The following is a 72,089-nucleotide window of genomic DNA, read 5'->3' as shown; positions in this document are numbered from 1 at the left end:
TAAATTCTGGATTGCAGTTTTCTTATGTTCCTTTCAGTGCATGATTATTTAAATAGCTTGGTTTTTTATTATAACGATATTGCAGTAAAAGCAAGAAGCGTGCAACATCTCTTAGAACTTGCAATATCTGTGGAACTGAGAGATGCCTCTTAATAATGTAAAGGCTTATGACAGGCAACCTTTAGCAACAAATATTCAGAGAGTAGTTTAGTTCGTTCAGCATCAAAAAAGAAGCAACTTGCACCACAGCTCAATGCTTAACCTCATGCTATTGCATTATTTTGGGTGATAATCCAGTCTCATGGAAAACAAAGAAGCAACATGTAGTTTCACGGTCCTCTACAGAGGCTAAATGCCATTCCATGGCATCTACTACGTGTGAGCTAACTTAATTACTTGTTGAACGATTCGAAAAGTTGATCATCCTCAACCATCCACTTCATATTATGATAATCAGGGGGATTTACATATTATTGCAAACCAGTTTTTCACGAAAGAATCAAACAGATTGAAATAAAATCTCACTTGGTCCATGAAAAAAAATTCAAGAAGGGATTCTTGCAACAAAGCATATACCATCTGCCAGCCGACTAGCTGATGTCTTTACTAAAGCTTTGAGATGCGATCGATTTCATCGCCCTATTAGCTTGGGCATTTTCCTTGGCACCAACTTGAGTAAATTAAGGATAGTTAAAAGAATATGGCAAAATTCCTCTACACCAAAGATCTGTCAAAATTCAATAGCACACAAAGCACATAGGAAACTTCATCAGCACCAAAAATTTATAATGTCATAATAGAATTTGAGCCATTGAGCCTTCATATTATTTACATAACCCTATGGATGAAGCGCGGCAGAAGAATTTTCTTAAGAGAAAGATGCCAGACAAATCTCCTCAAAGCCATCCAAGTCTTCTCCACTTGGGAACCTTTGTTTGCTCCAAAGGTTACTACTCTCTTCTATTGTATATCCTGGAAATATGCTAAGAGAACGTAGCCTGTTGTTATCCTTATTTGCACCTAACCACGCTGAGGAACAAAACCGCTCTACTTCATTCTCTTGATGAAGATAGGTGGAGCACTATTCTTTCTTTTTCTATAATAAATAAATATATGTATGTATGTATATGTTTGTGTATGTATATATATATATATATGTATGTATGTACAATTATATGGAACAACATAAATTTATTAAATACTGTGGATGATGATTTCCAAGAGGATTTTGCTTAATAATTAACTGACCAGTGAAAAGAACACAACGTTGACCCATGACCAGTCTCCATGCCCAATGAATTGAAGAGCTGCCACACAATCTTGAGGTGCAATATTGAGCTCATAATAAAGTTGGGCAACAAAAGAAAAAGTAGAGATAAAGGGGAGTGGCATTCCTTCTTTCACCCACATAAGATTGGACAGCACATACGATAGTTTGGTACTACCTTAAACACAAGTTGAAACTCAAAAAAGCAAATTACTTTCCCTAACCTGAGTCATCACTCATCACTATGCAGTCATTGCACCAAGTTGGGGGACTCAAATCTCTCAACACATCCTTACTTTGTTGAGCATGTGCTCAAAGTGCCCATTAGCTGTACCACTAATCTTCAGCATGTTGGTTCACTAGAATGGTATCTCTGTCAGTATTCCACATCATCCCTTTCCTACAATGTCTCGTAGGAAGGTTCCTACATTCACTCTCTCCTTTGATGTCTTATTTTCATGTCCCAACTGGCACAAGTTACAGACTTGAGTTTCTGAAGCCTGTTTCAGTAGTCTTTTGTAATGACCATTTTGTTTCTTTTCATGAATCTTAGAAGAAAAAAAAAGAGAAAGAGAGAGAGAAAGAGAAAAACTGTCTCATTAGTTGCAATCAAGGCTTAAAGGTTGTAACTACTACCCACCAGAAACAAATAATCAATACCGATTTTGATTTTCATTTTGTTTGCATAGGAAAGTCTCATCAAAATGGATGCAAATTTATTTGGATCTAGTTTATAAATTACGACCTCAATTGATAAAATTGCCTGGCTCAACTTTTCTATTTGCATCATTGGTACGAGGTACATTTCTGCATGCAGAACGTAGCAGTAATACTCTTCAAATTATTTAAAAACTTTTCAAATTCTTGTTTTCATCCAATTGAAAGTCTAAAGCATGCATTTTTTTGAATTATGAATGTTTTTGAACTGATGCAATAAATTTTCTTTTTTATATTGAGAAATTTGTATTGGAAATAAGTTTTGAATTACTTGTTCTGTCCATGGCACTGGTGTGCTTTATATACAAGTTGAGCTTCTAAATATATGAGAAAACAACAAGAAAATTTCAGGATTATGGAAAAGAAACTAGAGATCATATATAATATAATACACTAGCAAAATTCTATGATTTGGTACAAATACTAAATTTGAATATAACAATCAAATCTCATGATTTTTGGAGATTGATCTGAGCTGATATACCAAGACTGTACATGCAATATATGGCAGCTATGGTATCCAATATCATACATACTATAATAGGCGAGATTGTTTATGATTCTGACAACTATAATACTCCCCCTCAAGCTGATGTGTGTAGATCCGTAACATCCAACTTGCGTAGCAGATAAAAAAAAACTGATCATGACCCAAAGCTTTGGTAAAAATGTCAGCATGCCGATTGTTACTTCGAAGGAATTTGGTCTGGATTGTGCCTGCTTATAGTTTTTTCGGGACGATGTGATAATCTATTTCGATGTGTTTTATCGCTCATAAAGTACAGAGTTGGCAGCAATATAAAGTACTGCTTGGTTATCACAATAGAGAGACATAGATTGAGGGTGGTGAATAGCCAAGTCAGAAAAGAGTTTGAGCGAGACTAATTCATTAGTGGTAGATGTTATTGATCAATACTCAACTTTAGCGGTAGAGCGAGAGATAGTACTTTATTTCTTTATGCGCCATGAGATAGGGCTATCACCAAAAAAGCTCCAATAACTTATGACAGAACGGCGAGTAGTGGAAAGTCACCTAATCAGCATCACAATAAGCAATGAGATGAAATTGTTTGAAGCAAGCATGAGGATATTGTTCGTCCTTTCCTGTCTACCTAAAAATATGCTAGACAGATCATTGTTAGAACTGACGAACAAAAGTTGAATTTAAATTTGCTCTTACCTGTTCTACTCGAAGAATAGTGGTTGTAAGAGGTCGATCCACAGGGAGGCGATTGGAGTTGCTTAAAAATTAGAACGTTCACTCGGATTTGAAATCGATTTTTGAATGATAAAAGGAAAACATTATCTTGAGGATGTTGAATGATTCCCTGGACTACCGGAGAATGTTTTCTAATTGAAATTAACAGAAAGACAGTTACTTAAATTTGAAAAGCATTTATTTAATTAATCAAAGAAGAGTTTTTTTGCATAAATTAAAATGGATGAAAACAGTGCTTAGGGAGATTGAAGCCTGGAACATAGACTGCATAACATAAAACAAACTGCAGGAATTAAACTTAACCTGAAACATGAATTGCATATAAGAAAAATTAAAAGATTTCATAAAAAGAAAACAGAAATTAACTCGAACCTAGAACAGGGATTGCATGAAAGAAATTTTTCTAGATTTCATAAAAAGAAGACTGATTACAAATAAAAGTGGAGATTAGAGGCCTAATACTCCCCTATTTTGCAAATAAAATAAAGAAAAGAAAACAAAGAAAAAAAATCACTTCTCTTTCTCTCCCATTCCCACGGTGGACTTCCAACATAAAATAACTTTTTATGTTCTTCTTCTTCCCAAGAACAGAGCACCCCTGTTCTTGAAAAAACAGCCGACTCCTTCTTTGGTTCCCACCCCAACCGAGCACACCCTCCCCTTGGCCTTCCCCTTCTCCTTTTATAGCCGCGGGGTCACTTGGAATTTGGGGAGGAATCACCGGTCATCCGAGATGCTGGGAAGGAGGAGGAGATGGCGGGCGGATTGCTCCGGACGACTTCCCTCTTTGGCCACGGACGCGAGATCGCCGGACGCCTGATGCGGAAGGTGGGGACGGCTGGGATTCGGATCGCAGAAGGGAGGTGCGGACTTCCTTCTTCGGGCGCTGCTGGGATCACCGCTTGCATCACGGGGCTCCGGGAGGTGGATCAAGAGCGACTGGGATTGGATGCGGAAGGTGGAGACGCGCTGAAATGGAAGAAAATTTGGGCATTTTCACCGCGTGAAGAACGCGGTTGCTGGGACATGCCGGCTATGAGATGCATCTGATACGCGGGCGTTGCTGCTGCTGATGGTGTGGAGGATTGGGACGCATGCGGAAGGCACGGATGGAAGGTTCACCGCGTGATACACTGGGGATCTAATCGCGAGATCCTTGGGAAAGAGCTGCTGGTTGATCCGGTTGGGACGCAGCATGGACTGGCACGCTGAAGAAGAAGATCACGGAAGAGCTGGGATTTTGATCGCGTAAGGAAGGAGACGCATGCGGAAGGTGGGGACGCGGGCTGGTGACACGTCTGATACGCGGAAGGCTTGCTGGAGCGTGGCTGAAACGGGCGAGAGAGCCGCTGGAAGGAAGAAGAATGGTGAATCATCAAAACAAATTTCCGTAGCACTGTTCATATGAACAGTGTTTTTACGTAACACTGTTCATATGAACAGTGATTTCAGGAATGAATAGTAATTTCGGGAATAAATAGTAATTTCAGCTATTGTTTATGGGATTGGAGGTTAAAAAGTTCTTTTTCTTTGTGATGAAGTGAGAGTGGGAATTTTTATTCCGGAAGAGTGCACGTGCTAATCCGGAAAGGAGGGAATGCGAGGATCACTGGAGGATCGCACGCGGGCTCGGATGTTTGGGAGCAATTGTGCTCGATCAGATCATGGCAGGATTGGGCCCGCATCGTTTGAAGTGTGGGGAACGAGCTGATTAGGCTTACTTGCATAAATAAAACATTAATTAGTTAATTTTATTATTAATAATTAGCTAAAATACTAATTAAAATGGTCTGATGATTGCACTTTTGTGCTCTCATCAGATATCAAAGCCAGGGCATGATTTGAGATATCTTAAGACTCGAAGAGCAACATCCATATGGGGTTGGCATGGTGCCTACATAAATTGACTAAGAAGATTAACAGCAAAGGTAATGTCCAGATGAGTGATTGTGAAATAGATCAAGCAACCTATCAGGTATCTGTATGGTCCAAGATCATGCAAAGGTTCTCCAACATCAAGTGATAATTTTAAATTTTACTCCATCAGGGTGTGCACTAGTATAACACCTAGAATGGTTGCATCTTCAAGAATATCTAAGACATATTTCTATTGATAGAGAAAAATACCTTTACTGGAGCGTGCAATTTTAATGCCCATGAAGTATTTTAGTGTGCCAAGATTTTTAATTCAAAAATGATCTTGGAGGAAAGGTTTAGTGGAAGCAATGGAAGAAGGATCACTGCAAGTAATAAGTATATCATCAACATAGACAAACACAATAGTAATGTTGCCCTTGGATTTGAGAGTAAAGAGTTAATAATCGATGTTTGATTGAGTGAAACCAGCATGAAGTAGTACAATAGAAAATTTGAAAAATCAGTTACGGAAGGCTTGTTTAAGACCATATAAGGATTTGTTGAGGCGGCAAACTAACTATTCACCTTTCTCCCCTTTTCGAGAAAAACCTGATAGCAGTTGTATGTAAACTTCTTCATTTAAATACCATGAAGGAAGACATTATTGACATCAAGCTGGTACATATGCCATTATTTAACAGTTGTAATGGTAATAAGACAACGGATCGTAACCAATTTGGCAATATAAGCAAATGTTTCGTGGTAATCTAGGCCTTCAGTTTGAGTGTAGCCTTTAGCCAACAAGCCTTGCTTTATACCATTCAATACTAATACTACCACCGAACTTGTATTTGATCTTATATACCCATTTGCATCTGATGGCATATTTTTTTAGTGAGAGTGACATCATGAATTAAACTGTAAGGTCTTAATTTCATCGTCCATAGCATCACGCCAGTGAGCATGTTTCATTGCCGAGGGAAAAAACTTGGGTTTCTAAAAAGAGGAAATAGCAGCTAGAAAAACACGGTGACAGCTAAAGAATTTATCAAAAAAAAGATAATTTTGGAGTGGATACTTCGTACTTGTCACGAGATTGTTTTGGAATGGGTAAGAAAATATAAAATTTCAGGGCACTAAAAATCTAGAAGCCACTAGGGAGGACGTCGGATCATTGTGGAGCATTTTAGAGCTAAATCGATGGATGTTTCAAAAAGATCAACTGGTTTGATGGAATCTTGATTAGAAGTGGAAGAAGGCCGAGTAGGTAAAGATGGAAGATCAATTGAAGGAGTAGAGAGGATGCGTTCATCACAATTATCAGTAATGTGAGGAAGAATTGGTGATTGGAAAGAAGAAAAAATGTGAGATGTGTTGGCAAATGGAAAAACTAATTTATGAAAAATGACATCCCTACTAGTGAATATTTTTTTTCTCAAGTAGGTCATACATATGGTAGCCTTTTTGTCCATAAAGATATCCTACAAAAATGCATTTACGTGTGCAAGGTCCAAATTTATTTTTGGCTTGGATATAAACAAAACAAAGACATCCGAAGGTACATAAATAGTGGTAAGAGGGTTTTTTTATCAAAAAGCATTTTTTGATAAGATTTACCACCTCAGTAGAACAAGAAAGTTGGTCAATAAGATAAGCGACAATTAAAATGTACTCACCCCAAAATTGGATCGGTAGGTTGGCTGCTCATGCTACTTTAAGGAGGTGTCTATGTTTGCGCTCAACTACACCATTTTGCCTTGGCGTTCCAAGACAAGATGTTTGAAAAATAATTCCTAAAGAATCAAGGTAAGTTTGCAAGTGATGATGATCCATGAATCCCATCCCATTATCACTTCTAACCATTTTAATTTTATAAGAAAATTAGTTATCTACAAGGACAATAAATTTCTTAAACAAATAAAATATTTTATATTTGAATCGCATGAGAAATATCTATGTGCAATGTGAAATGTTATCCACAATTGTTAAAAAATAACTTGCATCAGTATGAGATGTAACAGAATAACCTCCCCAAATATCAATATGAATAAGTTCAAAAATGGAGAAAGTAATAGAAGTACTTGTAGAAAAAAAAAACTCTAGTTTAGTTGTTTGGCTAGAGGACAAATAGTACAAGAATCTATTTTATTTTAAAAAGTAGAAAAAGGAATAAAAATATCTTGGGCTAAAATCTTTAATCTTGAAGTTGACGGATGACCCAAAGGATTATACCAAAGACTCAACTGAGTGCAATAAGTTGTAGGCGTAGGAGAAACTGGACCCTTGTATTAGTAAAGACCATCCTTTTCTTTACCCAAACCAATTAGCTTCCTTAGTAATAGGTCCTGAAAAATATAAAAGTTAGAAAAAATGATGGCAACTACCCATGTAGGTTACTTGGGTTATTTAAACTATATCTCCAGTAGGTAGTTTAATAAATTAACAAGTTGGCAAAGGTTCAAATGATAAAAAAAAGATTAGTCAGAGATCATGTGGTCAGAAGGACCTATGTCAATTACCCATGTCATGGGTTGTATGTTGGAAGGAATACTTATCTGTTGATGGAATTGGTGGCTTTGTCAATGATTAATATGGATAGCAATTGGACATACTGCTCTAGCATGAGCTAGGGCACAATACATGGGCTAAGAGGATTTTTACTATTGGCAATGTGATTTGCAGCATGAGTAGGAGTTTTGGTTCCCCATGGTGGTTCAGGTAGCCATGTAATTTGTAACAAGTTCATGGGGGTGACCAAGATTATTGCAGCAATCATAGTGTGGTCTTCCTCAACTGCCATGACCTCCACAACCATAACCTCCTCGTTGGTTACCAGAGTGACTAGAATCGTGCTTATCAAAATGTGAAGTAGCCATGGCAGCACCTTCAAGAGACTATATCGGTTTGACTTGCAGTACTTTCTATTTCTCCTCTTGCAAAATCAGAGAAAAAGTTTTACTTACTGTAGATAGCGACTCTATGGTGAGTATTTGGCTCCGAATAGTTGAAAAGGTGTCATTGAGCCCCATAAGAAATTGAAAAACCTTTTCATCTTAAGAGATCCGGTTCAACTCTTTCATTACAACGCAGGTGTAAGTAGGAAGTGGACATAGATCATTGATTTTATCCTAATATACTTTGAATGTGGTAAAATAAGAAGCAACAGAAGATTACTCTTAAATATGTATTGAGATATCTCGCTCCCCCAGATCTTCTCATGCCTCTTTTGCTGTTTCAAAGCACCATGTTGTCGCAGGGGAAAGACACGTGCGAGGTCGTTCATCTCATGAACGTTCTAGAGAACGTAGATTTCAAAAATTTTCTATAGTTCTCTAACTCAAATTTATGAAATCTAAAGAAAAGATTAAAATTAAAAAACTAGATTAATTTCAGATCTACTACAATTCCTAATTGTATAGAATTTATAAAGATCTAATTTTTACCTTTGAGCGGGTAGAACTTCACCGCTATCTAATGATCATAGGATTTCTGGTTCTTTTGAAGCCGCACAAGCGTCCGGCCTCTACAGGTATCCACACGAGGTACAAATCGCTCCAAGATCTCACCGGGATGCTAGCTCCCTTGCAGAGATCACCTTTGATGGCTGAATTCCTCTCTTTTAATCAACTCCTTGATTACTTTGAGAGGAAGAAGAAGGAAGACGACGAACGTCGAAGAGGAGAGCTCTTCTTCCCTTTTTCTTGCTCACGCCAAGGAGGAAGAAGGAGAGAGAGCGTGGCGGCTGAATGGAGGCTCCAATTCATTCATGCTTTACGCCAGGGCTCTTTAAATAGGCATCTCATGCCCATACAAACAAGAAATAATTTTAGAGATCAATCACTCCTTGATTCATCCCTCCAAAATCTGCAACACCCCTTACTTAATTCTATCGCAACACTTACTTAAAAGAGTTTGAAGAGAATCCAAGGGATGTGCTCATGCCATGTAGCAATCTGCGTGAACAATGAGGAGGAGGAGGGGCATCTGCCCCTCCGCATGGTGTGGGGCCATTTTAGGAAAGGAGGGGCGTTCGCCCCTCCTTTCTTTGTGCGTGAGAGAAAAGAGGAGGGGCAGACGCCCCTCCCTCTTTCCTTCTTTGCTCCACACGCATGGAGGAAGGGTTCTCTCTCTTCCTTCCATTCATGGGTCACCTAATCTAATTAGGTATTACATGGTTCCATCTGATCAATTGAATCCTAATCCAATTAGAACCTAATGTTTCCTCCAAATTGATTTATGTGAATCCTAATCCAATTAGGACTTGAATTGGACTTCATGAATCAAGTTCCTTATCTAATAAGGAGTTCTAATTAATTAGGCCTTCCCATCCTTATCCAATAAGATTAAGCCTAATTTAATTAGGTCCAATTAAATCAATTAAATTGCAATCCAATTGCGATTTCTTCTTCTTTAACTCACTAACTCTTAGCGGGTTAAATCAAATTGACAATCAATTTTAATTTCGAATCCAAATCGTAATCCAACCGTCGGAATGATCAAAATCTCTAATGTGTGTGACCCCGTAGGTTCTATTATGACTGGTAGCGAGATATATTATGATCTCTATCATAATATCATTGAAACTTCTTTCAATGGGTTGAAACGATTTCAACTCTACTCTTAGGGTTCACTGATCACCAAGTGAATGCTCTGATACCATGAGAAATTTGTATTGGAAATAAGATTTGAATTGCTTATTCTATTTATGGCACTAGTGTGCTTTATACAAGTTGAGCTCCCATATGTAGTAGAATACAACAATAAAGTTTCAGAATAATGGGAAAATGCTAGGGACCAGATATACTAGAATACAATAGCAAAATTCTATGATTTGATACAAATACTAAATTTGAATATGACCATAGAATCTCATGATTTTTGGAGATTGATCTGAGCTGATAATGTACATACTAGCGGTGCTAGATGATGCTAGTGATGATGGTGTCATCATTATTTGTTTGTTATTTTTATATCATTTTTTTTACTAAATTTTAATAGTCTAGTTTATTTATGAATTTCTGATAAATTCAGTAATGTTTTTGTAACAACCCAGGACCTCACCCAAAATGGCTAGCCGGAAGGTATTATTTGGGTTCCTTGATCCTATATAAGTACCCAAGATCTATCCAGCGAATAACCGATGTGGGACTAAACACACGCTCGCACGGATCCTCACATACTCCCCTCGTTCAAGCCCTGATGTTCTCGTTAGGCTAAGGGTTCAAATCCATTCAAATCTAATCACAAACACCACGATCGGTCCGTGGTCAACCCCAATGGATCCATGCGCAGTGTCTCCTAGTCCACATAAGTTATGGGCCGGGTCCGCTCTGATACCATTTGTAACAACCTAGGACCTCACCCAAAATGGCTAGCTGGAAGGTATTATTTGGGTTCCTTGATCCTGTATAAGTACATAAGATCTATCCAGCGAATAACCGATGTGGGACTAAACACACGCTCGCACAAGTCCTCACAGTTTTTGAAATTCCAAATATTTGGTTTTACTCATATTATCTTCAGGCATGGAGAACTTGTGATGGTGCATTTAATTGCTTGAACTAGAGTCGCGAATGGAGTTGCTCCAAAGTCCAATCAATTTTTCAGATTTGGACTTTGTGTCATACATGGACACAAGATCAAGTATAATTAGTTCATAGGGTCTTGTAAGATGGCAATCACTTGAGGACTACATGATGTACCATAGTTCATGTGCCTTCACTAGCCGAGGAAAACAAGTTCGAAAGCAATTCCGATTTGCATGCAGGAAGCTGCAAGTTAAACATGTTCAAAGAAATTCTCTTAAGGGCAGTTTGGTGAATGGAAAATTCTGTGAATCAGTGTCACACCGGATAAACTTGCAAAACCCTTGATGTAACTCTTAGGATGTGGATGAACCTATATGCAAATATAAAGTTAATTATGTTTTACAAAAAAAAAAGGTGGGGGAAAGTCTGCTGGATCTTTAGTATCTTCTTTAGTGGATCTTGGAAAGCCAAAGGTATCATCTCAAAAAGAAAAAAAATAAATAAATAAAAGACAAAAAGGCAAAGGTACTTATAATTAAGCTAATGGGTAGCTCAAGGGTGGATCAAGTTGATAGGAAGGAATATTGGGATTAACAAGGAATATGAGTTGTGACAGATAGGAGTCGAGAGGGCTCACATACCACTGACCACATGCTTATCTCACTTCCATCTCCCTTTACAGCACGTATTCTACCACTACACAATTAAAGGTCTAAACCCTCCACCACCTAATAAAGTTCTTCCACTCAAACAAGAAGGATGGCTCCCTTTTACTTGCAGGTCTCGGATCCATTTATGGCTTTAGAGTGCATTCTGTGGAGATCTAGGCGATCAAGCATGAGTATATATACTATAGGCAATCAAAGTCTGTAATCTAAATCATAGCCATTCGAATATTGTGGGATGGCTAAGAGGTGTTGAGCTCACCTTGAGATTGCTTGTATGACTTGTTCTACTCATATCATTGGCTCCTCATACTCTTAAGAAGTCATGAAGTCATTGGGGTCCATTACCTTGGACTCTTTGAAGCGTGAGGGAGCAAGTAAGATGGTAAAGTTGGACTCATTCAACCACATGTTTGCTTAGTCCTTAAGTTTTAAGATATGGATCTGCCCTTTGGTGTGTCAATTCATGTGATAGTTGATTTGTTTTCTGGTGTTTTCATATCATTTGGGAAGTAATTGGCAGTACCATGGTAACAGGGTCCAGCTTCCAAGCTATAGAGCTTAGAGCATGCTTTGAGCTAATCAATTTGGAAATTAGTAATTGATGGTTCCTTCTAGATGAGACAAGTTTGTAGTGGAAAAGTTGCAAGGTGAATGGGGGAAAAAAAATTTGGGAATACTTAATGATAGTTGAGAAAATGACTTGTGATTCTATCTGAGTTAGTATATGAATGTGCTTCCAAAATTTAAAGAATCTTAATCACCAGGCACTAATGATCCGTTCAAGGATATTTTCCAGTACAGAATATTTCACTTTATCCAATTTTTCTGCCTCTAGCTTCGGACATCAATGTAAAAATTCTAACTATATGATTATTGGGAAAGATATCTAGATGCCCATATGGAAAACCAAAACTTTGGAGAAGACAAAAAAAAAAATCAAAACTATTTTGATTTTTACCATCCTCTGAAGCACTTTCAGAAATTAAAAATGCAAACATTGTATTAAATGATGCATTTAGTCGATTACATTTGATATACCTTGAATTAAAATGTCTCTGAAACTTATTAAAATGTGATTGAAACTTATACGTGTCCTCTTTAATCAATATGCATGCCAGCTGCTGCATGCCACAATAATGCAAAAGCTATGAGACTCATGCCAAAAGCATGGACTCATAGTCAAAGCACTTTTTTTCTTCCCTACTTCTGTACCAACTGAAGGAAGAATGAGGTGCTTTCCTCAGAGGTGAGAACTTTTCAATGTAGAGTCTTCTAGCAATCAAATAAAAAATTGATGTTCTTGGTGTTCTGAAGAGCTGCTACTCCTTCCAAGACTCGTATGATTTGGTTCTGGAAATAACCATTTTTATTTTATCATAGGTTACACCACTTTAGAAACAAATAATGTCATATGTGAAATTATGCAATATTTTCTTGCAAAAAACTTATTCATATTCTAAAAGAGTCTTTTATTAGTATCTAAGATTTCGGGACCAAGAAGAAACCATGACATCCTCCTCTATTTCATAAAGGAAACGGTACAAAAATTATAGATGAATTATTGAGAATTTGTTTTCACCATAATATCGCTACAATATTCGAATAAAATAGATATAAATAATTCAAAACTTTCTTCATTCTATCTTACATCATTTTTCTAGTTTTCTTTGAAGTGATACTGTATTGCATGTGGAAAAGAAGAACATGTGAAAATGCTCCCCCATGAAAGCTCAATAAAAATATTTTGCAATACATCAATGAGACCAAAATAATAGAGATAGATGTTAGCCTTGGAGTCGCGCATTATGGTGTTCGGTGAGCTGAATGGCCTAGCAGATCCAATTCCATTTTGGGGTACTTGCTCACTGACTCGTTCCACACCAAACTGGTTGCACCTCGTGCACCAAGGTTTATGTCCATCAGGAAGGCCAATACCATGAAGCAACGCAGTGGGAAGTAGAAAGCAAAAGAAGCCTTCAATCACCTCCATCCTAACTTTTTAAAAAGGACAGCCCACGCTGCCAAATAAAAATCCCATTTCAAGAGGAAAAGGCAGCATCCCACCACAAGAGATCTCCTTTACGCTCCTATTTAAACCTCCTACCGCATTGCTCTCTGTTCTGTCGGATGAGAATCCTTCCAACAATTTTCTACCACTCCTATAAACACTCTTTATCTCTCCACAACCTTCCTTAATCCATAATCAGCATGGCCTAGGAAGTCCCCCACAAACTACCATCTAATACTAGTCCCAAAGCCTCCATTGGCAAAATGGACACTACCAAGATTGAGAAGCTTCAAGCCATGAAGAGGTATAGGAGGAGGAGGAGGCAATTCCTGACAAGCCTCATCCAATACTTAGTAGCAATTCTGCTTCTTGGTTTATTCCTCTCGAGCCCCCTATGGCTCCCCACCATCTTCTCCTCTCTTAATCTCTTCTTCTTTGTTTTCCTTCCCGACTTGCACGCCGTCGTGTTTGGACCCAAGTGCCTCTTCGTTGTGTGCAATCTCATTGTCATCTTCCTCATCGGTGAGTCGAAGTTCTCAAAGTCTTCCTTGACTCCTCCTGATATCTATGAAGAGTACATGAACAGAAACACTAACCTTCGAAGAAGATCTACGAGGAAAAGCAAGAAAGGAAGTGCATGCAAGAAGGCTTTTGATGAAGAAGAAGAGGGAGAAGAGGAAAAAGGAGGTGGAGGATGGGCTCAAGTGGAGGGAGGGTATGAGGAGGTGGATGGAGAGGGGGAGAAGGGCTTGGATGAATTGAACAGGAGAGTTGAGGACTTTATTGCAAGAGTCAACAAGCAGAGGAGGCTTGAAGCAAGAATGCTACTATGCTATGAGTGAAGAAAGAACAGCTTTAGGCATAGGATAGAACAAAGACTACTTCAGGGATATCAAGAGAGCTGTTACTGTGTTCTTAGACCGAATTCATCCAAAACATATATGTCAAAAGCGTGTGAAATCTCTGTAAAAATTAAGTTCTATCTACTTCCACAGCCCATGGGGAAATATGCTAAGGAATAAATTGTTCTGTTTTCACTCATGGTGATCCTATAAAGCCATAAAACTTTATAAATAAGGTACTAGTGGATTGGCTGGGAGGCCTCAGAAGGTGTCTATTAACTGTAAGGGATTGGGTAGGAATTCTAAAGATGTATGGCCGCTATCTGTTGTAACCAAAGTTGACGGGAGTTGCATAAAGAGTGTGTGTGTTTGTGTGTGTGTGTGTGTGTGAGAGAGAGAGAGAGACTAAGTGCATGCTTAGTGGAAAGTATGTCCACTAAGAAAAATAAGGTAGTAAAATCTTTTGTGGTTTGGAAAGATTTAAAGCAAGATCGTATGAACGTATAATGAGAGCTAGCTCTTTTCACTACAAGGGAAGGATGGGAAGCCAACGCTAAGCTGTTGACACTAGTGGAAAGCATTGGCAGCCCCCCGAGCACCCGAGCACGCCAAGATCTCTTGACCTTTTTAACAAGTGTCGAAGATTAGCAACGTTTATAAGTGTCAAGAACTTTAAACTGGCCTTCCACAAGGCTTTTTTGGCTAGTGTCGTTAGATTACTTTAATAAAACGATGCTTATTAGTATCGTTAAATTACACGAAGAAGAACGTCATCGGATGCCAAAACCCCTACTTCAATCCTGGTCTCTCCTGCCCCAATCCAAACCCTAAACCGATCCCTAATTTCCTCCTCCTCCTCCTCCCCCTCCCCAAGCTTCACCGCCCAACACTAGTGCTCCTCCTCCTCCACCGATCTCCTCCGCCATCCTCCTCCTCCCATGAGCTCCACTACCCAACACTAGTCCTCCTCCCCCGAGCGTCTCCGCCGTCCTCCTCCTCCTCCCTTGAGCTCCTCCATCGTCTTCCTCCTCCCTCGAGCTCCACCACGCGACACCAGTTCTCCTCCTCTTCTTCCTCCTCCTCTGAGCTCCTCAATTGGCCCCTGCTCTCTCTCTCTCTCTCTCTCTCTCTCTCTCTCTCTCTAACCCTCTCCCTCTTGGGTTCTTTCTCTACAAACTACGGGCCACCCTACCCTCTTCCTGGTGACGACATCCGCCCTGAATCTGTGAAGCAGGAATGTCACTAACTCAATGCCTCACCCAAAAAGGCCAGCCATAAAATATTATTTAGATTTCTTGATTCTGTATAAGTACTCAAAATCTACCTAGCAAATAACCATTATGGGACTAAACACACGCCCGTACAGGTCCTCACATACTCTTTCCGTTTAAATCCTGGCATCTTTATGAGGCTTAGGGTTTAAATCTATTCAAATCTAATCACAAGCATTACGATCAGCCCATAGTTAGCCTCAATGACTTCATGCTGCAGTGTCTCCTAGTTCACATGGACCATGGGTCGGGTTAGCTCGGATACCATTTGTCATAACCTAACATGGGCCATGGGTCGGGTTAGTTCACATGGGCCATGGGTCGGGTTAGTTCACATGGGCCATGGGTCGGATTAGCTCTGATACTATTTGTCATAACCTAGGATCTCACCCAAAAAGACTAGCTGGAAGGTATTATTTAGGTTCCTTGATCCCATATAAATACCCAAGATCTATCCATCAAATAATTGATGTGGGACTAAACACACACCCGCACGGGTCCTCACAAGGTATGATATGTCTTTTGATCTACATGAGTAACTACATACCTGTTTTGATTTACAAACAATTATACCTCATTATTATTTTCATGTTCCATGGAGGTCATGAACAATGGATCACTAAGAATATATATGGTGCTTTCTATGTATAAAAAAAGTTGTACTTCTTTTTAATTTGCAAACAGAAAGTATGAGCAGGAGTTTTGCTATTAGAGGTCTTTCAAGAATCATCATATAATTTGATTAGACCAATAAAAATTATATGGTAACTCGGCTAAAATTAGAAGTATAGCTCAAAAAATTTTGCCAATTAATTATATTGTGACTTTTCCTTCTAATTGGTGCTAATATACCTTTTTTATTGCCCGTGAGTTTCGCCGATTCTTATTTGCTCACTTCTAATTTTGCATTGATTATTCATGATTAGGTAGATTCAGAATTATTTGTCATTTTGTAGGGAAATATTGTAGCTTTTGGAGGTAGCCCATTAACTAGCCTTAAGTATACCTTTGTCCCTTTTAGTTACTCTCGATTTATATCTAATTTTATATCTTTTATAATTATGAATTTTTATTTTTTTTTATTTTGTTTTTGCTGAAAGCGGGTGCTTCATACAGTGCGGGTACGAATACACCCAATAAAGTCAAAATACAAGACCTCACGGAGTGCCAATGGCAGCTCCGCCTCTCCTACCCAAAGGGCGTACCCCGAGTGGTGGGCCACATGGCCAGCCACCCAGTCGGCAGCCCCATTGGCCTCCCTGAATACATGTTTGGCCAAAGTGGCCCCACCCTGACTCATCATCACAATATCGCGAATCAGGGGATGGTCTGTAGTCTCACCCCCCAATCCCCTCTGAATCCCTCGGACAACAGTGGCCGAGTCCCCCTCCAAGATAACCGAGCTGGCCCGCAAAACTGCCCTCGCATGTCGAAGGCCTGCCCAGGCGGCATGCAACTCTGCTCCAGGCACCGATGTATCGAACAACTGACAACCACCTGCGGCCACTACCCTGGAGTGTGGGCCTCGTATGACAAAGCCTGCACCGCCCCGCGTGCCGCCATCCAGAACCGACCCATCGAAGTTGACCTTGAGGAAACTCAGGGGTGGGGGCTCCCAGGTGAAAAACACCAACTGGGAAGCTGCCGAAGCAGGGGGGGAACCCCAGGTGTCCCGAGCTATCAAAGGTCTATCTGTAGAAAGGGCGGGTCTGAACTCCCAAGCCTGTGCTCGAGCAAGCTCTGCCACAAACCTCGGTGACACCCTGCGCTCACCGAGAGTGCGGGCATTCCTTGCCAGCCAGATCTGAAGCGCTGTGCAAGTAGCTCTAATGCCCTCCTCGCGAGTCCGTAAGCTGGCTAACCACTGCCGTGTCACCCTGAGAAACTGTAGCCGCTCACTCCGGGCCCCCCGCGGGATCCCAGCCCACTGCCATGTCGTCCGCGCCCATGTACACTGGAAGAGCACATGGTCCACTGACTCCTCAGCTCCGCACGTCCCGCACTCAGCTGGGACCCCCCAACCTCGCCTGCTCAGCTCTACTCTCGTAGGAAGTCGGCTCCAGAACACCTTCCATAGAAAGAGAGCAACCCTCGGATGAAGTCCGGACCTCCAAATCCAGGTACAGTCCGGCCCCGGCTCATGCCCTGGCTGAATGGCGCGCGTGATGTCTCCCAACCTAACGCTGGCCTGGCTCGAGGTGCCCCACACCCTGACATCTGGCCCCCCACATCCTGGTAACGGGAGGGATCGGATCCTCGCAGCTAGGTGTACCCCGAACAATAGCCTGGGTCTGGCCTCATCCCATACTGCTCCTCCTGGTACAAGGAGATCGCACACCCGCAACCCCTCAACCGCCTCTGTGTCAAACATAGTAGGCCAGCGGCTCAGGGCCAGGGAGTCCACCCATGAGTCGCTAGCCACATCAGTACTCCGACCGTCGCCAATCAAAACCCTGATATGTGCTGATACTGCCGGCAGGTGTCTCCCGATCTCACGCCACATGAAGGATACTTGGCGGCCCCGCTGTGCCACCCCTGAAACCCCTCGGCCATATCTAGCTGCCATCACCTGACTCCAGAGGCCGTGTGGCTCCAAGATGAACCGAGCCGCATGCCGAGCACTGAAAGCCTCGCGCCTCTCAATAAGGGACTGCACCCCCAGACCGCCCTCACTAGTGGGGCGGCAGACCTGCTCCCAGGCAACCAGGTGCACTCCGTGACCTCCACCGTATGACCCCCACAGGAAATCCCTAAGAAGGCGCTCGATCCTTAGCAGGATCGTCTTGGGAACCACTGTGTTGGCCATGAGGTAAACCGGTAGAGATCCCAGTACTGTCCTAACCAATGTCACTCTCCCCATCATGGATAATGATGATGCCCTCCATCCCTCCAGCCTGCTCCGGACTCGCTGTACCAAACCGGAGCACTCTGCCACCCGCAGTCTCCGACCAGTGATAGGCACGCCTAGGTAGGTAAGCGTCCCTTCCTGCTCCGGTATCTGGAGGATCCCTCTGATCTCCTGTCTGACTCCGCTCTCTGTGCTGGGGCTGAAGGAGATGGTGGATTTGGAAAAATTCACCCTTTGGCCGGACGCCGCGCAGTATGCCGCTACCACCCTGCGAAGGACCCGAGCCTCTGTAGTCCGTGCCCTGGCCAAAAGAAGACAGTCGTCAGCAAAAAGTAAATGTGAGATAGGGCGAGCCCCCGTGGCTGGGGTGTAGGCCTCCAGCTCACGGCTAGCGCACACTCTCTGCAAAGACCGAGATAAGATATCAACACAGATAATAAACAAGTAGGGAGATAAAGGACATCCCTGTCGTAGCCCTATAGAGGACTCAAAGTAAGGTGACGGTGTGCCATTGACCAAGATAGAGAACTTTGGCCCCCGAACACACCCCATAACCCAGCCGATCCACTGCCTGGGGAAGCCATAAGCCTCCAGCGCCTGCTGGAGAAAGCTCCACCTGATCCTGTCGTAAGCCCGTTCCATATCCAGCTTGACTGCCATCAGACTGTGTCGCTTCGAAGCGCGTTGGAGATCCCACATCATTTCCTGGGCCAGCATAATATTATGGGAAATATTTCTGCCAGCCACAAAGAACCCCTGCTCCTGGCTAATGAGGCCAGGCAGGAGGGGTTTCATTCTGCCCACCATGATTCTTGCGACAACCTTGTAAAGGGTTGTGCACAAGCTGATGGGCCTGAAGTGACAAGGTTCGGCCGCATTTTGGCATTTAGGTATTAGCGTGATAAAGGTGGCCTTCCAGTCCTCAGGCATAGCTGCCTGGTCAAAAAAACACTGGATAGCCTCCACCACCGCTAGTCGGATAATACCCCAATACTGCCGAAAGAAAAACGGGGGGAAACCATCAGGTCCCGGGGCCTTATCTGCGGCCAAGGCCCATACTGCCTCCTGTACCTCCTGTGCCGACACTGGCCGGGTCAGGAGTACGCTCTCAGAATCATCAATACCTACGTCCACCATCAGAGGAGGGTCCCCATCACTGGCCACCTCATCCTCCGTCCACCTAGTACGGAAAAAATCGAGCAAGACCTGCCGGATGGCAGGCTCACCCTCCACTCGATGTCCAGACCCAGCTCGCAGAGAGTGGATCATGCTCCTCTGTCTCCGGATAACCGTCGACCGATGAAAGAACCTAGTGTTACGATCACCTTCGCTTACCCACTACACCCGGGATTTCTGTCGCCAGAAAATCTCATGCTGCCGTAGTAGCGAGTGGTGAGTCGCAAGGAGTCCCCGGAGATCAGTCATATCGTCCTCCGGAAGCACGCCTCCCAAGTCCTCCTTCCTCTGCAACTCAGCGATCGAAGTCTCAACCCCCTCCAATTGCCGAAAGATATTGCCCACGACCTCACGATTCCACCGGCGAAGGCGCCGTTTAGTCAGCTCAAGTTTGCGTGAGACCCGTTGCATGGCATCGCCGTGCACTGGGACCCGCCACGCGTCGCGGACGACATCCCAAGACTGGGGATACGACAGCCAAACCTTCTCAAAGCGGAAGGGGCTACGATGCGTAGGGCCAGATGATGTGGATAGCAGCAATGGGCAGTGGTCCGAGGCTATCCGAGGCAAGTGGCTAACCCGGCTAGTAGGGAATCGGAGGATCCAATCAGGGGACGCAAGGGCCCTATCTAATCGCTCCCAAACCCTAGCTCTGCCCAGCTGATTATTGCACCAGGTAAACTGTGGGCCCGTGAACCCCAAGTCTACCAGGCCATTCCGCAACACAAAGTCCCGAAACTCTCTCCTATCCACTCGATCCGTAAAAGCCGCGCCCCCCCGCTTCTCATCCTCACTCTGGATACAGTTGAAATCACCAATTGCTACCGCCGGAATGCCCTGAGCGGTCAGATTGGTGATCTCCTGCCAGAGGACTCTCCGAGCTCGGTGGTCCGTACTAGCATACACACCACACAGTACCCATGGAGCGACGTCGGATCGTGATATGATCATAATGACTTGTTGGGAGCAGTTGTGGAAGACATCGACTGTCGCCACACCCCGCCTCCATAAAACCAAGATACCCCCCGACAGTCCCTGGGAATCGACTGCATAGGTCTCCCAATCCCTCTCCATGCGTCATCTCAAACGGCTGAGCCCATCGCCAGATAATCGGGTCTCACATAGGAAACAGATCTCCGGACTATGGACTTGTACTAATCGTTTGAAAGTAGACATGAAGGACGGCTTGGCCGCCCCCCTACAGTTCCAAGCAAGTATCATCATGGGTCACAGTCCACATAGTCGGCCTCAGACTCATCCTACCCCAGAGTCGCAGGGCCATCCTCAGGCCCGGCACCCCGGCAATCTCGCTCCTCCTCCTCACCACTAGCAGTGGATACAACCCCCATGACTGCTGCCCTAACGCGTTGCACAGCAGAAGAGTGGTCAGTACCCCCTCCTAATGGTGGAGCCTCAGCCATGCTCCCCTCGGTGTGTGGGATGGGGTGGTCCCCCACCACAACCGGGGGAGGTAGACCAAAGCGGAAGACTCCATCTGGGCCACCCCCAAGGTCTGCAAACGCATCCCACGGTCGCGGCTCGCTCGGCACACCCACCATAGGGTGGTCCTGGCCATCGGCCTGCAAGGACCCCAAAACCACCGCCAGCTCCTGGCGTGGTGGGGTGAACTGGAAGGGTCCCACTGGTGCCACAGGTCCCCCATCCAAGGTCAGCTCATCTCGGGCCAAGGGAGACAGGTCAGCCAGGTCCTCCGCACCCGAGGCTGGCTGGGCAGAGTCCCGTGGGCCCCCACCCGCCAGATCCTGGGTTGCCGGGGCCTCTGTACCAGCTCCCGGGCCTAGAGCTAGCGAGGCCTGCGGCCCAATAGCAAGTTGGGCCCGCAGGCCCTGCTGTTGCAAAGGGCTTGCGGCCCACTCACCAGGGGGGCCCCCCTCATCGGGCGCGCCCTCAACAGTGGGCGCGCCCGCGATGCCAGACACGCTCGCGCCCGCGACCACAAGCGCGGACCCGGTCCAGGGCATGCCCGCGGTAGCTGACGCGGACCCGGTGCAGGGCGCGCTCGCAGGCACCGGCGCGCCTTCCGCGCCCGGCACGCCGACGGGGCGCGGCGCGCCGTTGGCGCAGGGCGCGCCGATCAAATGGGCCGGCCCACGGCCACGGCGCCCAGCCCGCTGGGCCCGTGCGCGCTGGGCCTGCCCAGTATTTTGGGCGACCGGGCCCGGGCCCCCGTGTGGGCCAAGGCCCGCTGGGGGCCTGGGCCGTTTTTGGTTCTGGGCCCGGTCCACGCCCGCCCCATTGAGCCCAGAGTCGGCCCGCGGGGGGGCCGGGTCAGCCAAAACGGCCAGGTCGACTCTCCGGCTCGGCCCCGGTTCGACCGAGTCGGGTCCCGGTTTGCCAGCCAAGGGGAACCAGGCAGCCCCTGTTAGGGCGGCCGGAGCTAGCCTATCCCCCCCACTGGCCAGCGGCGACCGGCGGCGCGCAACTTTTGTAGGCTTCTGCCAACCGTCGGTGTCCGCCGGTGACGCCGGCGAGGTCGGGTTGACCGCGTGGGGTGGCGACTGGGTCGATGACGGCCCTGGCTCCTTATCGGACCCGATCATCTCCCCCGGTCGCGGCGGAGGGTTCTCCCGTGGAACTCTCCGCCGTGTCGCCACCATCCAAGGGCCATACACTGGCCCTTGGTTCTCCTCTTCAGTGGCCGGAGGCGGCCGCTCTGTCCCGCCCCCAGGGGGCTCCGCTGCCGAGGTCGGGTCGCTCGCAGCTCGGCCAGTCGCCTGAGAACGGCATGCGGCGGCGTCCGAATGATCCATGCATCCACACCGGGGACAGATCGCCGGCACATTCTCGAAAACGAAGGGTTGCCAACGCACCCTCGTCATTCCCTGGATCAGCACCCCTGGCAACAGCGGCGCCGTGGTGTCGATGGCCACCTTCACACGGGCAAAACCCATGGCCCCCTGTTGCTCAGTGACTTCGTCCACCGCGATCGGCCGGCCCGCCTTCGCCGCGATGTGGAGTATGGTCGAGGTCGACCAATACTCCGGCGGGAGTCGGGGCAGGCGCAGCCAAACGAGGGCCGTCTTCACCGTGTCGGCATCCGGCTCAAAGTCCGGGACCCATGGGCTCATGGCGAGGAGCTGCCCCGCCACCACCCACGGGCCCGCGCTCAGAGCTCGGTCCCGGTCCTCCGTCGACCGGAACCGGAGGGCGAGGTGGTCGTCCGCGAGCGGGACGGCCACCACGTCTTTCAGTTTAGTCCGGGTGGCCACATCTTTGGCCACCCACTCCGCCGGGATGCGGCGGCCAAAGCTCCGCGCCACCAGTGCGCGCCCTTCCCATTGCAACCGGGCCGCCTTTATCGGCTCCTCCGGTAGTCGGAGGACGTCCGGGAAGCGGCGGCTCAGCCGCTCCACCTCCGCGGCCGTGGGCCACTGAGTAACCCACGGCCCCGGCCGTGACCAAGCTCCGGACTTGCCTCCGCGCCCAGGGTTAGTAAACTTACCCGGTCCTCTAGCCGTTCCTTCCGTCGTCTTCCCCGTCGGCTCCGTCGTCTTCTCCATCGGTGCCTTCCCCTTGCGATCCATGGAGTTTCCCCCAAGCCGCCCGAGGGTCGCCGGAAGCCGAGAAGAGAGCTGCCGATCCAGGAAAGCTTGCCGAAACCAAGCTGTAACGCTCCACACCGCCCCGCCCGCCCGCCGTGAGTGTCACTCCGGACGGCCGGAGCCTCGTCGGACGCCGATAGTGACGCCGCCGACTAGCCGTTAGAATTTTCTCTCTCTGAAACTGGAGCTTCTCGCTCTAACTGAACTAGCCGTTATGTGCCTCTTTTTATTATGAATTTTTATTAGCTTTCTTAATTTTAACACTACCCCCTTGTGTGTCTTCTTAGGTGGACACCTTCTGCCTAATACTATGCATGCTTGCCTGCATATCACATCCACCTTTCAAAACACTTACTGAATTTCAAACCGAAATACCATGATTTAGTGATATTGTATGATGTGCAATTTGAAGCTTCTAATTGGGCCGTGAACCTCATGAGTTAGGAACCTGGATTCATTGGTGAAACCTCTTGAAAAATGCAATTCAAGATATATCTATTGATTTTGTAATTTGTAAACATTTTTGAAATAAAATTGCTCTTTCTTGCACGGTCCAACTTTTTAAGTAACGATTAGATATATTTAACAGTCTCCTAGAAATTTAGTCTAACTTTTATTAGCAGTGCATTTGTTAACTGATTTCAACATTCACTATAATGTATTTTCTTGTCAAGGTGCCTTTGACATTGTTGAGCAACAACTTATCATGCATTAAATTTCCATATACCATCTATTGCTAAAACTTTTGAGAATAAAATGTGATATAGTACCACATACAAAGCAAACAATACAATGAGACCCTAATGGAGCATATGATAATTTGACATCGCAAAAATGAATCTTTTCAGTTCAAAGAGCTAATATCATCATAGCTCAAAAAGGTATTTAATAGAAATTTAAATAACTTATATTAACAGAAAGTTGCAGCATAGCTCAAAAAGTATTAACTAGTAAATGCTGCTGAAATTGACCAAGACTAACGACTTATACAATTTTATTTACCCCAGTTGTAAGGATATTGCACACTACAATGGATATTAATTTCTTTAGGTATCTTATGCTATAAATGTGTTAATTTCTTTTATTTTGTTTAGATAAGTTGCAATTTTAATCAGTTTTCACTTACAATGGATAAAAGTTTGATAAATAACTCGAGGTCTAGCAAAAATTATTTGGATAGAGTTCAGAATTTTATCAAATTTGCTATTGAGAAAACTAGTACGAATGGAAAGATTCTATGTCTATATCAAATTGAAGAACATTTGGTATGGAACAGTTTTATAAAAGAGTATACAAAGTGGGTATTTCATGGAGAATCTATGTTGCCATCTCCATGTAATTGACCCTTTGATACACAATACACCTCTAGTTTTGAATTCAGCAACATGCAAAAAAATCTTGTAGAAAAAGATGATACGAGAGATTTACTCAGAGATATCGTTGGAGTTTGTGTTGGAAATTTAGAAGATTTCAATGGAGGCAAGAAGTAGTTAAGATATTTGGAGGGCCTACATTTACTAACTCTATACATATTGAAGAAAATATATATTCATCTAATGAAGAGACAGCTCAATATTGTAATTTAGTGAAATATTGTGATCAAAAACTATATTCGAGTTGTGAAAATTTTTTGATTTTTTTTTCTTACACATTTATTCTATTTAAAATATTTGAATGGATGATCTAGGAAGTCCTTTTTAATGCTGCTTCAATTATTAAAAGATGTATTTCTGAAAAGTGCTACATTGGCACCATCTTCTTATGAAGCCAAAAAGTAGTAAAAGAAATTGGATCTTGGATACAAGAAGATTCACAGATATTTAGAAAAATACATAACAGTGGAGTTATGGTGGAAGCAGATGGAAAAACTTATTATGATACCCTTACAGATATTTATGAGTTGGAATATGATGAAAAGTTTAAGGTACTATTATTTCAATATGATTGGATAGATATAAAGACACCTAAAGATTTGAAGCAAGATACAAATGGGTTCATATTTGTAAATTTTTAAAGATTGATACATATTGATGTGTTATTAAAGGATGACCTATTCATTTTTTTATCTCAAGCTCAACAAGTATTTTTTGTGCAAGACTCAAAAAATAAGAAATAGGTTGTTGTCATCAAGATTAAGCTTAGGGACTTGTATGATATATGAAAAGGGTTAGAACTAGAGGATGATGAGACTTATACTCAGTGTGTGCCTTACAACATTATGTCGATTAAGAAACTAAATGTTATAATGAGTTTGGTTAAAATGGATGTTGAAGGAGAAAATAATATCGCTTGATTTTCAATGATAAGAAATATTTATGATATATACATTATATGAAATATTGTCTTCTTTTATAATCTTTATTTAATAAGTAATTTTCCTTATTAGCCATTCATTTAGTTTTGTATTTAATATTATGTTAACCATTATTGATTTTTATTTATGCATACTAGGTAACATCATACGTCAAGAGAAATGATTCAAAGACATGGAGTTTCATTCTCAAGCTGGATCATCTTCTGATCAGTTCGAGTAGTCCCAAAAACCCCACGAGCCCCAGCAACTCTACATACATCAACAGCTCGAGGTTGGTTCATCAACATGCCAGTCTCAGCAACCTTGGGCAGGGTCTTGCTATCCACATTGCAGCCCTAGTCCCAACACAAACCTCCTATTGTTTACCCAGCCCTAGTCCCAATCAAGAGGGATGGAAGCATAATAGCAGATTTTCTTAGATTAGTTGCATGAAAGGGTCAGCTGTGTTCGCTCAACTATGCTAGGTGGATTAATATGCTTCGTTTGTATAAGGTTGAGCTTTTACGATGTATATAGGTAAAGAATTGAATTTGATGCTTTATGTTAATTTGTTAACTATCATAAGCATCTAATTATATTTAACATTCATAATATTCTTTACTTTGTTGTAGAGTAAGTTTGTGCTTCCTTCAAAGAGCCATGACCAGGTTCGAAAGTTTGTTAACCACAAGTGGAAAGAATTTAAGAGAAAGTTGAAGAGGGACTACAAGAAAGAGGGTATGACAGAGGAGGAGGTTGCTCATAATTATCCTTATGATGTATACCCTTATCAGTAGAGAGAGCTTGTTTACTACTAGTCTTTCAAAAAAGGACATGTTGTGTATACTCTCTCAACACCTTATATTTTATTCATTATTAATATAGATTGCACATATATCTTACATTGTTTACCTTACTTGGTAGACCTATTCTGATATTGGTAGAGCTGAACGAGCATCTTAATCGGTTCCTCACACATCAAATTTCAAGAGTTATATGAGGCGTAGAGACAAATTTGTATATATGTTTCTTTGAAACTCTTTGGCATATTACAAACTCCTTGCTAGATTTATTTATTTTATATTGAAATACTTATGCTTCTTAATGAAACTATGTATCATGTATCATTTACAATGTATCATAATACTTATGAGTCTTATTGAAACTGTTATACTTCTTTACTTCAAATTGAAAATTAGCGGTCTTCATATTGTACCATGTATCATGTATCTTATATTTTATTTCATGTATCATATAATGTGTATCATGAACAATGTATCTTCTATCATATATCACATATCATGGATCATGTGTCATGTAATTAATATACACTTTTTTTTGTAGACAGAAGAGTTTGGTGAGGTGGAGTTCTATAGGATGACTCATACCCACCGAGATGGTAGCTTTTTCTGAAAGGAGTCGAGAGATAGAGTCATATGTACTAATAATCGCTTTGTGCAATGATTTATAGTTTTATTTTTTCAAACATTAATATGTGACTTTTTATTTAAATATTGAAGGGGGCTACATCCCTTATTGTGGAGCATGTTGACGACTCGTCATCACCTTTAGAATCTAGTCGTGTCGAAGCTCAAGTGTTTGTTAAATTGATGGAGCATTATAGTCAAGTGAGGAGTTAGGGGATTAGAGTTACCCCCACTTGGATGTCTATAGTGAGCAGATATACTCAAGATAATGGACAGAATAATATCATTATAGATGTTCGTAGGCTAGAAGCATAGGTGGAGGAGATAATGTAGAGCCATCAAATAAAGATACAATTCTTGAGGGCTCAACTTGACCAGATTACATCCTCATTACAGAAGTTTATCCCGCCTTAGGTAAATAAATAACTATATGTATTTGTATATTTTACATAATTATCATGTATATTTTTATATGAGCCTAATAACTTATAATACATTGTGATTTTTATATTCCCAATTTCTAAAGTTTCTATCTTTTTCTTATAGGTTCCACATACTTCTAGCAGTGGTAAAAATGATGATGATGCTGCCCTAGACCACTAATAGCCCTTAGACTTTTTTTGGAGGAATTTTATATATGTATATTTTTATGTTTTCGAGCACATGGAGTTGTAACGGACATTCAATTATGTTTGACAATGTAAATATTTGCTATTTTTATATATGATACATGTGTTATTATGTGACTTTTGTTATATATGTGTTTGGTGTGGGTGTGTGTGTATATGTGTATGTGTGTGTATAGGTTTTTTCTATTTTTAATATTTTTTTAAAAAATTGTTTATGTTTGCAATGCTGTAAAGCGTCGTTAAAAGGTAAACTTATGATGCAAAGTAGTATCGCTAATTTGCGATGCAAAGAAGCATCATTAACTTGTGACGCATCAAAGCATCTTCGGAAGCCATGTCCAGTTGCTTCACTTGCTGATGCTTATTAAAAGCGTCGTCAAATAGCGACACATAAAAGCATCATTCTAATTAACACACGATACAAACCAAAAGCATCGTGAAATTGTTTTTCCAAGTTTTCATTGCCGATGCTTCTTCGACTTTTCCACATTTGCATTATCGGTGCTTTCTAAAGCATTGGGTTGTAGTCAAGCAATGCTTTTGAGCGTCGATACATGAGAAAAGCATCGGCAATGCAAGGGATTCCTGTAGTATTTTATCTAGCTAAACAATATCTTGAATTGTTGATGGAGAAATTGTTGCCTACACTGTGTGCACCAGCATGGTCGTGTATGCAGTCAATCGTGGCCGCTGGTTCCTATGGGCCCATTCATCAAGTGCTTCTTGGTGCACCACCATGGGAATTGGTGCATACAGTGTAAGCAATAATTTCTCATTGTTGATCACCATCTTGATGTATTTTTTTCATGAAATATCTATATGAATATTGTGGCAGCGTTCCTCTTAAAAAGGATTAGTGTGGGAGTGCTAGACACATTATGTGAGATTGAGTGAAACGGAGTAATTCAACTTTCTGATGTGCTTGGCTATTTTTTTCTCATGACTGAGCGTAGCATTACCGCGGACCAAGCTTTTCCCCTTTTTTCATCCCTCCAAGGGAATAATGAGCTCGAACCAAGTTGGGGTAGCTCAGTTTTGTTTAAGCTTGGCTCAGTCTATTTTAATCTATTTTTATATTCATTATATTTCTGATCAATGACAAAGAGCATGTCAGAAGATTCATGGAAATAGATATTCTTACAGCACTTCATTTCTAATAAGATATTAATCGGCTAGTTGGCTCACCTGACATCAAGAGTATATGTCTACAAGTAGATCATATTGACCTAATCCAAAATTAATTCGGTCCAACCAAAGCCGAAGTTATTTGGACTAGGCTTGGGTTCAAAAATGTCTCATTTTAGATATGGATTTCATTTGGATGTAATTCCGAATTCAATTAGCTGAACCAACCTGAACCTGAACCTATTCAAAACTATTACCAAAACCTCTCATAAATATAAAAATTTAGTCTTTTTCTTGTGGTATAATTTGTCGATAATTCATGTTTTTTATTTTAATCATGTGTGGTTATTGATGAATATATTTTTGATGATATTTGCATGCTGCTTCCTATTATTTTCTTGCATAATATAGTTATGATATAATTAGGAATCAATTTATATATATGTTTATTATGATTTGTGTTTGGATTATTTTGACTTGATTTGATCCTAAAAATTTGATCAACTGATAAAATAATTAAATTCGATCTGATCTCATGTAAATGGAATGGAATTCAATTAGATTTGGTTTATTTTTGACTTGATTTGAATATGGAATCAAATAGATTTGGTTTGAGTTGTGCCCATCCCCAGTCCAACCCATTCTGCTTACAGCCTATCATTTGGATAAGAACAATATATCCTTTGATTATAACTACGGGATCAGAACAAAATACCTATCATTTGTTACATGGTTGTAACCAATATGATCATGACAATTTCCGATCTTGAAAACAGAATGATTTTATGGGTGTAACTATCGAACAAAAGGATCCTATCATTATAACTATGTGCCTTTGTACACTCTATACATATTTCTCATTGGGAATAATAAACTTAGCAGAATAATTAATCTCATTTCTTTGCATCGTATCAGAGCAAACGAATTTTTTTCTCGCTCTTCTTTTTTTCCTCCACCCCCACCTCTCATCCTTCTTCTCCTCCAATACAAAACCATTTCTGCTGGAAAATCAGAAAAAGGCAAGAAAGCCTGTTTTGGAAAGACTGCAGTATCGAATAAGCCAGAAAACGCAAAACAAACAACAACGAAATAAAATTCTTCTTTTCTCCACCTTCATCGACCCGCATTATCTTCCAATCTCCCCTCCCGCCACCATCAGCTACACCCAGCCCCCGCTTTCCCCTCCGCCCGATCCCCGTCTTCTCTGTTCTCGCCCCTGTGGCCCCTCTCGCTGCCGATCCTCTACCGGCCATACCTCTTCATCGGAAGATCCCGTCACCTTTTTTGATCCCAGCGTCCTCTTCTTGACCACTGGATCCCGTATTCCCAAGGTACGTGCGCATTTTTTTCCTTCACCGCGCTTCTCTTCCTTCTTCCTCCTCCATGACCCCGCCTCTCATCCCCTTCCATGCATGTGGCATTCTTGTGCACGCCCATCTTGTCGCGTGGCATTCTATGGGTGCGTCTCTCTTGCGCTCTCAACCATCAGGATATAGCGAGCTCTCCGCCTAGATCGCCCTTCCTCTTCAGATGAATGGAACTGATCATGCAACTTTCTCTTTTACGCAGATCATAGTCTACTGAGAAACCTCCATAGATCCAGGCACGTTCAATCTAGGTCCAGGCGTGGTCGGCCTCGAAGACAGCAACGTAGGCCTCGTTCTGATGGCGCTCCTCCTTCTCCGAGTGCCAGTGGTATCTCACTCAGTACATTACTGCATTACTCATACGGTCTCATTTTTTCATTATGGCTGCTCCTTCTTACAACAACTCTCCTGCTGCTCAACTGGACAGTCTGTTCTTTCTACAGTACTCCTCCGACAACCCAAGTTCAATTCTTGTCACTAGTCCTCTTAATGGAGATGATACTGGAAGCCAAGAACAAAATGGGTTTTGTTGATGGTTCTCTTCCCAAGCCAGAGCCAACCGATCCTTTGTTCTATGCCTGGAAACATGCCAATAATATGGTTCTTTCTTGGCTTCTCAACTCAATTCACAAGGATCTCACTCCGTTAGTGCTTTACACTGGCTCCGCAGTCAATGTTTGGAAGGAGCTGGGCGCCAAGTATTCCTCTAGCAATGGTCCTACGCTGGGCCTCAGTGGCATAAGGCTCCGGCCCAAAGAAGGTCCACTACCGAAACAGCTTCAAAGATAAAATAGAAAGAAAAAAAAAAAGCCTCTTCTTAGTAAGTGCGCCTTAAGCCGGCCCACTGTAGAAAATACCTCAAAGACAAAATGGAAAAAAAAAAAAAAAAAAAAAAGCCCCTCTTAGTGAGTTCGCCTTAAGCCTCCAAATGCATTGAACCGCTCCTATTCGAACGTGCCTTCACCACACATCAACAAAATTCTAACTACGTCTCAAAATACTACAACTTACTCAAAAGTTATTAGGATGAATTGGGCATTGTTGTGGTTCAAATCTGGCCCGAGGGTGACCACGCCGGTGAAGCCGAGAAGCCGCCAGTACTGGAAAGGGGAAGACGGGAGCCGCCTCCTGCGCGACAGCTGCGGACCTGCACAAAGCCTCACCGGTGTTCCCAGTGAGGGCCCTTCGACGATCAAGTTAGAGTGGGGTATATTTGGTCTATCCAAGAAAGGTCCCTTAGGAATTACCTGACCGAGCTATTTATAGCCTCGGTGGAGTAGTCCGGGTGACGGAGGTACTATCAGTCCCCATCATTAGGGGGTATGGATTTGAGCCGGATAGCGTGCAGCACAGCCCGTTCTTAAAAACGGTAGGGCTTTGACAGTTACAGCAGGGAATGGTCGGAGTAGTAAATGTGCCGTCTGACTGCTGTTGGCCGGTTATGAAGACATGACACGGCAGTGTGGTGGAGTACGGCCACGTAGGTGGGCGTAGGCCTGTACATGGATGTGATTGTTGGTGAAGCCGAGCTCGTTAAGTAGTCTTGTCAGGCAATTAGTGAGGCTGGCTTGGTGTAGACCGGAAAGGCTCGGTTTTCCGGGTTCCGAGGTGTGCTCGAGGAAGCGCTCCGAGCTCGATGGTCGGAGCCTATGTTGTGTGCTGCTGGGGTCGGCGTCTCAAACTTGGTCGGGATGGGTCGGTGTTTGCTTGGAGGTACCTCGAACATGGTCGGAGGAGTCGGCAAATGTCCGGAGTTGGTGGAGTTCCGAGAACGAGTGATCATTTCAACAGGCCACTATATATTATCCCCATCTTACCTGTCAGTGCAACTCTTCCAAGAGGATTTCTGATCACCTCAATCAACAACAATTGATGCATGGGCTTGAATGATACGTATGCTAATGTCCGTAGCCAAATACCCCTCATGGTGCCCCTTCCATCCTTTGGTCGTGCCAATTCACTTTTGCTGCAGGATGAATCTCAACGTGTCATTTAAGCCAAATTAATACACCACTTGGTTTGGCCCTTCTTGATCCTTCTTCTATTGCACCTGCTACTAGTTCTCGGCCAAATATTCATAAGAGATGTAGTAGGGAGTGTTGCACACATTGTAACACTTTGGTCGCTCCAAGGATGTATGCTATTGACTTCATGGCTTCCCTCCCAAACTACAAGCCTGGGCGTCGCCCTCAGCAGAAGTCCAAGTTTACTTATGGTCAACACTTAATGAACCATATTTCTTCACGTATATTAACTCCAGTACAGATTTACTGGATGTTGCGCGTGGCTTTCAAGCTGGTCTCCCTCCCTCTTTACAGTAACCAAATGTTGGTTCCAGCGGAAGCCATTTTAATGATTTTTTGGTTTTATAAGGGACTCTTCTCACTTCATTCGTATAATCTTTTAATTTTTATTTTGTCTGGAGGTGACTATTCATGAGCAGTCACTTCTCTTGATTTTTCGTAACTATTGAGAAATGGTCACATAATCATAACCTTCTATTTTCTATAAATAAGTTGCAGTGTGTCATGTGTGAGAGTTATCGCACGCAAAATACTCTCTGACCCTCTAATGTTTTCTTCCAACTTTTTATTTGACTTTCCATATTTTATCGACTCGGGATGGGTATATACTGATACTATAAGTAAATTGGGTAGCTTAGAGCCTAAGTAGGCTTATTCTTTTGGAAATTACACAATGGAGATAGGTTTCCACATAGCCCACTTGCATTTATATGGATTTATTTGAATTAGTACAACCAGCAAAATTACAAGATTATACATCAAACTAAATGTATAATTATAAATACTCAGAAGTAGGTTTGAATTGGGCCGGCCTACTTCAAAATTATTTTTGGGTAGTTATAAATATATGTCTAGCTTACGGGGCCAATTCACGAATTTTATAGGATTTTTAGCCTAATCATTCAAATAAATTCTAATATAAGAAAAAAAAATGCTATCTCTAAAATAGTGTTTTTATTAGGACGTTGTGCCCATATCTTATTTTTTTAACTCCTCTCTTTCTTGTCCATATTTTTCTTTATTTTCTATCTATTTCTTCCACCAATTTTCAATATCCCTTTGCAGATGGTGACTTTAAGGCGCATGGAGCTAGAATATCGCTTCTAATATATGAAGAATAGTATTTTTATAATTTTGAAAGTGAGTTGATTCGACTCCAAGTCGACTTGCAAGTTGCATGTTATTTTCATGAGAAAAATTCAAGCCCCACAGTCCGCTCGCTTGACCATTCAAATCAAACAACTATTTTTAGTCTAAGAACACCACCCAAGTCAAAAAAATTTTAAATATTTGAACTACAGTAATTATACACTAGTTGTACCCAGCCAACTTGTAGCTAATTAGTGTCTAGTCCATGCATGAATTTCGAATGTAGCTTCAAAAATTGGTTGAGCCCTCAAAGAACTCCTTTAAGCACATTGGTCGAACCTTGGTTCATATCCTCTCCTTGAAAATTTGGGCGATAGGTGATTAAATTCTAGAAATATCTATTCTTGCTTTTCCCTTTGTGTAATTTTCTGCCATGTGCATACATTATTGATACAAAAATGTTGATACCAATATCACACCTATACACTCTAGAAATAAACTCAATTGATTGCTCACTCATTTTCAATTCAGCTGATCTAGCAAGCTAGTCTCGGGAGACCAGTTATTATCATTGTTTAGCGTTCATTTAGTTAGGGTATGTTAGATTACTGAATAATCTCACAATTTTTTGAAACTCATTTATCTAGAAAAATGATTATGTAGAAAAATAAATTTCATCACATTTGGTTGATGAAAAAATTATTTTAGAAAATGGCACTAAAAAAAGATTACTATATTTGGTTGTAGATAATCTTATTTAGAAATATTGCCAAATTTTCAAAAATACTTTTGAATAAATAATTTAAGTAATAATTTTTTTTTATATTTCAGTCCATTTGTTGACCATTTATGTTCTACTTATACAAAGGTTGTTGATATGGACCATTTCGAATCTCGAAATATATTTACATGAGTTAATAAATATTTAAATTATATTTTTTATTATAAATATTTATTTAGTATTTTTTGGTGTATTAATAAATATATTAATTATAAAATTTATAGAAATACCTCTTAATAAATAAGTATATTAGTTGTTAATAAATCCCATGTTTGATTTATTAATAGCTAATAAATACCTATTAATTATTTATTAATAATTAATGTTTATTAATAAATACATTTATATAATATGTTTAATATTTTAATATATTAATTATAAAAAATAATTTATTACAATAATTTTAATAAACAATGAATAAATATATCGATAATAACAAATAATATATAACTAATATATTATTTGAAGTTAGTATTTTGATTAATATACTAATCAATAATACATTTATTAATATGTTGTACTTAATATATTAATTATTAATATAAATAATTAATACAAATATATAACTATAATATATTAATGATATGTTATACATATGTATTATATTAATGAATAATATATTTAGTCATAAATATTTATTAATATTTAATATAATAAGTAGATTTAATAAATGTATATTAATATAATATATATTAATATAACTGATATAATATTAATGTAATATAAATGGGGTCATTTTCATCAAGAAATGATAATTATCGATTACCTCCACTTAGTAATTTAGCATGCAAAAAAAAATGTCATCTCTTGGTGGTATTTGTTTTAACTTCGCTCTCAATGAAATAGGCGTTGGATCCATTATTTATTTTACTATCTATCTCGTGCCCTTTTCATACCAAGCATGATAATCTAGATAGGATTTATTTTTCCATAATACATTGCTTCCGACAAAATGAACCTTTAATTGTCATTTGATGTGGAAACAAGCAGTTCCATATCAGAGCCAAGCCAAGTGCACAAATAACATTGACAGCCATGGCCCATGTTTGAAGGTAAAAACAAGTAAATTAGCCTGCTCATCATGAGTCCATGCAAAGATGATCATGTATCAAACGCAAATCTTCTAAGTCTGCAGCACATCACACTTAGCCCTAATGTCCAGTAGAATCTTTTTCTTTGTGCTGAAAATTATCCAATTAGCCAAGCCTAACCCTAGTTTTTTATGTCCTAAACCAGAGTTCAAACCAGACTTTGCTGATGAAATCGCATTTTTAAAATATAGCAGCAGCCATCTTTCCACCTCCCCCCCGCTCTCCAAAAATTTTCATCTTTTTTTCTACCCAAGAAACCTTCCTTCTCAGTGATTCCGACGCCTGAGAGAAGGGAGAGAGAGATGGCCCTTTCCTCCCCGAAATGCTCCTCTTCCTGGTTTGCTCTTCGCCCCTCTCCTGCGCACAGAAGCCGGCGTGTGGCGGCCTCTTCCCCCTCCCTGTCCGGTCCTCACCTTCCAAGGCGGTTCTTTTCGAAGTGGATTTCCTCCCAATCGCCTAGAAATCGGCGCTGGAACGTTGCTTCCATGCACGATGGTCTGTTATTGATCATTCCTTCTGTTTTTCCTCATTTTTTTACTCGTTTTCCTGTCTGGATTCGTGTATTCTTTGATTATGATAAGATTCATGTAGTTTTCATGAAAGAAAATTTCTTGGAGTTTTAGAAGATGATGAGGTAAAGTTTCCGATTTGGATTTGGTAGGGCCTCTCGATTCAAAAACCTCTAATAAAAATTTCTTCTTTTTGTGAACTGATGATTTGGATTGTATAACCTTGCACTGTAATTTTTATTGCTGGGTTATTACATTTCAAAGGAATAATTTTTACAGGGATTGCGTGCAATTCGAGTGCATTTTAAACTTGTCTTGGTTTCTGCTAGGTGTTGTTGTCTATTGTAGTATGGATAGTGGAGATCATTTTGGGAAGGGTTAAGACTGTATAGCAAATCTTTTGGAAATTACGATTAGTGTTATGTATCCTCAAGTGTTTTTCATCTGATTTATCATATGCTGCTTTACCATTAACCAAATGTTTAGATTAAATGGCTAGCTGCCGTTTATGACGTTTGGTATACTCCTATATCTGGTATTGCTCCATAAGAAGTTTCATCCCCTAAGATTCTCCCATTCAAAACTTTGGTATTCCACTTGAGCATGTCAGATGAGAGATGAGATGCCTCCATTTTAGCTATCACCACCACTGACTCCGCTTCTTGATGGCTTTTTGGAGGTTCATTTTGATTGCATAGATAGCAAACATAAACTTATTGCTTTCAGCTCCTAGAATAGGGTTGTTAAAGAGTCTCTCTTCCTACTTAAGATTATATTGGCATATGTAGGAGTAGATTCACCAAGTATTGCTTCATGTAAGTCCTGATCTCACCAAGTATTGCTTTCTTCTATATTTCTTCAAGTATTGCTTCTTCACTTCCGGCATCTGTAAGTCTTAATTTCACCAAGTATTGCTTTTTGCGAATATTAGATGATAAGTAACTGATGTTTATATTGGAGGAGCTTCTCAAGTCTTTAGGGTCACTGACAAATACTGTTTAATCGGCCAAATCTCAAGTATCAGCTTATCCTCATCTTAGTTAGGAATTGAGATTACTCATTAATGCATACTGCCAAACATCCTGCTGCTATCTCATGCAAGTCTACCCAAATTTTACTGCCTCTCTCCATTTAACCACCATTTGCGCCAACCTTGCGCAGTCCTCGTCAAACATCATTATACTACCCATCCACAATAAGGTTTGCACTGACATGATCATAATGGGCATAGTGCATAGTTGCAATGATGGTTTAGAGAGTAGAGCATTCCAGTGGAGGTTGGTGCGAGGCAACATACTGGAGGATGATTAGCGGTGTCGGCATGATACTGATCTGTTGCTAATGGAATCTATGGGAGGAAAGTTCGAGATATAGGTTGGCATTGAGGTATGAAGGGATGAATAGTTATGGAATGATGATGCTGGTGTTAGAGGGGTAGTCGCTGCAAATTGCAAAAGGGTTAGAATGCTTATGGGAATGGTAAGGCATTGTTGGGCATGTGATGCTGATCATGTAGGATGGTATAAGATTGCATGTGATAGGATGAATGACATCAAATGTCTTGTTTAGAAATGAAATGGGTGTGCAATAAAATGCAATTAAAAATGGTGAAGGAGAAGGAAAGCTGCATAGCCCATAACTTATTTCTTCATTACTAAAGTTAAAATGTGGACTATAAGGAGACAACCTTCTTTTGCCACAAGAACCAAAAAAAAAAAAAAAAAAAAATCAAGCCCTTTATATAGGATTAAAAGGAAAGACAATTATATATCCACTTCAAATAGGTGAAGTTGCCTCTCAACTCAATGGAATTATGATGTAGCGAATGTAGCTTTTCATGAAGAGTAGGTGTTTTTGATGTGCTTATTAGGTTCTAAAATTGGCAGCCGTGCCAGATTCTGAATTTGAGACTTGTGGAATATGGGCATATTCTTCTCTCAAAAATATTAGATGCTGGTCTGACTTTGATACAAATGTCTATTAACCCAAATTGGTAGACCAAAAGCACCTGGTCATAAAGGTATGTAAAGCTTGTGTTTAATTAGCGTAGTAAGAATTTGAAAATCCTGTCTATGGGAGAAGGCACCTTTCTAATATACCTTGATTTGTTAATTAGTCCATTTCCTTTTATAATCTGATGGAACTATTTGAATCTTATAATTTTTTTGGTCATATATATTATATGTTTTATTTCTTGATTTTGTTTATTTTTCTCAATTGATTTGTCTATTCATAAATGTGTAGTATTTCTTTTTAATTTGTCACTGCAATTAAACTACTTATATTTATCTGGTTTCTATTTCAAATCACCTAGCTATTTTCAAAAAAAAAGGAGCTAGCCAGTTTTATTTTGAACAATCTTTTTTCCCCTCGTTTTGATGTTCTATGCCTTCGGGTTTTCATCCATCATCTTACTTCTCTATATGTTTGATGGACAATTTGAATTCATTTAAATCACAACAGTTCTATTAATTTGTATATTTCTTCTTTTACATTTCAGTGATTTTCAAATGCAAAAACATTATTTAGATATCATCCTATCTAAAAGGTCATATTGGTATTGCATAGCAGCTAGAACTTTACCTGTTTCTCCTGCAAAAGAAACTGATTTGAAGAAAGTAGAAAATGGTGTGTCATCAGCTATATCTGTAGAGGAATATCGAGATTTAGCTGGCCTTAATACTAGAGAGAACTCTACAGTTAGTATCACTGTAGTTGGAGCCTCTGGAGACCTTGCTAAGAAGAAGATATTTCCTGCGTTATTTGCACTATATTATGAAGACTGCCTTCCTGAGGTCTGATTACTGATTCTTCTCTTTCCTATGTGTTCAATTTACTAACTAGCTTGAAATTTTGTTTTCTTCTTCCATGTAGAATGTGTTAGAATGTCACAATGTGGAGATTTGTATATCTGCAGCATTTCACAATTTTTGGCTATGCTCGGAGTAAGATGACAGATGCTGAATTAAGAAGCATGGTCAGCAGAACACTCACTTGCAGGATAGATAAAAGGTGACTGCTGCTGTGAAATTTTTCAAACTTCAGCCAGCTTTTTGTTTTCCTCAAGTGAAGTGTTTTAGGAAATTTATTTGTGGAATCATCTTTAAATAATTTTTAGTTGTAAATTCTGTTTTAAGAGTAATTTCATGTGTTGTGGGAACTGCTTGACTCTTTCCATTTGCTCAAGGTTTCTGCTGACTTTTCAGGGAGAATTGTAGTGAAAAGATGGAGCAGTTCTTGGGAAGATGTTTTTACCATTCAGGTCAATATGATTCTGAGGAAAATTTTGCAGAGCTAGATAAAAAGCTAAAAGAACATGAGGTAATATCAGTGCTTTCCAGATTATAAACCTTGTAAAATATTAGATGAAGCTTTTCTTATGCCATTAATAATGTTCTCATCCATGGGTGAGATACAATTTTGATGATGTTCAGAGCTTGTTGTATCATGTTATATCACTTGCTTCTGAGGCTAGTGCTCTTTTATTTCCCAAGAGAATGATGCTATTGAAGATCACCTAAATTTATATTAGGCTTGGGTTAGTTGCCTTAATGCAGATTGTCCTTCAGGCAAGCTTTTGTGTACATCTAGGTTTCTAACAGCTACAGGATACGCACTATAGGAATTGCTTGCATGCCTTGTCGAGGTTGTAGCATTTTCTTGGATTGAATGTTGACTTCCAAATGAAAGTGTCTCTCATTTCCTTCTTTTTTTTGTTTTTTTTTTGTCATTTTTCTCCATCTTCTACTTCATGTTGCAACTTGCAAGGGGAAGAGGGATGGTTTTCATAAGATGAGTTAATTTTTAATAGGTATGACTTTGTTGGGTGGGGTTTGGACTGTGATACTACATGATTGCATTTGGTTCAAGAATAAGAAAAAAGTGAACTAGCAATACATATTCCTTATGGAATGTCTAATCTGATTCTCTTTTTTCTTAAGTTACGTACTCCTGACTGGAAGAACTTGAGGCTGAGAGGTATTTTTGCCCATGTAAAAAAGAGGCAGATATAAAAGAGGGTCATTTTCAGGAATAACTTTGTCCCAAGCCTGTTGGAGTAATTGTTATTAGAAACAAGGTATGTTGTACCGGCCGAACCAAGCGGTATGGGGAGTATCGTATCATACTGGTTCGGTACTGGTACTTGGTACGGATGGCGTACCGAGTGTCGGTACGCCAAAAAAATTTTGTACTATAATGTATAGATACTTGCTAGTGTGGCACCGGTACGAGATCTAGTATCGAGACGGCAAACCTTGATTAGGAATAAGCAAGTTTCTGCAGTAGCTATTGCATGTCTGTTCACTATTGCAACATTTTTATTCCACATGCTCACTCAACCAACTCTCTATTATTCCCAATTTATTTTTTCTGTTCTTCCCAGTTTAATGATATTACAATGATAATAGATAATTAGGATATCCACATTAAAACTCCATACTAGGGCGCGTCAGTTCACGGACCAGCACACCTTCTTTTTTGAAGTTCTCAAAAAAATTTAATTGGTAATCACTCTTTTTGAACTTTTTCAATGAATCTAAGTCTAATTTAATTTTTTTTGATATTTTTTGATGTTTCTATAATTCTGGTTTAACCTAAATGATGCATCTTATTGACTTAAAATAAAACAAATCATAAAATGAACAACATAAAATATTCTTAAATCAAGTAGTAACGTAGAAATTAAAAAATAATACAATTAATTACATATATTTAAAGTTCAACATACATACCAATATCTAAAATCGGATCAAGTGGCAATACCTCTCGTAGATATCCGGATTATTAGCATAGTCAGGAGGCACATTAGCCCACCCCTCTAATCAAGCAGTGTTGTAGTCTTTTACATTCATCTCATAAGGAATATGCGCCGGGTTATAAAAACTCTCGGATTTCTCTCTGAAGCTCTAACTCTGAGAGGCGTTCTCTGGCTGATAATACGATTGTGGAGGGATCCATTCGAATATGCCGGTAGTAAAATCCGACTCGTAAGATGCTTCGGGCTGCGTAAGGTAGTAGCTACCGGAAGATGCTTCAAACGCACCATATCCATATTCGTATCCGTATGGGTCATAGGCTGCCTGTGGCTGCGGATAATAGAATCCAGTATACTATTTGAAATCTGATACGTCTATGGATCCTACTCCATGAACTAGGTCATCCGCAGCTGCATCGTATCCTTCTGAATGACCTCAAGAAGCTCGTCTCTTATATGCAATTGTATTGTCGCAGGCTCTACCAGATCGTGCAACATAGTTCCTATCCTGTGTAGTATACATAAAACCGGGACTCACCGGTAAATCGAAGACCACCCTGCGGTTGTCTTATAAGCAGTGATCTCCTGTTCTCTACTTTTTTGCTAGCTGGCAGATCCATGACCATTAAAACTCTTATCACTGATGTTCCTGGTCTTTGAATCTGAGTGTACTGACTCCTCCACACTCTCCATTGAGGCTGCAGGTGCCTTATGGAAAGTAGCTTGTATAACCCTAAATACGTTTCTGATTTTACATTTTTTTATTTTTTGTTTATTTTTAACAATTTTATCTTTTTTTATATCAGCGTGTACATCGTCTATACATCTACAACATATGAGAAAATCAAGTCCAAATCAAAAATTTTGGCATAATCTTCCTTTATTTTGCAGTTTTTAAGCTATTTTTTCAAGCTTCCTCAAAAAAAAGAGAAAAGGAGATAGGAAAGAGGAAGCACACCTTATTTAGCTTTGGATCTTCTTTCTGATAGTCTGAATCGATATTGTTTGTGGATTTTTTTGGAAGGGGAAGCGACGGAGCCGCTTTCAAATTGCATTGGGAAGGCCTTCTCAAGCCTTTCCAACGCAGGTGGCATTGGCAATAATGCCATACCCAACTCGGTTCGAAATCGAGTTGACTCGGTGTGAACTCGGCACCGAACCGACCGGTTCCGCTCGGTCTAATAGTGATTTAGGTCGAAACCGAATAAGATTACCGAACCGATCCAATTTCGCACCAGGTCGACTTGGTACTACTTGAACTGGACCGTTTGGCTTGGTTCGGCAGACCCTAGTACTAACTTTGCTATAACTTATGTTATATTATCATATTAGCATGATATTAGATTATATGCGGATGATACATATTATATAAAGTACATTATTATAATGTTGTATAATATATGAAAAAGTATATTTTCATAGTGTTTTAGAAATAGATGTATTTTGAAAATAGAATTATCACCAATGATATAAATGATTTAACATAAATAAATATTGTGTAGCATTATGATATCATATTATTTTAATAATTTTATAAGTAATTTAATATTGAAGAGTCTGTTACTAACTAATGGTAGGATGATAGCAATTTAATATTATTATGTGTAGCAGTGAAATTACTATAATAATGTTATAGGTCATAATTTATTGTTTTATATCATAATAGTATTGCTAATATAGTCCTATGAGAGCTCTAGTCACATTTCTCATGTTTCTATAGCCAGAGAAGTTTTCCTATTTACAGTAAGTTTACCCACAGACAATTGCCTAATTTTGTTTGCAAATACTGGAACTATAATCACATGCAGCTCCATCTACAGTGCTTTTTTTTTTGTTTTCTTAATGTTTCCTTAATCTTATTAAATGTGTGATTATATGAACATAATACTTACAAGGTCAAGAGGTGGTAAGGTTTAATATGTTATTATCCTTGTCTTGTTACAGGCCTAAGCCTTATTCTAGCAATTCCAACCAGACCGCATATTCAACTGCTCCAGCAATAAATACCAAGAATATGAAATTTTAGCTAGTAAAAAATAGGAGTAACTTGCGGAATGACAATCTAGTAGAAATAGCTGTCCATGCTTCAGTCAGTTTTGTTCTCAAATTAACCTTAGCCTAAAGTCTTGTTTGGTTTGGCATTTGAGCCTGTTAACAACATGATGCAAAAGGAGATAAAAACCATTCCTTCTTTTTCTAATAACGAGCGCCTTTATTTTTGCTTTCATTGGTGTTATCTGGGGACAAGATATATGCTTCTTTTGAACCTTTTTGTGCCTGATGAGTATGTTTCTCATGCTGAAATTATGGAAGTTGGATCCATTAGAGATGACGAATTCTGAAGATGGTGCTTTATACCTATCAACAGATATTGCAACTTTTTGTGGTAGAACTTCCTTTAATGTGGGTTCATTAACTTTAATTTGAGTATCTATCGCTCTTAAGTTCTTTTGCTAAAGGATAAATTATTGATACACGTGAGGATTTTTAGTTTTTTGCTAAATAGGTAGATTTACTGGTCTACAATGCCTACTTTTGATACAGTTGTGGTCAAGGTTCGTCATCTCAGTACCGGACCCCATACCAGTACCATGCTGGTACATTGTCGGTATGCTCTTTATGGGGTGTCAGTTGGCATACCAAGACTTGGTACATCTCTTGTACTAAATCTCGGTTTGGTATCGGTACGGTACGGTATGCTCAATACAGGCAGTATGCATTGGTATGATGAATCGTGGTTGTAGTAAAGTATCATTTTAAGCATTACTAAGGTATATATTGGCCTTAACTGATGCAGTGGTTTGTTTCTTAGCCAATGCTTGCAGCTGGTGTCCTGATTGCAAGTGTTGAATTATTGGAAATTTCTACATATAATTCTGCCACTTATTGAGAAATGTATTGTTGTGAATACTTTTTTAGGATATTGTTGAGAACATGGTTATGAGATATTAAAACACTGCATTTATTACTTTTATTATCCTTCATAAGAAAATAGTTTGAATGGGCTATCTGGTCATGAGCTAGAACTAGTTGTTGGGGGAATGGTTACTTTAACCAAGGAAATCCAGCATTCTAAGATGTCTTTATGTCTTGTTTTCCCCATGCATATGACATCAAAATTTTTCACAAATAAAGGTTATTAACCAACTTGTTGGCAATTTATATGTACCTTATATGCTTTAGTGCATTGCCTTGATGCTTTTTGACTGGGTAGTTCTGGCTATCACGAGTAAACAAAATTCTAACCGTCAAGTTAAATGATGCTTGACATGTACACCTTTTCTTAATTATCAATTAACTTTAACCTAACACAGTTCTATCATTTTATGTATATTTTTCCTATTTGGCAACTTACTTCCAAAAGAAATTTCTATAGAAAAGGATGTGAAAAAATATTGAAGGATATTACTCATATAGCAAGAATCTCTGCAGTCTGGGAGGCTTTCAAACCGCCTCTTCTATCTATCAATACCTCCAAATATATTTATGGATGCGGTAAAATGTGCAAGCAAGTCAGCTTCTTCTTCAAATGGCTGGACGAGGGTCATAGTTGAAAAACCCTTTGGCCAGGACTCTGAATCTTCAGCTGCATTGACACAAGGCTTGAAGCAGTATCTAGTGGAAGACCAAATTTTCAGGTAATGTAATACATAAACTTAGGTGTTTCCATGAGGACCCACGATTAGTGTTTTCTTTTTTTGTTTACAGGATTGACCACTACCTGGGGAAGGAATTGGTTGAAAACCTATCTGTCCTTCGCTTCTCAAATCTTGTTTTCGAGCCTCTGTGGTCGAGACAGTATATAAGAAATGTGCAACTAATCTTTTCTGAAGATTTTGGCACTGAAGGACGAGGAGGGTAGGGTTTATCAAATATTAGCTTCAAACTTGATTAATTTTCATGAGAATTTTGTGCTTTTAAACAACCTTATATCTGTTCTTATGGTATATTTTATTAGGTACTTTGATAACTATGGTATCATCAGAGACATCATGCAGAATCATCTGCTTCAGATATTAGCCTTGTTTGCAATGGAAACTCCTGTCAGCTTGGATGCCGAGGATATCAGAAATGAGAAGGTATCTTTGAACTTTCAAGATGTGCATGCAGTGCTGAATTCTTAGATTATTTGCTAGGTCATATGCTTGTTATTCTCATAGTCACAAAATTTCTACTTGGAGAAAATTTTGCAATTGCTCTCAAATTTGTTTCTGAAAAGTTTTGTTGCCAAGCTTATATTAATTGGAAAATTAAACTTTTATAAATTTTTAGCAATTTCTAAGAATCATTCAATTTTTTTTTGGAGTCAGACAGGTTATTCTGCTTCCTTTTTTTTGAGTTGTTTTTCAACACCTTATATCTATTTCTGTCTTTTCGCTTTCAATCTCCCCCATATTCTTTTTTTTTTTTTTCCAATACTGAATTACAAATTTTTGCCCTTGTGAATAAACCCAAAATCCAAATCTTTTACTATGATGGCTAAGTGTAAGCCTGTATAGCCTCACTGGCAGCTAGAGGTTGTTGACAATCCCAGCCTATGTTTGAACTGGCTGTGCTTATGAGTTGTTCCATGTATGTCAGGTGAAAGTTCTCCGCTCTATGAAGCCACTGCAACTAGAAGATATTGTGATAGGGCAATATAAAAGCCACACCAAGGGCGGCATTACATACCCAGCATACACAGATGATATGACTGTTCCCAGAGATAGCCGGACTCCAACATTTGCTGCTGCTGCCCTTTTCGTAGATAATGCGAGATGGGATGGAGTACCATTTCTTATGAAGGCTGGAAAAGCATTGCATACAAGACGGTATGTGGTTATGAATTGTCCAGGAGCTCTTACATGTTTTTTGTAATGGAATGGGTCTACCTATTTGGAACCAGATTTGATATTGGTAAAGAATTGAAAATTCTTTATGGGTGCAGAACAGAGATTAGAGTACAGTTCAGACATGTTCCAGGTAATTTATACAGGAGCTTTGGGACAGATCTTGATCGAGCTACAAATGAGCTTGTGATCCGGGTGCAACCCGATGAGGCTATCTACCTAAAGATCAATAACAAAATCCCTGGTTTGGGAATGAGACTGGATCGAAGTCATCTGAATCTGCTCTATGCAACAAGGTACAAGCACAAGTTTTCAAGTTTATAATAAGAACCGATAGAAGCTCACTAAAATGCTTCTGCTGACTTCAAATTATATATCTGCTCCTTCTATCTTGCTCCATATCTTTTCTTTTCCCAGTACTTAAATTGGATTCTTTCCGTTCCTTTCTTGGAGGGGAGGGGTGGGTGTTGGGGGAGTTTTGGTGGGGGAGTGTGGAGGAATGAGGTGAGATACCAAGATATGCCAATCGTCGTGATAGGTATTTAAGTGCCAATTAGGATTTAGTCTTCCAATTGTGCGAAGGAATTTTTTGCATGTTACCCCTCCATAAGTTAATTGTCTATAGTTGCAGATTAAAATCTCTCTTATCTGAAAAGTTCTCTGACAAGAACCCAAATTAACCTTTCATGAGCTATAATAAAATATTTAATGCATCTTTTTCCTATTTATCCCCTCACTCGGCCTTTGAATCATCTAACTAGTATCTTCTATATCTGAACATTGTTATTGAATTCAAGATCCTCCCAGCCAACATGAGTAGAATTAAACTCTTGATTCAATCCCGAATTTGGAGGAAATAAAGTTAAGGAGAAACTTAGTTCTGCAAGTAGAAGCTCCAAATGGCTGAGGTGAGAGGAAGAATGAGATGAGACATGATAAACATTTTATTTTGGCTAATGGAAAGTTAAGTTTAGGGTTTTATTTGGGTGTTTCTGAGATAAGTGAGATTTTGGTTTACAAATATATCAAAAAGATCTTTATGAAGAACTAATGTATGATGAGGGAGTATATAGTAGAAGTTCTCATTATAAAACCACAATGCTTTCCAAATTGTTCAGCCAATGGGTTATGTATTTATGAAGAGAATTACTATATGTAAAAGGTGTCCTTATTGCATTTCTAAGTAGGATATTATCTTTTTTGTTTAGCAAGGCAAGTTCCTTTATTCTTCGCATCCATGTTGAATTTTGCTTTAGATACTCAAAAGAGATACCAGATGCTTATGAGAGGCTTCTGCTCGATGCCATCGAAGGGGAACGGAGGCTTTTCATTCGCTCGGATGAGTTGGAGGCTGCTTGGGCGCTCTTCACTCCATTGCTGAAAGAGTTGGAGGAAAAAAGCATATCTCCTGAGCTTTATCCTTACGGGAGCCGAGGGCCAGTTGGTGCCCACTACCTTGCTGCCAAGTATAAGGTCCAGTGGGGCGATCTCAGTTCTGAGCACTACAAAATATGATTTCTTGAAAAATTGTAGTCTAAAAGTTGTAGTTGTATGTATAGTCCGCAAGTTAGCTTGGCGATGGATGGAAATGTATGAGAATAAGGTGAGAAAATCCTTTTCACAAGGAACATGATGAGTTTTTGTTGTAACATGTGTATGCCAATCTTGTACCAATGGAAAACTTCTTGTTAGAAATTAAAGATTAATTTGGTTCGCATGAAAGGAGAAAAAGTGGGGTCAATGGAATAATGATAAAATACATCATGTTTGGTTGGAGTTTTCCAAGAAAAAAGATGAGGAATTTTTCATGAGAATAAGGTTTTTATATATTATGGGAAAAAAAATTTGTGGGATTTGGAAAAGTTTGATTCTCACCAACTAAAAATTAAAGTATTTTTTTTAAAAAAATATTTTTAAGCTTTTAGATAGAATGATGTAAGGTTTTTTCTTTATTAAGGGCATAACAAGTATTTTACATAACTTTTTCAAGGAAGTAGATGCTCAACAAAATATAAGATATTCTAAAATGTGTCATTTTTCTATGGTGAACTAAACATGCAAAAACTATTTTTTTAAATATTATATATTTAAGCATCAATTTTTTTAAAAAATTATTTCAGTGAGAAAAAAAAAATTGAGAACCTAATGAGTCCTGAGACTAATAATTTGGCCAATGGGAAACAAGGCACGGTATCACAACAGCAATATCAAGGGAACCTTACCATTTCTGTTTGGCTGCACCTTCTGACATCCTCCTATACCATTTTTGCTTGTATCATACCACTTGATTGTCTATACATCTGGCAGTTTAACTAAGTGTTTTAAACTCTCTTTTTTTTTATAAATGGGAGATTAACTTGACAAGAAGTAATATCTCCACTTCTTAAGATTCTTCTGTTTTCGATGAGCTTGGGCACAACAGAGGGATGTAATTGATCCAAGAGTCCATCTAAATATGAAAGAAGCTTTTGTATTGAGATCCAAGTGCTTCGATCAGCATTCTAAATTTAAAAGAATATGAAATCTTATAAGATTCAGAACTTGCAATAATCAAATTATATCATATGGTATTGATTTCCCTTGCTGGCAATACAGTTCCATGAACTCACGTTTGCCGTTTGCAACATCTAGAATGAGTTTGTAACCCATGGTTTTTGGATTTGAATTTCAATTCCCAGATTTATTTGGAAAGAAAGACAAAAATGTTAAAAGATCCAGTGCCAAACCAGACTATTAGTACGAAGTTAGCTACCCAATTTTTTAATTAGACAACTAAAGTTCATGTAAAGTTTTCGAGATCAGATTCAAAAGAAATGTCCTTGTTCAAGACTGCAATATATAATAACCGAAAAAAATCAGAAGCAACATTCTTCCAGCTGAGTTGTACTTGCACCCTCGCCCTCGTTGTGCAAATGAAGCTAAATGATGGAGGGAGCCGGCTACATTCTAACCTTGAGTCACCCAACTAAATTTCAGATTTAGACCTAGACATTTTTGCAAGACTAAAGCCCCATTTTGCATTGTTGTAGGTGGTAAAACTTTTATCTATAAAGCTTTAAGCAATAGAGGTTTTGTTAGTATAGCTTTTAATAAAAAATTGTTTACCAATTGATAACTACATCTTTAAAGTATCATGAAACATTAACATTTCTTTGAAGGGGAGATCATCAGTTGAGATCGGGGAATGGTGGCCAAGAGCGTGGTGCCTTAAATATAAGCTTTGGCGGAAGACGGTAAAGGCGACATGGGGTTTCGATAGAGTTCCCTTCTTCTTCTTTTTTTTCCTATGCTAAGATGCCAAGTATATCTATATGGTGGCACATTATTGGCCTAGTATACCACTGAACTAGTACACGTAGTGTAGGATGTAATTTCTCCCTCTCTTTATACTATACATAAATTTCCGTTTAAGATTGTTCTAAAATAAATAAATTACCTAATACTTAATTATAGTTGCCTACTAATAAATCTAAAGTTCATAAAACTCTAATAATCAAAATTTCTTGTTCAAAGCCCTCTTTCAAAAATTAAAAGGTTCCTCTCTTGGAAAAAAGTAAAAAAATCTTTCTCCTTTCATTATTTATCATTGCAACTTGTCAAATAATTTGATAATATCAATATTCTCGAATATTTTAAAACATTATCTATTGATCTAAGAAAAGTATTAGTAACTATTTTTAATATAAAAATTTATAATATTAACAACCCTTGTACAGTATGATAGATCTTGTACAACCGCCGAAAATCATGTACTACTACTAAATTTTATGTTACAAACATTTTAAATATATGTAAAGTTATAATGAGCCTTAATATGACCAAAAGATGCTATAGTACAAGTTTAGAACATTTATAGCAATTACTAATGCATCTTGTATAAGTATATATAGAATTTATACAACATCTAAAAATCACGTATTACTACTATTTATTATTATATAATTACTGAAATACATGTATGATTAGAAATGGTCCAGTATAGCTAGAAAATATAATAGAAAAATTAAAAAATAATAAAGAATATTAATAGATGCTATATAAGAATGTATTGATCATGTATACTCACTAAAATTCATGTACCAGCACTAATAATTATTGTACGGACATGAAAATACATCAACAATTATAAGGGAACCTTTACAGTCATAAAATATGTATCATATTACAAGTTATGAAAACTAGTAAAAAAATGCTATAAACCTTGTATGAGTATGTATAGATCTTGTACCATCACCAAAGATTATGTACTGCCATTAATTATTATTATGCATATATTAGAATACATATAAGACTTCAAGAAATCCTAGCATGGTCATAGAAAATATCATAATACAAGTTAAGAAAACTAATTGCAAGTAATAAGAACATCGTACAAACATGTATAGGTCGTATACAACTACTAAAAGTAATGTAATACTAATATATGTAGTATTATAATAAATCCTGGTATGCATTATGTTATAGTACAAATCAAGAAAACTTATAATGAATAATGGATCTTGCATAATGCTTGATAGACCTTGTGCAGCCACCAAAAATCATGTAATGTTATCAAGTGTTATTGTATAAATACTGAAAATAGATGTACGTTTATAGGAAATCCAATAAAACCATGAAATATCATAGTACAAGTTGAAAAAACATATAATTAAGGTGTCATTTGGCATCACTTTTATGCCTTTTATTCTCAGAAATAAATAAATAGAAATCCCACTTTTTAATTATAATTACAAATATATTTGGTATTATTAATTTTTTGAAAAACATAAATAGGGTGGTGGTGGCGGTGGTGTCTATGGTAAAGTGGTCACAAAGGATAGGAAAAATAGTGGTTATATTGGTGGTGAGGGGTGAGTACAGAGGCTACGATGTAGTAGCGGCGAAAACGATAGCAATAGTTATAGTTTGGCCACAAGGGGTGGCGGCAATATGGTAGGGAATATAGTGGTGACAAAAACACCAAAAATAGCAACTGCAGTGTGGTAGAAGGGATAACAACGATGGCAGTGATAACAAAACTACTGGTAGGATGGCGGAAAAGATGAAAGAAATGATAGCAACAGTATGGTGGAGGCATACAAAAAGTTTCTAGGATCCACAAATATTATGCTAGCAATTTAATAACATCCACCTATATGCATTTTAGCCTGTGATAATCATCCCGCTATACTACGTGGCGAAATGAACATTTGGAGTACGCATGAGCAGCTCCATATAGCTTTAGTCCTTCAAAATAAAATAAGAACAGATTGTCAAGATTTTAAATAAAAATAGGTTGTCATATTTCACATATGAGATACTACTTTCTATTCCTTTTTTCGCCCCTTAATACACTCGTTAGTCGTTAGGAACCGCATTTCCACGTTGCGGCCTTCCACTGAAGCTTGTATCCTATCTGCTCCAAAATCCAAGTTGGTGGACCTTTCCAGTCTTCTCTATGGTCCACCAATATAGCAGTAGGTGATTAAACATATAGTAGATTATTTCCACTCTCTATATATTGTCCCTCACCACCACTGATTGGCGTGAACATAATAAGAAATGGGCGACTTAACTTGATATAGTTAGGTGAGAACATAATTGTTAGAATCACTTGCATCTAATATTGCTTTCTCTCTCTCTTGATCTCTTTTGTTTGTTTTTGTAAAGTAGGTTCCTCTTGGTTTATGCTTTTTTTTTTTTGTCTTATTTTTAATATTATTCAAAATGATTGTTTGTCGAGCACTATGATTTTTTTAATGAATTGCATGATCCATACATTTTGTACTTCAAGAATAAATTCTACAATTCTCTGTACATAGAAGTATAACGAAAGAATTCAAGCCCAGGAAAATGCATGTTGTTGGAGGTAACCAATAAATAAAAAATAGTTAAAAAATAATCACAAACTGCCACCAAGGTGGTAGCCTGTGGTACTGGACAGCAATTCTAACCATAAGGTTCCAAGTTTGAAATCGCTGCGGCGACGATTAAATTGTGGACCGGAGCTCACTACTTTGGCCACTGCTTGGACTTGTGGTGTAGGACCGCTCTTGAACCGCTAGTAGCCGGGGTGGTGCCGGATGTGACGTACTCACACGTGGGACTCGAGCCAGAGCTCAGAGGAGTAGCTGAGCCGGGCCTACGGGTGGGAAGGGTATGAGTAAAACCGGTCGGGGTGCCCAACACACGGCCATTTCTGCCCGCATCGAACATTCTCCTGGCGGGGTGGAGGCCCAGTGGGGGCTGCTACGCGAGGGTGGGCTTGTCCCTTCCTCCCCCCCCTATCCCTTTTTTTTCAGCAAAAAAATAATAATAATAATAATAATCACAAACTTATACAAGTGAAAATCATATAAGAACGTATACAGTAGACTGCAAAAGTATTTAAAATTAATTTATAAAAATAAGAAAGGCTATGAGAAAACTTAGATAGGAGGCTTGTTGAGGAATGCATGGAGAGCATTATTTTATACCTCTTGTGCAGGGTAGATAATGCTAATGCTATCAAAGTAAAATAGGCTCCGAGCTTAGTCTAGCTTTGTTTAAATGCAGCACGAGCATGTGATTCGATTTGTCGGGTATAAAATCTTTGAAAAGATTAAAAAAAGGAAAAAATTGTGGAAAAATAGTAGAAGGAATATGTTGGCAATACTAGAATAAGTTGGAGAGAAGATATAATTACTAAAATACACATACGATTATATGCACCTAATATAGCCACAAAATGTAATTGACGAATGTAAAAAATAGTAAAGAATATTAATAGATGTTGTACAAAAATGTATAGATCATGTACGGTCACTAAAATTTATGTACTAGCACAATAATTATTGTATAAACATGAAAACACATATACAATTGTAAGGGACCTTGCATAGTCACGAAATATCATAACACAAGTTATGAAAATTAGTAAAAAATGCTATAGATTTTGTATAAGTATGTATAGACATTGTATAGTCACTAAAGATCATGTATTGCCACTAACTGTTAAAATATAAGAAATCCTATGACTACAAGAAATCCTAGTATACTCAAAATATCATGTTACAAGTTGAAAAAATATGCGTAACTAAGGTGTTGTTTGGCACCACTTGTATTTTTCTATTCTCGAAAATAAGCAAAGAGATATTTTAGTAATTTTTTTTTTATTTTTTTAAGAATATAAATATGTTTGGTGTAATTAATTATTTGTGAAAATATAAACAAGATGGTGGTGGTGATAACTGTGGTAGAGTGGTGCCCAAGGTAGCAACAACATTTATGGTGTTGGTGGTGGGAGGTAGAGATAGTGTGGTGGCTAAGGTCAAGGCGACAATAGCGGTGTCGGTGACAAAGGTAGTGGTAGCAGTATGGTGAATGCGACAACAATGGTATTGGCCATAGTGACGATAATGTTGTAGAGATAATTAAATGGTGATTGTAGTAGTGGTGGCATTACTGACAGTGGTATGATAGAGGCATCGATGCCTCCATGTTATCATCTCAGCACTGTAGAGTTTTAATAGGATTACAGGATCTATCAATACATTAATTAGGTATTCTTTTCTCTGAAAAATCACCATGATTGAATATGCCAAGTTCCAATGTTTATATTATGATGTTGTATAATTACAAAAATAGAAGACATAGCATACAAACAAACAGAAAAACCAATATAAAATTGAGCTAGAGACAGCTTTAACTAGATTGGGCTTCACCATCAAGTTTTATGGATCAAAACCAACCCAACCCAGAATATGTACACGTTGCAACGGCCACTATAATGGCTTTGATGCCTTCGCATTAATTTATAAACGCACACACATCAAATAATAGAGAAAAAAGATAGTGGATATTATAATATATTATTTATTATTAGGGGTGAAAGTGGATCGGACGTTTAGATCCATTATCGTATCCGAATCTATCGAGATAAGGATAGAAATTCAAGCATTCGACTAATATCTATATCCCTATCCATATCCATCAAAAAAATTTGGATATAAATATGGATAGACAACTAACCGGTCCATATCCAAATATCCAATTTTATTTGTAATCCTATTAATTTTATATAACAATCATAAATTTTTAAGAAAAATAAGTAACCATATTAACATGCTATTAACTTAATTTATAATCTACTTAGTCATAACTTTGACTTTATAGTTATAAAGTTTAATTATCCGATTTATTTCCGTATTTATATCCATATTTTTGATATCCAACTTGTATCTATTGGGAAAAATATTGGACACCTCGACCTCGGGCCTGACCGATCTCGCAATCCTCAGATGTAAGCCAAGGCGAATAACTTTGGCTCGGTGAACAACTTCGACACCGACCGAAAAAATGCTAGCTATGGAAAACAATCGGCATGCGTTGACAAGGATTGATAGCCCCAACAACTAACAACCCTGTCAGTCCATGATCATAGTAGCCTTATGTCCCACATCAAACCTGCACCGCACTCTGCCGACACAGATTGACTCCCACACCGCGACTTACCACCAACCGCTGCTTGGCGTTATTGCATGTCACGTCAATCTAGTTAACGATAAGGTTGGCTCCCCTATATAAAGAGAACAATCTGGGAGACATGAGGTATGCAAAATGTTACCTTTCTCACAAAGCCTTCACTCTGTTGAAATCTCTTCCTTCCATACTGTTGTTTTATTGTTATAACTTAGACATCGGAAGGTCTCCTATCGAAAATCCTTTAGCAAGTGGCTTTTTGCAGGCTACCCGATGGAGGAGTTCAACGCCCAACACCTCAACCAGCCTGCTCAGCCGGTCTCCAGCTGACCTCAGAGTCGTCCGAGCTGCGCTCCTATTTCAGTCCGGATACGACGACAACAGTATCCACATCCGTTTAAAAAAAAATATGGATATGAATTTTTGCATCCAACTAGCATCTATAACTGTATTCGTTAAATAAAATAAATATGGATATGAAAATACTAATATGCGATCCGTATCCGATCCAATTTCAGCCCTATTTATCATTAAAACAATTCATTGCAACATAAATAATCATCATTTTTTTTTCCTGTACCTCTCTAAATAAAATAATTATTTAAAAATTCAAAATTTTCATTAAATTTCCCCCTTATACTCTAAAAACAATAACTTTTTAATCAAAAGTAAATGGAAGGTTAACGTTGTTATCTTTCCATCACTTTCATGAGTTAATAGATATATAACAATGATTTTTAATATAAAAATCTAAAATATTAAAAATTTATTTGAATAATCTAATTGGATTGGATTAGATTTCTTATTGGATTCGAGGACCCAGCAGTACGAGCACGATCCTATCAATCTAATACCCTCTCAGCCCGAATCCTCCTGAGATTTGGAAGGATCCTTTCAAGGCTGTGGGCTAGGCAGGCCAACAGCACTTAGCTGATCACGACCATCCACACCACACAGGTCCCAGGACCTGAGCGGTGATGTGAGCGCCATGTGTTGGGAAACCACCACCGCTGATACATTGGCCCCCGTGTATTGCACGGATGCTGTACCATATACCGCATGGGCCCCAATATATCATGGGATGAGTCCAAAAGTCGGGAGAACTCCAAAAGTGGGCCGGATCATTCACTGCTAAGGCCCACCGAGCCCAGGCTATAAAAGGGCGAATAGACATGTCCCCCTCTTGCCCTTCTCTGTTTACGACGACAGTTGTCGGACGAGCCCTCGCAAATTCGAAGCAACCGATCACGAGGCAAAATCCCTTCCCTCTCTCTCACTCGCTTGAGAAAACCCTATTAGTTTATCCCCTTATCGATTCTAATTCTCATCGATCTCATTTGGTTGATGCGATCTGGAAACTGTTCCATCTACCCTTTTCCTTTCTCGAATTTGTAGTTTATTTATTTATTTATTTTTTTGAAGCTGATGAATACTATGACCATGCATTTGAATTTCTGGCCTTAGTTTTTGTCTACTTGATCATCTAATGGAATTGTAGTTGATGCCGTTGCTTCTAAATCTCAAAGAAATGAATCAGGAATTGGAGATTAATCTCTGTGTTTTCCTCTTTTAAATTTAATATATGAAGCTAAGATGTTCTATTTGATTTCCCGCTTTTATTTGTTTTCCTGCTCGATTTCAATCCTTTTGAGGAATGGTCTTGAGATAAAGATTTATGTTTTCAGTATGTGTAGTTTCACGTTACTAACTTTTATGTGCAAATCCGTAGGTCACGTTAATAATATCTAGACTCTAGTTTCTGGATTCGCTGTTTACTTCTGCTTCTTGTTCTTCTTTTGCGTGTTATTTAAGTGAAGCATTCCGCGCAGCTTTTCTGCAGATTAATTTTGTTCAACCTCTGGTCTGAGAATTCCTTTTGGTTAGTCTGGAAATCTATCAATATTTGAATCGCCTGACGCACATGCCATTGTACATAATCGTCCAAGTGACAGAATTTGGATTTCTTGCCCCTCCCTTCTTCCTCTTGTCTCACCCTGATCTGAGAGAAATGATTGCGTCATGGTATTTATCGATTTACTGAAAAGTGAAAAGATGCCTGTGTTTATGGATCCTTACAAGATATAGGGAGTTTCAGTTTCTGAGGCATTAACTGTTTTCTTTGTCATGCATGATAAGGACTTCTTGCTACATGAAGGACTCGATTTGAGTTTAGGGTTTCATTTCTCGTAACTTTCACAATTTTCTTTGCTTTGGCAAGATAGGTTTGTTTGGGTTATCTGTTTCATGCTTTGCTTGTTCTTGTATACAGATGGAGGGGTTCTCATCGCGACTCATGATTTTTGTAGTCTCAGGCCTTCTGCTGCTTTTTCGGCCAGCAGTTGGGATTAGGTTTGTGATAGATAGGGAAGAATGCTTGACTCATTCAGTGGAATATGAAGGCGATACAATTCATGTGTCCTTTGTCGTGCTTAAATATGATACTCCATGGGATAGTAATGATGGCGTGGATCTTGTGGTATGTTTTGACTAATTTTTAAATGTGAATCTGATATTTCTTTTTCTTTTTTTTCGTCAGAGGGGGGTGGGGGGTTTATATTGTAACTTGTAAATGTGCAGATACGCAATTTTTGTACTATTTCTAGACTTTTTGTGATATATATAGCTATTGTTGTCCTTGGGATTAAGTTGATGAAGATTATTTTCAAATTAAATTAAAATTTTTTATCTATCTGTCTGTCTATCTATATCTTTCTTTCTTTCTTTCAATCTATCATGGTATAGTTTCAAAGTTTAATTGTCCTTATTGAATTTCCATGTAGACATTATTTTGTTGTGATTCCCTTTCTCTGACAATACTCAAAGCCATGTATCAAGTTTAATAAAGAACAAAATAGAACAATAAATTCTAGCTAATTTCAACTTTCCTTGGCCTTTGAATTAAAATTATATTAGGGCTCGTTGGGTTCGCGGGAAGCATTTTTCCTCCTAGGAATATGATTTCTAGGAAACAGATTCCTAGGAAGAGGATGCCTAGAAAAATACTTTTGGCATGTTTGGTTGACCATGGGAAAGTGACAAATTTTCAAAGTGCTTATGTTTGGTTGACCCTCCACTTTCCTAGGAAAGTTATGTATAATTCCTATTATGCCCTTAATAAAAATTAGGTCTTTAATGCTTCTTTAATGCTGAAGGGCCTTTTTGGAAAAAAATAAAAATGGAGTGATTTCCGCCTCATGGAAAAGTAACTTTCTCAGGTTTCTCATGGAAAAGATTTTCTCATGAAATATGAGAATCATATTCCTATAGGAATACAACTTTTCCTTCTCTCTCCTTTGAAAACTCCAACCAAACAAAAGGCATCTCATTACTTTCCCGTTGACCATACTTTCCCCCCTTCTTTTCCCGCGAACCAAACGAGCCCTTAGGTTCAAGATAAATATTTCAATTGTTCAAACATTTTATGCTCCATCAACTAGCTGTGCATGGAATACGAGCTGCATCTAGAATATAGTCTTGTATCTATAATGCAGAACAATGCTTTAAAAAATGTCCATAATGGGCATTATAGCAGTTTCAAACCTAAACCGTTATGCTATGTGCCATGGCGGCCTCATATAGCCCCTGGGCCTATAGCTCTAGATATGACGGGTGAAAAGTGACTATAGCAGCTACTACACTATTGCATTGTAGTGGGCATGATGTTCCAATATGGGTTGGACTGACTCTGCAAGTAAGCAATAATTTGATCGGTTTAGTTAGGGGCTTATTAGAAACCGGTTCACTTATTTGGTGATCTAATTGAATGGTGAGTGGGGAAGAAGAGGAGAAGATAAAAATGGAGAGTGGGAAAGAACGGAGCATCCCTTTATTGTGGATCTTTACATTATATGAATGTTGATATGATATTATGATGTTAGATCGATGATGTTTTTTAGCTTTTTGTCCTTTTTATTTCTAAGTTTTTGCATGAAGTTGATGTAAAGTATTGATTTTTGATACTTAGTAGGAAATAAAATTTATATTTTTTAATAGCCTGCTTTGGGTTCGCATCATCCGCTATAGTACGTGCTCTCCACCAACAACTATGAAACCCCTGGCTGCTATGTGCCAACTATTCTTTTTCTAATACATTGTTGTGGAGTTGGAGTATTATGCTTTGCATGTGATGCAGAACAGTGTACGAAAGGGGGTCCATAGCAAGGCTGAGAGGGTAGAACTGAAACATATACTCTGGAAAACTGGATTCAGATCTGAATAATTGTCAAAATTGAACTGCAAATATTGAAATTCCAATGCAAAGTTGATAGTCAATGTGATGTTGAACCAAAAGAATTTTAAATCTAGGGTTTAATGAGGGAATGAAAGGCTAAAGTGTTGTTTAGGACTGAATCTAATGGCTTGCTGTTCATTCAGACTAGATCTGGTTTTTCATATCAACTGATGTAACAATGTTAGATTTCTAAAAAGAGAAAGGAATTCATTAGAATCCATTTTAAAGTCTTGGGATTTAGGTTTTAGATATGAATGGTTGTCTAAGATGACACGATTAGGGATTAGGATGACTATTTCATAGACGATTTGTGCAATATAAATTAAAGTTTAATGAAAACTTGTTAAGGCTTTAAGAAACAAAATTTGGATCTAATGCTTGATAGGAAAATAAAAAAGAAAGAAAGGAAAATCTGATCTAGATAAAAAAGAAAATTAAGAAGAAAAATGTAAAAACCACAAGAATGACTCAATGAGACAGGGAGGAAAGAACCAATTCGGGGATCTAGGAACTAATCTAGGAATTACATCTAAGGGCTAGTCTCTCACCAGATCAATGCATAATGCTGGGAATCAACTTAAACAGCAATCATTTTCTCCAAAACTATCTTTGTTCAATTATCAAACCACAATAACTGTGTGCCATTTAAGAGTATAAATAGAAAAGCCTGACTCAACTTAGGCCAAAGATCCTGAAATGACCCCAATAAGGCATGATTAACACTTAGATCAAAAAACCCACGGAAACTATTCTGCTATAGGCAATACACTAGTAGTAGCCCTTATTGCAGGTGGCACCACCACCACTAGTAGTCGCTATTGCCAGTAGCACCACATGTTGCAGCCCCTGCTGCAGGCAGCACTACCATCACCAGCACTAATAGCTGTTGCTGGCTCTTGTTCACAGCACCATCAACAACAGCTGCTGTTGCTGATGGAACTACCATTGCAGTCACTGTTGCAAGTGGCACCGCCACCGACAATAGTCAATGATGCTGATGGCAAACCCAGCGCAGTTCCGTAGCATCTTAAGAAAAGGTAAAAGAGAGGTAAAGGATAAGGGAAAAGGAAATAAACTTTCCCTTAAGTATTGATGCCTATCACCATTCATCATCTACTGCTCACCATCTCGAATCTCCAATTGATGACCTTCTTTCATCAGGAGGGCTTAGGCTCGAACGTTATGCGAGTAGTGAATTTAGAGGGAATGGGAGAAGCCAGAAATGGGGAAGTATAAAAGAATTGAGATCAGATACTAGGTTGATGGGTATCCTTCCCATCTACTTGACTTCGCATCCACTCACTTAGCAACCACACACCTGCATAATATACATGCTTTTAGCACATAAGCGTGTCCACCTTGTGGTAGGCTGCTTGGGACCAAGCGAGGAGCTCAGGGGCTTGATTTGTCCAAAGTGAGTGTCTAGGTAGGCGGGCGGTCCGATTTTTAAAACAATGCATGCTTCTAGATTTTTTAAAAAAAGCGTTGAAAGATAAAATTGTTTTGCTTGGGTTGATGTTGATGACTGGTTGGGCACTTGTAATTACTATTGCTAGGTTTGTGATTATTAGATAGATGGACGTTGATTTAGCTTGAGTAGTTGTTTCAGGGCATGTTGCATGACTACAATACTCGATTGCTATAAATAATTTGGTGAAATTTATCTTTCATTAGGTTCCTAACTTCTAGCTTACCCTGGCTTAGGATAGTTGATTCCATTGCAATGTGCAATTTGTAATTACTATTGCTAGAATTGTGATTATTAGATAGATGGACATTGATTTAGCTTGAGCAGTTGCTTCAGAGTATGTTTCGTGATTGCGATACTCGATTGCTATAAATAGTTTGGCAAAACTACTTAAGCAAAGGTCATGCCAGGTTAGCTGCCAGGTGACCTTGGCTGTCTCATCATCAAACAATCAAAAACAACAACTGCGGTTGTAGTTGTTAGTTGCAGGCATCGAAGCAGAGAACTATTATTGCTTTAACTGCATTTAAGACAAACCAAATATCCAATCGAAAATACGATCTCAACATTTTTACTTGCAGCTGCAAATCCTGTTGAAAGCAAGTGGAATCACAGGCAACCAAAGAGCCTCTAAATTCATGCTGGCTATTATGATATCTTAGTAGTAAATTTGATTTTCTTTGCAAGAAGATTATGATGCAAGACACTTGCCCTTCTAATAATTTGCAAAATGAAGAAATGCTCTGTACACTGTAGCATATGTAGAAGAAATTTTAACCATGGTTGGTGAAGCAGGGTTTGGCAGATAATTGCATGGTTCTTTCTTCTGTGATGATTCATGACTTGTCTTCCTGCCATGTGAGATGCTAAGCTGTTTCTCTCCTTGGTGAGGCCTTTATCTATGTTTTCCCTTCGTATCAGTTCCATAATCCATACCATACCCTATGAGGGTGAGGGGTTTTGTTTTTACAAACTGTAACTTTCCTTTCAGTGCTTGCCTTCCTTGCCCATCATAAGACTAATTTTATTATGAACGAATTCAGTGGTATATCCTTCCTTCCATCAAAAATTCTGTTGCTTTTTCTTTTTATTTCTAAGGCTTGAATCAGGATGTCTGTTTTCTAGTTTGAAAGAAGTCTTTTTTCTAGTTTGAAAGAAGTCAGAATATTGCTGGAAAAGAAGATGAATGGTAACTTTTATTTGATAGATATTAGTGATTAAAGAAAAAAAAAAAAGAACTGAAACAGACACTAGCTTTATTATTGCTTTGATTTCATCAACCTATAATGATCTCCAAAAAGATTTAATACAAACTTATGAAGAAATAGTGTGGTGAAGGGAATTAAAATGATGAAAATAAAGATGATTTTACCTTTTTTTTACATTTTTGTTTCATATTGTTGTTAAAGATAAATAATCAGTTTTTGGTAAGTGAACTCCCTGTCCATATTGATGTTATTTGTGCCACATATGCATGCATGCATGTGTACTGTGCCCATCTGCCTGCCGGCTTCTGCACACACTCACCTACACATAAGTCGGGTTTCACATTATGTTAAAATCTTTGATGAATGTTCCAATGATTTAAAAAATGTTGGGTCATCCAAGTTGGATATCATCACTGTTGACTTCTTTTTGTGTGTTGGGGGCATTGATAGGACAAAATTAACAATCTTGACTGTGGTTGGAATATTTTCTTGTGCAGCCACATAAATCAGACTAGTGCTTTGGAAAACATGCCATACGATATTATGTTTTTAGATGTCTGGTTCTTTTAGTGTGCTACCAGTGACTTCATGATTTGTTGACTGCTACAGGTAAGAGATCCCAATGGAGCTCAAATTTATGATTTTCGTAACAAGATAAGTTAAAAGTTTGAATTTGTAGTTCAGAAGAAGGGTCTCCATCGCTTCTGCTTTACCAACAAATCCCCATATCATGGAACCATAGACTTTGATGTACATCTCAATCATTTTTCATACATTGACCAACATGCAAAAGATGGTAAGCAGTTTGCTTTTTGTGTTTCCCCTCCTAGGATGAAGACCATTATTCTTCTTATTCTTCTTATATATGCAGAGCATGTTGCCCCTTTACTTGAGCAAATTGCAAAACTAGAGGAAGCTTTGAACGGCATACAGTTTGAGCAGCATTGGTTGGTTGCTCAGTCATACCGCCAAGCTCTAGGTATATCTTATGCAATTTATATTTCCATCTGTGGTAAAGGTTGTGCCAGATCACAACACTGTAGATGCATGATTTTGCATATTATGTGTACGTTTTGGCTCTCTTCAAATTTTTGGAACACGTTGGCATTTTCTTGTTTTAGTTCTTAGAGACTTATGGTGCCATGCTTGGATGGCCTCTGATCCATATATTGAATGTAATTGTTTTGTGAACTTGAAGGACAAAAAATAGTCAATAGAAATTTTAAAAAATGAGATGTGTTTTCAATAGAAGTTTTAAAAAACAGGATTTGGAGGGTTCATTAGTTGCATGAGATTAATTTGCAACAGATGAGGTAGATTTTCCTTGTAAAACTAACAATTTAGGCTTTATATAGGTTTTCTCTTGCCTAAATTTGCTTTGACAGGAGCTGATACCAATAACTCTAGGGTTGATCTCAGCCTGATAATTACTTGTAATGTCTGCTCAATTGTACCCTGGAGCTTTTACAACTTAAGAGTTTCATTTGTTAGCCGATCCCATATTTGATGGGAAGAGGGGTTGATGATGATAAATTAGTAACTTGTAACAAAAATGTGATCAATCTAATTAGTCAAAAACCTGTTTAATTGGACAACACAAGTCATAATCATCTTGCATGATTTTTTTTTCTTCAGAAGCATAACCAACGCACCTTAATCATATGATTTATACTCTGTTGATTTTGTCTGTAGTTAATGAAGACATGAGCAAGAGGACCATTCACAAATCACTCTTTGAATCCGCGGCATTGGTTGGAGCTAGCGTGCTGCAAGTCTATCTCTTGCGTCGCCTCTTCGAGCGAAAGCTTGGCACCTCGAGGGTTTAAGGCTTCAGTGCATTTGAGTTGTATCTTACATGATTCTAAAAGGATTCAATCCATGGATGTATCTGTGGATTGAAATCTGAAAAAGTTGTTAAGCATGCTAGAGCAAGTTTTCTACTAGTAAGAAATAAGTACCTTATTTTGAGCGCAAGTACAGGGATAACTTTCTATTGCTAAAGCATGTAGCCAACAATCCATTAGTTCTTTTAAAATGAGTGAACCATGTCACTGATCATATAGGTCTGCTTATCAAGTTGAAATATTTTTGACCAATTTGCATGCCTTGTGAAAAGCCAGGGGAATTAGAATGTTAGATTTCTTGCGTCCATTTCCAAATGTTCCATCAGAAACATACAAGTGACAAGCCACATTTAGAGAAAGCAAAAGAGACACTAGGATTTGTAAGGCAAGAAAATGCATTTCTTATTGTGGGCATCTAGCTTGCTACTTATTCTTTTGTGGAAGCATCACTTTTTTTGGTCAATTGGTGCAAAATCATAAATTGCATCCTTATCTCTAAAAATCTCAGCAGTTATTGGGCCACAACAAGCACCAAAAGGTTTGCCGATCATTGGATGTGTGTCAACCATGTTGGGCCAACTCTGCTAAAGCTGCAAAGAGGGAAGAAGCTTAAGGATGGCAAGCTAGGCTTGAGGCCTCCTTTGGTGTTGCAGTAGAGTTTAGAACTTTAGATGCTAGTAGAGTTTTTACTAAAAAGTTTGGTAAAAACGTGTTTGAGATGCTATAAAATTTTAACATTTATTTACTAACCAAACTGAGAAAATAGTTTAAGTATTAGAAGGTAACAATAAAGAATATTATACTGTGATTTAAATAGTCTAATTGTTTGTAATCCCAAAAACTTTAAAGATATAAATTATCTATTTTAATATTTAATCTAAATAATTTAATAAATAATATTTTTATACTTATTATAAAAACTACTATCTTTTATAATATTATTATAATCTAATAATATAATATTGTTATTTAAATATAATATTATAACATATTATGTCATTATATTATTAGAAAGTAATAATATGATTTATTATATTATAGTTACTATAACAGGATAACAACGATAATAGTATTATATAATATAATATTACATTACTATTATCATATTATATTATATTGTACTATCAAAAATCATTATTATAAAGTATTGTTAATATATAATTTTCTATATTTTAATCTAATAGATATACTAAATAATATAATTATTTTTTGGCAATAAAAGATACCAATTTAATGATTATGATAATAAAAGGTATTTTAAATTTAATTAAAATATTCCAACGTCAGGAATCAAACTTGGGTCATTTAGGTGAGTGAGTGTTTAAAAAAACAGCTTCCCAACATTATCTCAAATAGAGCTTTTGCCCGAAAGCTCTAAATTAAAGCTATTCTTTAATAGATTTTTTTTCAGCCTTTAGAGAAGTTAGAAAATTATTTCAAAATTTTAATCAAATATTTCAAAATAGCCTAAAAGAGTTTCTAACCCTTCTTTTAAGGCTTTCCAAAAGCAAATCAAAGCTAAGCGGACCTCAGTCTTTTGGCATCATCTGTTGCTGACTGATGGTCCAAATGGAGGCAGTTTATACTAAAACAAATATTGGCTTGGCTCAATGATGTGCCCGTGGCGAGCCAACGACCAGCTCTAAAGATGAGCTGGGGACTGGGAGAAGTTAATCAAACACCATCAGGTCTTCTGTATGACTTGTGGCTGCATTTTTTTTTCTTTCTTTCTTGTGAGGATATGAGCCTGAACCCAAAAGTGTGGCTTGCGTTCCTCAATGTCTGTAGCAATGGTTAGGAGAAGGGTTGTGTTGTTTATAATGCCAACATTAATTGTTCTTGTGCTCCTCAGCATGATTTCCAACTTTGCTGGATATATATGGTTGGCATCCAAGAAGATTCAGTGTTATCTTGAGGTTGGGCTGAGTATGCAGCGCTGTTGAACTTGATCAAAATTTTGAGGTTGGGCTTTGGCTTCAGGCGCTGCTATTGAAGAGGGAATGTGGTGTCTCAGGGTAATGCTGCGAAAGGGATGAAACTTTTGAGTTCTTACAATGATTTAGCAGAACTGTTGGTTAGATTCTTGGTTGTTCTGTAATTGCTGTTAGCCTGAAAAACAGTAAGGTAGGTTACCCTTAGTGACAACTAGTCTTCCATGCACCCATTTGTCTTTGTATGATTTACTTTTAAAAGTTTAGTACCAATATACCGAGTTTTTACCTCTAGTTTTGGTAAAATTTTTAGTTGGACCAAATCCAATGGTTGAGTTGGTGGATCCATCCAACCATAAACCAGCATGCACAAACACACCTGATTGCTCCTTTTTTTTTTTCCTCCTGTTTCTTTTTTGTCCACTTTGTGCATGTTGGTTTGTGGTTGGACTGATCCGCCATTGAGCTGATGGATCTAATCCAGCCAATAATTTCTCGCAATTTTGCTGGCAACTTGGCATCCAAGAAACAAAATCAAGCCCTGCTTTGGTCAGAGTAGCTTTTATAAGGGTCATTGAATTCTATGATATAATGCACCCAAAGGTCAATCTGTTCCTTTCAGAGTAGCTTCTAGTTGTGCCAAATCACCATCAACTTTGCCATCCAGCCTTCCTGCTGCATATAGAATTGGGGTCTTTTTCACAGAGAGGTTTTCTCAGGATTAATTACTTGGGCAAAGCTCCAAAGCGTTTGCTATAAACAATGGCTTTGTCAAGCTTGTTATTGACAAGCGATTGATGGCAATGGTTTGACATCATTGCCTCCAACTTGGTATGGAATTTTTTCCCATGGGATTGGCCAAGTGGAGGCATATATAAGGCATCCATGATCAATCAACATGTAGCATCCACTATGACACACCAAAGAGGACCAATGTGTAGCTTGGTGTCTGAAGGCGGCTGTCCAAAGTTATTGAGTTTTGGTCATATTAGGAGAATCAAAATAATTTTGAAGATGTGTGAATCTTAAGATATTATCATATTAGATATAGGAGGAAAAGGAACAAAGTTGATGCCAAAAAGAATGGTTTTATTAGGGAGAATTCTCATCCCTTGTGTTGTGATTAGTCTCATGTTGAAAATTTAAAAATCAAAAGTTGGCTAGAGCTTCATCTAGAAGACTATTTTCTCATCCTAAGGATCAAACATCTAGGTATATAATAAGGAATTAAACCATAATAGCATTGTTACAGCAAGATATAATATTGGATCTCCTCATCATAAAGAATCAGAAGCTTACTCAAAGATATCTTGGCCCTTTGGAGGTTATCCAACCAATAGACAAGTTGGCATCCAAACTGGACCTACCCAGTGGGTCAAGGTTGGACCCAGTGTTTCATCTTTCCTTGTTTAAGAAGAAGATATCAGAAGAAAAAAATTTTGTTTAAACCTGAGCCACAGGAATTGCTTGATTAACACTTGGGATCAAGTTGGCAACAAATTTGTCACAGAGGCATTGGTTCATTGAGCTAACCCACCAAAAGAAGGTGCAACTAGAGAGAATCTAGTAGATTGAAGCAGAAGTTTCTACATCTTAACCTTGAGGACAAGGAGTCAGACCCAAGTAGCTAGGCAAATTGATTTGAGTCCAAGATCCAGCTATGCAGTGATCCAGCAGTGATTCTATTAAGGAAAGATTGGGCACTAGATTTAGTAGTTAAGAATAAGGAAATTGTTCTCATGAGTAGTAGAATAAGGCTGCCCTTATCATGAGAAGAGTTCACCTCTTCCTACTCTTATCTGGAGGTTGCTCCAGCAATTATGTATGCTGCTTTGGATTAACGAAGCTATCTTCAACTTCCCATCACTTTCTTTCTTTATCATATTTCCACCGTCTAAGAAATTTTAAATCTTTTATCCAAAGATGCTGAATATCTATCTGGTCAGCATAATCAACCAAGTCCCTAATCTCATCCGGCTGGTGGTTGGATCACCCCGAACTCTCGGAGTCCGACATGATCGAGGAGATTGGGAGTCTTCTTCTCAGTCGACCTCGATCGGTCAACCATAGTCAAATGCTAATGGGCCTGGCCTCTTGAGGCTGACCCATTAGGCCGGAATAGTGGGTCATTACATCCTCCGAGATTTTCTCTCCTCTCACCATTAATCAGCAAGAGAGCTAGGGGTCCAGTCGGCTAGACCCATCCGGTTCAATATTTTAACCCATACCTAACCTAATCCGGTTTCACTTTGACTCAACCTTGGGTTTATGCTGGGTCCAAGTCCGGTAGATATTTGGGCCCCCTGGGACCAGATGATCCATAGAGAGCCAGGGTACACAAATGTGGGACTAATGGGGTACTAGGAATCAAGCATTAGAAAACAAAAGATAAGGCGAGGGAGGAGAATTTTATTTGGTGTGGAGAAGGTGCTCAATTCTCTCCGGCTATCAAGGCAGATAGGGTGGGGTTATGGTCCTGATGATTCCATGGAGCTGACTTTGAGATCGTGATGGCTGTCACCATGATTCCTGCCTTGGCTGGAGGTTTCAAACTTTAAGACTCTTTGAGATCTACCAAGGTGCTTCATGATTTCAAAATGATTCCTCTAAGGGTTGGTGGAGGCGTTAATCAAGGAACGTGCAAAGCTTTAAGCCACATTCATGTAGATCTATTTGGTGAATATCTTTAGCACTGATTCAATAGCAGCTGAGTGAATCCTATATATGTTATAAGAACCCCGTGAGCTCTATTTTACCTTAGCTTGAGTTCAGATTTTTAGGTCACCCTAAGGTTATTCTTGTGATCTTAATTGCCAGGAGAAGCAATACTTATCAATTTATTTATTTATTTATTTATTATTATAGTAAGCCACGGATTTAGTTGATGAGTGGATGATTTCATACGCTTGCCATCATATATTCATTCCACCGCATCCAGAATGGAGCTCGATCCCTGAATAAACTTTTAGTTGCACCTTCTTTTAACTTATAAATACCATATTTAGGGTTTGAAACTAGAATCGCCTCTTCAGGCCTCGAAAAATATATATATATATATATATTTTGATACAATGGTGACTAATATTGATCAAGCATGTATATAGCTAATAAGATCAGAAAAGAGAAGTTGACAAATAGGGAGAGGAATAGACTCGTGATTTTTCCAAAAGATCTCTTCCGAATAAGTATTTAACCCTATAATATACTCTTAGCACAAAATGTTGATTGATTCTTGACTAAAAACCGAAGCAAGCAGGATACTATATCTACCCATATAAAGTATGTTCTCATAGTTTTTACTCAATTCGTGGTACAACCAGTACTAAAGTTGGGTTTGAATAGATCTGGCAAAAGTCTTATTTCACAAGAAGCTTGGAGTATTTTTGCAAGTCTCCATTCTTAAGAAGACTACATTGCCTCAAGCAAAAGTCTTGAAAAAGTTGATGCAACTGCTCATAATATCAATCATTGAATTGTGCTCTAGACCACCCACGAGAATGCACTTGAAGCTTCCATGTCTCAACAAAGTAACAAACCTATCACAGGGAACAACAGTAAGAGGCTATCCCCATAATAGAAGTGAAATATCACGCTGGCATCAAGTGTTAGGTCTAGAAATTGCATTTCAAGGTTGCAAAAACTATGATATTGGTAGAAGAAATACAAAATAGATGACAATATCACAGTATAATATCACCAAATATTAAAATGGGATTTGTAAGCTATTTGTTTTTTTAAAAAAAATGAAAGTTCAATATGAATATATACATATATGTATATAGTCTCAAAGCAGCCATGCGTAGAATATATTTTAGATATTTATATAGAACGAAAAATATTTAAATAATATTTTTTGACTAATTTTTTTTATAAAATTTTGAGTTGTTATAATTAATATTACAGCAACCTGCTGCCCTGCAAGCTGCGTCGCGAAGCTTTACATGGACAGACGTCGATCATCCAACTCATTGATGCTTCTGTTTGCTCCCTTGGAGCAGGACCAAGTTTACGTCCTCAGCTGGAAGCATGAGGCGAGGAATGGAATGGAGTGGTTGAGAGAGGCGTAGGCTTTGGATGGATAGCTGAAGCAGAGGGGTGACAGGTGACAGGTGACAGGTGACATGAGAGAGAGGATAACGGTGACGTCCTTCTTATCCCTTCCCATCCGGGGACGATGCCATTTATTTGAGAGCCCCGTGATTGGTCCGTGCGATTCCTTGGTTTAATGGCTACATTGTTTTCTTTCTTTCTTTTTTGTAAAAAAGAATAACAAAAAGAGAAGGCTACGTGGTTCTGCTTCTCCGTTCTCGGGCACCATTGAGCTTTTTGCGATTGAGACATGCTGACTACCAGTTTGGTGCAACTTTAGCGCCCGGGTAGATGGCTATCACATCATTTATCTTGAAAATAAATATTTTTTATTTTTTATAAAATATAATAATATAATATTTATATGGTGCATAATATATTATTATTATAATAATAATATATTATTTATTTTTAAAATAAATGATATAATGATGCAGCATCACACCCTGCAGTGCAATTTTATCCCATTTCTTTTATACCTCCATATGCATGCAGGATATTATGGTATATAGAGATATAATGGGATTACACTCAGAAGAATTATTTTCATTCGGTTGTATTAGAGCTCTATAATATTAACGGCACTTTAACAGGATTTTATTCTTTGACAAGGTGTTCGAATTCCTTTTTCATTGTATTCTGTTATCTTATTCTATAGCTGAGGGGTCTTATTTCTTGGTTTACAGAATGCTGAATCTTATTTCATTGTGTTTTAGTCTATGACTCCTACTTGTACCAAAAAAAAAAAGTGCACTTCAACACTTCGAGCAATCAAAAGAGCCCTGATGTAAAGGAAGTCTCCATCCATAAAGAAAGAGTCCAAGTAGAAAATATATTAATAACAGATACTAACAGTCATTCTAATAGGTTTTTTTTAACTTTTAAATAATCTCAATCTAGAAAGGCCTGGATTACATGATGGTCCCTATAGCAATGTGGAAGTTTATATATTTTATTATTGGAACCTTGTATGCACCCATAATGACTAGTAACAATGATTGTTGCTTAGTAATATATTAACTTAATTTTGAATTGTAGCTATCTATATAATGATTCATTATTGCACTAATTATAGCAACTCATAGCAGTTTTTGCATGGCTTTTTGGCTTTTTTTTTCCTCAAATCACAATTCTAATTATTGATATGGTTGGCTAATATGATGATGCGTGCTAATTGTCTCCTGTTTCTGTTCTAAAGAAGAAAAAAACTAACATATAGAGCTAATTATGAAGACCAACCAATCACTTTGAAGCGAACCGGTAAGTTAATTGAATCATGGAGTTAATGAAGACAAATAACATTTTTGAACCTGCCTTCTAGCTAGCAATCAACTCTTTTAATATCTAGTTTGTTGATTTATTTAGATAGATGAAACTCAAGAAATGCACCTTAGCATGCGAATGTTTCGTGCAAAATACAAAAAATATCGCTAATATCTTTTTCAAAAAAATAATGTTAATGTCAGCTTCCTTACTTTCAAAGAGTAACCTGTCTGGGTAGATAAGGTTCTACCTTATTAATCATGACCTCTAGTGGATTATGAAGTGGTACATATAAAAAAACTAAGGCACTTCAATCTAAAATAGAAATAAGGCTAGTGAACTATAAACTAGATTTATGTCGTTAATCTTGATGTGTCCATTATCTTTTCATTATTTCTATTTTTTTGAGAAAATAAACTTCTCCTCTTTAACTTCTTTCGCATGTTTTCAAGTCATTGAACACATAGTCTCAATCAATCTAAATTATGACATGGACAAATATTAATCAAGAAAATCATAACGTTGATAATTTTGTCTTAATTATATGGCTCTTGACTTTACAAATCCTTAAGAACAAATCCTTAATTCTTATTTACCATTAATTTTTATCGCATGATCCCTTTGGTTGTACTGCAAGTTTTTAAAAATCAATTTAAACAATTGTTGCTCAAGCTATTGTTGACAAAAAAAAAGCATTTGAGGATCATTCCATTCATTTTTGGAAGCTTACATCTAAGCATCAATTTGAGCTAGACTGTAGGTCCAAGAATGACCAACATACTTGAAACTAGACCTAGTGAACTTAACTGATAAATTGGAACTTAATAACTAGTCCTTTGTTTGACTACCATTTTAATATTTGGCCTTTTTATATTTAGCATTTATATTGTGTTGGACACGATTAGGACAATATTGTACACACACATGCATTTTTTTGCACACATTTGCACTTGTTTCTTACATAGTTCTATTTATTCTGCACATAGTTATGTTTCAATGTGTACAAGAATAAAAGTTCTAGGTGATGTGGACTACTCAAAATTGCAATCAAATTTTCCTTCTAGGTCTCTCAAGCCCTTTAATTTTATATAAATGTATGAGATTCATGTGAGGCATGCATGAATAGATATAATCGAACAGGAGAAAGCATTGATGGTTCACTACAGGAAAAAAAAAGTTTTACCAATGCTTTTTTGCCGATGCTTTCTACAAGCGTCGGCAATTTCTAGTCTAGCGCCAAAAATAGCCGATGCTTTTAAAAAGCGTCGGCAATCTACGACGCTTATTAGCATCGTCGTAGACTTGGCCTAAGACGTTGCTAATTCGCATTGTTGAAAACCAAATTTCCATCAAAACCCGCGGCCGCCCCCTTCTCCACCATCCTCGATCGATCAAGCTTTAATAGCCGACCCTTGCCCCCTCCTCCTCCCTCCTCTCTGGCGCCGACCCTTGTCCCGCCCTTCTCCTTCCTCTCCGGCGCCGAGCAGCCTCCTCTCCTACTCCCTCCTCTGTGGCGCCGACCGGGCGACCCCATTCTCCTCCTCTCTGGCATCGAGCAACCTCCTCTAGTCCTCCTTCCTCTGCGGCGCAATCTCCTCTCCTCCTTCCTCCTTTGCGGCGTCAACCGGCCGACCCCATTCCCCTTCGCTCGAAAAAGAGGTACTATCCATCCCCCTCCTCTCGTCCCTCTCCATGATTTATGACACAATCTATTTGTCATACCTCGGAGTCTGCTTATCTCGCATGCATGGTAGTTTCTTTTTGCTCTATTCTCGTGTTTTTGGGATGTGTTATGCTTTGTTCTACGGCTTGCTCGAGAGTGGTGAGATTAGTGTAGTCGTCGATGGTTCATGACCAATCAAGGAGGGGGGCCTGCTATTTCCTTCTTTATTTATTTCTTTCTTTCTCTCTGGTTATGGTCTCTTTGTTGGTGCTCTATTGATAGCCTTCTTATGTTCTCGGGCCGCAGGAGAAGGGAGAAGAGGGATTGCCTACTTTCTTGTGGTGGTGGTTTTATGGCTGACTGATACGAGGTAGTGCTTTCTTTTTCTCTTTTTTCGGGTCAGTTCTATTAATACAATCTGATTGAAACCGTTAAGAGGGAGCTGATTAGAGATGGGACATGGCTCAAAGGAAAGAGATCTCAGTCTCAAACCATCTAAGTGATGCACCGACTAACTCTACGCTATGTAATTATATCCAAGTTTTCGATTAATTAGACCCATACAATAGTTCAATGACTAGAAGTATCTTTTATTATTGTTATTATTGGGATTATTTGGTTACATGTAAGTAGGAGCCATACTATAATTGCAATTTCATCTGAGATAAAAAGGTAGTGCATTGCAAATATTACAATGAATTTATGTTGATGTGCGCACGATGTATAGCCTTCCAAACTAATTTTAGCTTGTTTCTTTTTAATATAATTAAGCGTAGTGTGATCTTACTTTGACCTTCTAAACCTTTGTTTGAAGTAAAGTTCGGTGCGGTGGTTAACAAAAAGCATCATCACATGGCACCTAAAGCTAACAACTTGTACATAAACTTGTAAATTTAGCTAAAAAAATTCACTTGCTTTTTTTTCCTTTACCAAAAACTAAACTATTTCAAGGGCATTGTTATTAAAAAGGGACATATCATGGTAGCTCACAGATAGATACACAGCATTACTTTAACATAGATTGGAGCTCAAGGACCATGGATGATGGCTTAAGGCAATTTTTGACATA

At 38.8% G+C, this 72,089-nt stretch overlaps 2 protein-coding genes and 1 pseudogene across 4 annotated transcripts; all 3 read left to right on the top strand.

Annotated features, from left to right (window-relative positions):
- Nucleotides 1–13,365: 13,365 nt before the first annotated feature.
- Nucleotides 13,366–14,583, top strand: LOC103695559. The gene has a single exon (XM_008776924.4). It carries the CDS (start codon nucleotides 13,528–13,530, stop codon nucleotides 14,104–14,106), a length of 579 nt encoding a protein of 192 aa, XP_008775146.1. The 5' UTR covers nucleotides 13,366–13,527; the 3' UTR covers nucleotides 14,107–14,583.
- Nucleotides 14,584–34,807: 20,224 nt separating this feature from the next.
- LOC103695560 (glucose-6-phosphate 1-dehydrogenase 2, chloroplastic-like) lies at nucleotides 34,808–46,606 on the top strand. 3 transcript variants are annotated; one of them, XM_026800579.2, is made up of 10 exons: nucleotides 34,808–35,285; nucleotides 37,868–38,094; nucleotides 38,217–38,311; nucleotides 38,506–38,620; nucleotides 43,488–43,693; nucleotides 43,764–43,913; nucleotides 44,014–44,134; nucleotides 44,637–44,866; nucleotides 44,983–45,180; nucleotides 46,141–46,606. In XM_026800579.2, exons 1-10 carry the CDS (start codon nucleotides 35,093–35,095, stop codon nucleotides 46,397–46,399), a joined length of 1,794 nt encoding a protein of 597 aa, XP_026656380.2. In that variant the 5' UTR covers nucleotides 34,808–35,092; the 3' UTR covers nucleotides 46,400–46,606. The 3 variants fall into 3 exon arrangements, with proteins under 3 accessions (XP_026656380.2, XP_038985837.1, XP_038985836.1); XM_039129909.1 differs by having other exon boundaries at nucleotides 34,809–35,285; nucleotides 37,940–38,094; XM_039129908.1 differs by having other exon boundaries at nucleotides 34,809–35,285; nucleotides 37,871–38,094.
- Nucleotides 46,607–54,514: 7,908 nt separating this feature from the next.
- LOC103695561 lies at nucleotides 54,515–62,326 on the top strand (annotated as a pseudogene).
- The last annotated feature ends 9,763 nt before the right edge of the window (nucleotides 62,327–72,089 follow it).

Source organism: Phoenix dactylifera, chromosome 9 (assembly GCF_009389715.1).
Source record: "Phoenix dactylifera cultivar Barhee BC4 chromosome 9, palm_55x_up_171113_PBpolish2nd_filt_p, whole genome shotgun sequence".
In the NCBI taxonomy this organism is placed as follows: domain Eukaryota; kingdom Viridiplantae; phylum Streptophyta; class Magnoliopsida; order Arecales; family Arecaceae; genus Phoenix; species Phoenix dactylifera.
Note: the sequence above shows the minus strand (reverse complement) of the source record. Positions and strands in the feature narration are given on the sequence as shown.

Coding starts and splice junctions, on each gene's coding strand:
- LOC103695559 (XM_008776924.4), top strand. CDS start 13,528: ATGGACACTACCAAGATTGAGAAGCTTCAAGCCATGAAGAGGTATAGG.
- LOC103695560 (XM_026800579.2), top strand. CDS start 35,093: ATGGCCCTTTCCTCCCCGAAATGCTCCTCTTCCTGGTTTGCTCTTCGC. Junction 35,286..37,867: donor CGTTGCTTCCATGCACGATG/GTCTGTTATTGA, acceptor GGTATTGCATAG/CAGCTAGAACTTTACCTGTT. Junction 45,181..46,140: donor AATCTGCTCTATGCAACAAG/GTACAAGCACAA, acceptor ATTTTGCTTTAG/ATACTCAAAAGAGATACCAG.